General features: G+C 45.8%; 2 protein-coding genes and 2 pseudogenes across 2 annotated transcripts; 1 reads left to right on the top strand and 3 right to left on the bottom strand.

The window, feature by feature from the left end:
- Positions 1-7,597: 7,597 nt before the first annotated feature.
- On the bottom strand, positions 7,598-12,815 carry LOC143387093 (olfactory receptor 2T27-like). The gene is made up of 2 exons (XM_077109510.1): positions 12,796-12,815; positions 7,598-8,564 (listed from the first exon to the last, which is right to left on the bottom strand). Exons 1-2 carry the CDS (start codon positions 12,813-12,815, stop codon positions 7,598-7,600), a joined length of 987 nt encoding a protein of 328 aa, XP_076965625.1.
- A 13,185-nt stretch (positions 12,816-26,000) lies between these two features.
- LOC143400267 (olfactory receptor 2T2-like) lies at positions 26,001-26,923 on the bottom strand (annotated as a pseudogene).
- Positions 26,924-34,556: 7,633 nt separating this feature from the next.
- Positions 34,557-35,541, bottom strand: LOC143641720 (olfactory receptor 2T27-like; annotated as a pseudogene).
- A 15,895-nt stretch (positions 35,542-51,436) lies between these two features.
- Positions 51,437-52,390, top strand: LOC143641721 (olfactory receptor 2T3-like). The gene has a single exon (XM_077109511.1). It carries the CDS (start codon positions 51,437-51,439, stop codon positions 52,388-52,390), a length of 954 nt encoding a protein of 317 aa, XP_076965626.1.
- Positions 52,391-71,794: the final 19,404 nt, after the last annotated feature.

Raw genomic sequence — 71,794 nt, forward strand, 5'->3', positions numbered from 1 at the left:
GGTCTACTTCCAAACACTGGCACACAATAATCTGATTTTGCAGGTAGAGGTCACAGATATGGCAAACACAGGATGCTTAAAGAAGGGGTCCCAATGACAAGGAGCCTTAGTTCCTCCTGCTTTCTTTCTCTGGGGCTCCCTAATGCCGTGGAGAACTAAGGAAGCTCCCTGCCCCTGACCATGTGTCTCTACTGCCACCTGCAGTCACCATGAAGGTCTCCCAAAGATGCCCAGGTAGAGCAGGAGTGCAGGGAATTACAGACAGAGAAGTGGAAACCTTGGGAAGGTAAGGGCAGGGGAAGTGGGGAGTAAGAGCAAGGTACTTACCTGCAGAATTCTTCTCAGGCTCCCAAAAGGCAGCTTGTCTTTGTTTACCACCCTGCCCCCGCCCTTCAGGAGCTCGCCTAGCTGCTCAGGGGCTATCCCCCACAAGATGAGTGTTAAGTGGCACCCAGGGGACATGCACCCCGGAGCCTGTGCATCCTCTCCCCACTGCATGAATCCCAGTTCTCTTGCTCAAGTAGACAGAGGATGTGTCAGGCAGCCCTCCTTGCTCCCCGGGCTGCAGCCTCTCAGACCTGCCATTCCCTGGTATGGAACTCGGACAAGTTTGACAATTACAGGACTGTTGGGTTTTTCCTGGAGGTATACTTGTCCGGGTAAGAGGATGGAATGTACATATATTCTGGTGGGGCTTCAAAATTTTCTTTTGCTCTTGAGAAAACAAAAAGACCCATCATGGAAAGTGCTCAAATCACAACCAAAAAGCAAGCTCTGAACAGCATAGTAAAGTAGGGCACTTCTACTTACATATGGAGGTAAGTCCCACTCTGCTCCTCTCCCTGGAGCTGCTTCTCTATGCCCATGAGGAGGCTGACTTCTAGGGCAATGGTGAAGGAGGTCCAGCTACAGACCTAAGTCCACCGCGACTCCATGCTGTCTGACTTCTTTTTAACTGGAGTTCTTCTGAGCTGTTTTTTTCAGCAGTTATCTTGGCTCATAGGAACAACAGTTCTGATGGACACACATCTGTGACAGAGTCAAAACTATGCTCAGGCAATAGTAATGTTCTTATTCTGTACAAGGCTCGGCCTGCCCAAGCTCGAGATGATGAAGAACCAGACCCCGTCTAGTCAGTGTCACCTGCTCTGACAGCTGTGTAAAGTTTCTGGCTCTGCAGACCTCCACCCCTAGCCCTCATCCCTTTCTTAAAAAACCTCGTCCCTGTCAGTTGCTCTAGGACAGGGCTAAAGACGTGGGTCCCTGTCTTCCTGGTGTAGTCATGCTACATGATTAAAGTTCCTTCATGCATCTCACCATTACCTTTCTGCTTGGTTTCATGGGGAGGGTTTGACCTGATTCATTGGGACCCCCAGAGTGGAGCTTCTAGCTTAGGACTCTGGCAACACTGGCGAAATTATGAGAGGGTGTGTTGTGCAGATCCACGGCCTCTCTGCTCTCTCAACCAGGGTACATTCCACACCATCTTCAACACAATATTCTAGGAAAAGGTTTTCATTTGTCTTTTTGTTTTAATATTTTCTTTTTAGCTCTGGACTTTGGTTTCTATTAAAATGCTAAGCACCCCAGGCTGGTTAGCTACACATTTCATACCTATTCAGTGAAAGAACAGTGATTTTCTCAACCTTTTTGAAAATAAGCTTTGGAAATTACAGTGAAGCTGGCTTTGGACTTTGGAGGAGGCACTGTGGAGGCCTTTGGTCCACCTTGGTCCAGGTGCCTTGACTAGAGAAGCAGAAAACTGCTGACCTCCGGAATCAGAATATACTGAAAACAGGAAGTTCTTTCCAAGGCTCACCAAGAGTGCTTCAGGAGAGACAAGGAAACACAGATAACTCCCCTTAGCTATTTGCAAAAATGTCATGTTCATTCCCTTTTAATTTTGCCTAGAGTCCTGCAGGCTGTCTTGGAGAACTGCTTGCTGAAATAATAAAATTGAGCAACTCAGCACCTATGGTTACTTGTAATCATAGCTCTGGCTCCGAGTCCTGAGAACCTGCATCCCTGTTCATCTTATCTCTAGTTTTGAGTAAACCTCACATCATCGCTCTTTCTTCCTAACAAAAGGTGGAGCCAGTCACACTGGGACTTCACTTCATCGTGGGGTGGTCCCCTGACTTCTGCTCTGGGACAACCTTGTCTCTGGGTCTTTCATCCACCGTGTTCAGAGTTCAGCTGGTCTGGCCTGGCAAGGCCCAATATGAGAGCAGGAATGACAACACCTGAAGAATGGAGAACAGGGCTTGAAGGTTCAAAGTCCCAAGATAAACTATATTTTGCCTAAAGCTTTTCCTCAAAATGAATAAATCAAGTGATTTTCTCTAACCTACTCTTAGAAAGCAGGAGAAAAATCAAGAAAGAGTAGAAACTTTATGTAAAACTATGCTGACTTTTTTAATCTAAAGTCCTAAATGTCATATATCAAAGGCTACATGTTAACAGACCCACTGTTTTATAAGATTCTCTTCTTCTACCCAACAAGTGAGACTTGGGACCTTCTAAGCACTGCCCCAGCCCCAAACACTGACTGCATGGTTCAATCTGATTATTAATGTCAACTGACCTGAGTGAGACCCTTATCCTGGTCTCACTCTTCCCCCTTTAAGAGACCTTTAAAGAACACCAGCTTTTCCTGGGCTGGCTGAAGCTTTACTTCAAGACCCCTCTGTACTATGGGCTCTAACAAACTTCTTGGTCTGAAGGCTGATCCTATTCCATGCCTCTCTTGAACATGCCAGTCTTCCTTTCTGAATCTAACATTAAACTGTCTCATAAGAAATTCCTACTAAGTGACAGTGTTTCTGCTGTCATGTCTGGTCTACTTGTATGGGGTGGGGAGAAAGAACAGGTGATGAAGAGTCTATTTTCAGTCAGTGAGAAGAGCAGTTAAGAGGCTGAAGGAAAAAGGAAAAGCATGAGTTGGTGGGATTGGCAGTCAACAGCCTCTGATCCCTGAAATAGTGGACTAACTAGGTGATGGTGGAGGCTGGCTTGAGAGGACCTGGGAATAATGGGGAATATGAAAATGATATGGGCACCATGGGTGTGATGGTACACACCTGTAATCCCAGTGGGTGGGGAGGCTAAGGCAGGACAATCGTAAGTTCAAAGCCAGCCTTAGCAACTTAACAAGGCCCTGTCTCAAAATATAAAACAAAACAAAAACAAAAGGTTGGGGATGTTGCTCAGTGGTTAAGCATCCCTGGGTTCAATCCCCAGTACAAAAAAAAAAAAAAAAAAAAAAAAAAAGACCTGGGCACAGGTGAACCCAGGGATAGTTAGATGTTCCCAAATACCCCTTACCCGTAAACCAAATTCAATGATAAACATTTCAGCTGCTCCTTCCTTCCCCATACATGTCATCTTTTGGGGGAAGGGGAACAAAAACAAAAGAAAAAAACCCCACCACAACACAAAGCTACTCTTTAATGAGGGCTTCTTGAGTGCCAGGCATTGGGCCTGCAGCTTCACCAGCTCACACATTCTTTGCCACTCCAAGAGGCAGGTGTCAACTGTTCCGATGACCTTATCTACACACCCGGAGGTCAGCACTGGCTGATCTGGAGGCCACAGGCGGGTCTGTCCCCATCACACTCACTAGGCTGGGAGCATTTTGATGTCAGACTCTGTGTCAACTCCTTCACTGCAGGTACCACGCAGAACACAGTACCAGACTAAGGAAGATGGCACTGAAGGGGAAATGCAGCTAGGAATACAGTGGATACTGTAGTTGGTAGTGCATGGGGGAAGAGAGATTGAGGCCAAGATGTGGGAATTCAGGAAACTGCGGGTAGAAATGAAGGGGTAGGGCTGGAATGCAGGACGGGCAGAAGAGAGAGAAAGCAGGCCTGAGGTGGGCGTGCGAACGCAGAAGGGAAGGGGGATGCTGGGGATCTGGATACAGCACAACCCCCTACCTCACCTGCGACAAGGGGCACCAGAGCGAGGCTGCAGGCCAGGAGCAGGCTGCCCGGAGCGGGGGGGGGGGGGGGGGGGGGGTGCACATGGCTGTGGCTGGTGTGGTCCTGCCTGCGGAAGAGAAGCCCGTAAGCTGCGCGCCTTCGCTGGGCGCCCGACCTCTGGGGGGCAGACCTGAGCGGCCTCGAGGGCCCCGCACCATGTGGGCCAGGGCGCTGCCCTGCCCTGTTGCACACAAGTTCGCAGCGGTGGGCTGAGCCCCCAGGGTGAGTGCAGGCGGCAGCCTCCCAGAGGCAGCCTACCTGGCGGCCACCCACTGCACGTGGCTCCCAAGGCAGAATGCCAGGGCAGGACTCCACAGCGCATGTGCGGGCAGAACTTCACGGTCCGCGGTCCTCATTGGTCGCCTGCTTGCTCTGCCCGCCTTCCTGGAGCCTGACCCAATGAGACCGTGGGGCCCTTTGCACACCTGACTGGAGCCTGGGAATTCTTTTCACACTGCACAAAGTTGGGGGAGCTCGAGCAGCAGCAGGTCCTGCTTCTGGAGCAGTCCCTCCCCACAGAGGTGTGCTCCTGTGCGCGGCCCCTCTTCCCTACTGTGAGCACCCCCAGAGGGAGCGTGGCCTTGTGCTTCATTCCCCATGGGCAGTTCTTGCTTCCCGGACGTGCCCTCCTAGCAGCCCTGCACCTGGAGTAGCCCTGTAAGTTCATGATGCTTTCCAATACTTCCGCCCTTCTTGAGCTTTGGGAGAATGGGGGGCGTTGTGCATGTGCATGAACTGTGTGTCCCCAGGAGTCACTAGCCCAGTGCCTTGGACGTGAACACACTGTTAGTATGTGCCGAATAAATGAAGAATTCCTTCTGCCCGTGAAGTTATAAAGTCTTCCAGCTTCCCCATTGCTGTTCTGAGGGCTTGCTTTTTCAGCTGCAAAAACACTATTCTTTTTTGGAAGCAATCTAAATACGGATCAGTGAATGGAAGAATGGATAAGGAGAATGTGGACTACACATCAGTCTTAAAGTACAAGGATCTCTTACTATAGGCTGTAACATTGATGAACTTTGAGGATATTTTTCCATGAGAAATAAGGAAGTCACAGGAACAACCCTGCATGATTTCCTTATATGAGGCATTTGAAGTGAACGGTATCTACCAGGCCCTCAGGGAGAAGGGGAATGGGAATTGCAAAATGAAAAATATTTAGAGATCTTTATTGAACAAAAATGAAAATACAGTTAACACTACTGTATTGTACACTTAAATCGTTAAGACAGTGCAGTTTGTGGATTACAATCATCATCACCATCATCATCATCATCTTCTACTCTACATCACACTATTTTTTGTAGTAGATTCACCAGCCCATGAAGGTTTTGTAGTAGATTCACCAGTCCATTGGAGCTGCAGGCACTTGAGGGTGTAGTGCCCATGTGGCTGGAATGAAAGTCAGCTTTGACATGCTGTTGGCAAGGAGGGGGCTTGCAACTGAAATGGGTCAAGTCTTCCTCTCTAGGCCTGGGGAGTCCACTAAGATCTGGAGCAAGAGGAAAGTGCTAGAGAGGGAGTCTGGGTGAAGTGGTCCTCTGGTTTAGTCTCATAATGAACAATTCATGGTGGAGTCCTCATTTAGACACAGTGACAATGTTTTAGGTTTTGGAGTTAGAGGTTGTGTGTCAGCAGCAGCTGTGAGGATTAAACAGAGCATGAAGTATTGCATAGGGTTTATTGTAGCACAATACACCTTGCATAAAATTCACCATCTCAATACTCATACCCCAGTGGCATCTATAAATTTCTTCACCACCAAAATGAAACCTGGGCAGGTGGACCCCATTTCTCCCTTCCCAGACCTCCAGAAGCCACTAATGACTTTCTCTATGGATTTGCCTGTTCTGGACATTGGGTACAAATTGACCACTACAGTTTGTGGTATTTCACATTTGATTTTCACTCCATAGAATGCTTTGAAGGTTCATCCTTGAAAGTTGCTGTAGTTTGTAACAATACTGCATTATTTTTATGGCTGAATAATATTCAGTTGTGTGAATGTTCATCAGCTGGGACACCGGGGAAGGCTCTCTGAAGATGTAGTACCTCTGCTGATGAAGGAAAGACGTGCAGGGGTTCACCCAGCACAGCGAGCCAGCAGCACCTCAGGTGCAAGAATGCCCTGCTCTGCTGGTGACCTGGAAATGAGAGGGAGTAGGGGAGAGAACAAGGAACTGAGGGGAGCCCAGGAAGGCTGGGAGCTACAGACTTTCTGGACAGAGAAAAAGATGTTTTGCTTCAAGAGTTTCATGTTGTTGTTCTTCCGTGTTTTTAAGAACCACAGATCTCTTTTCAGGGAGCTTACATTATCATGAAGACAGGCAGTAAGCAATATAAGGAACTGACATGTGATCTGTTAGGAGGTGACCATGTAGGAGCAGTGGAATTGCCAAGGAGTTTGAGGTGGAGGAATGGGATTTGTTCATGTATTTGCATTTAGAGATCCTGTAGGCTAAACCTTGGGAACAAGCCGCAGGTGAGTTAGGAGGGCAGTGTGAGAAAGGACAGTGAGACCTGGTGGAATTTCCTGCATCCTCCAGGTAATGGGTCTGTGGCCATGACTGTCCCCTGGCATGACAAACTTGGGGTGCCTTTGCAACATGCGGAGGGGCATTGGGTGTGGGTGAGGAGCTCAGGAGACGTCTGGCGGGCCTGTGAATACGTATGGCCGACTTTGGTGTCAGGTGGTAAACAAGGCCATGTCCTTGAGCAGGAGTGCCAGAAGAGAGTGTGGGAAGGGCCTTGTACAGACCCAGCACCTTCACACTCATGGGGAAGGGGTGGGCCTCAGGGAGGAGGGCAAGTGTCGAGGGAGGGAGAAAGATTTTGGAACCAGTGCTGGGGCGAGGTAGTAAATGTCCTCTGAGCTCATCCCTTCATCCAGCAGTGTTTATTAACCAATCCATGTGCCAGGTGTCTTCCACAACTGAGAACAGGTTACTGATAAAGCATAGCCTCTGCTGGCCCGACCTGCTGTGCTAAGGGGAAAAAGGAACGTGGAACACACCCGGGGTTAGGAGGTGTGGGTGCAGGTGGGTGCTGCTTGGGCGCAGGGATCCGGCACTAGGGCAGCTTCTGAAGGCAGTGGAGGAAGGGGCTGGGACGATGGGAGGAAGCCCCAGGCAGGGTGCTGGGTGAAGGGGGCCTGGGGGCTAGAGCAGTGCGGGCAGTGTGGCCACAGGGGTGATGGGGAGGGCAGTGCAGAGGAGTGGGGAGATGTCCGGGGCAGTGGGCTCTGTGGGGCCTTTGGCTTCTATGGCAGGTGGGAAGGGAAGCCTCGGACCTCCAGGGACACCGAGACTCTGGGTTGTTGCTACACCCACAAAGGAAGCCTTAAAAAGAAGCCCCAGCTGGAGTTTGTTGAAGTGGCAGGGAGTGGGAAGGATTGACCACACAGTTCTCTGAAGGGGAAAGCCTAGCAGCTGGGGAATGAGGGGCTTCTCCTCTCACTTGTCTGTGTAACTCTTGTCTCCAAAGGGAATCTCAGAAATAAGATTCTGGGGTCCTAGACACCGAGGACCTTCCCACTTGGTCAACACCCCTGCCTTTGCCTCGGTGCATACAACTGGACTAAGGGCTCCGACTTGCCACCCTGTCTCTGCTGGGTCTCAGGCATTCCTGCAGACTCCACACCTTGCTATGACCTTCTTCATGGCCCCAGTCACTTCCTTGTTCCTCAGGCTGTAGATGACAGGATTAAGCATGGGTGTGAGGACCGTATAGAAGACAGACACCACGTCATCCTGGCCAGGAGAGTGGTAGGTTGCAGGTAGCATGTAGGTGTAGACCAGGGGTTCATAGAAGAGGTTGACAACTGTCAGGTGGGAGGAACAAGTGGCCAGGGCCTTCCGACGTCCCTCCACGGAGTGCATCCGGAGCACAGCCACCAGGATGAGGGCATAGGAGGTGGTGATGAAGGTGATGGGCACTAGGAGGACCACCACACCAGTCACAAAGAGTACCTGCTCATAGGTCTCTGTGTCTGCACAGGCCAACGTCAGCAGCGAGGGCACTTCGCAGAAGAAGTGGGAAATCTTCCGAGAACCACAGTAGGGGAACTGAAGGGTCAGTGAGGTTTGAATGGAGGCATTGAGGGACCCTCCCAGCCAGGAGGCTGCGACCATGAGCAGGCAGACGCGGCGACTCATGAGCACCGGGTAGTGCAGAGGGTTGCAGATGGCCACATAGCGGTCGTAGGCCATGAGGGCCAGCAGGAGGCACTCGGCAGCTCCCAGGAACATGAAGAAAAACATCTGTCCCCCACAGCCCCCGAAAGAGATGCTTGTCCAGCTGAAGAGGAACCCCACTATCATCTTGGTGACAGTGACTGACGTGAAGAAGATGTCCAGGAAGGACAGCTGGCTGAGGAGGAAGTACATGGGTGTGTGCAGCCGGGTCTCAGCCCAGATCAGCAGCACCATGGCTGTGTTGCCAGCCATGGCGAGGATGTAGATGAGCACCACCAGGCTGAACAGGAACAGGTGCAATTGGCTCTCGTCAAAAAGGCTGGTGAGGACAAAGCCTGGGATGGAGGAGAGGTTCCAGGGTCCTCTGCCTGCCTCCTGCAGCGCCTCCCTGTTAGGGGAAAGGGAGCCAGCTCACCAAGGACCCAGCAGGCGCCTTCCCTCAGGGAGGGAAAGGTGGAGGTAAAGGTAGCAGGACAGCACGGGAGCCCAAGGGGGCAGCAGAAGGTATTCACAGGTTCTTGGACACAAGGAGTCTCCATTGTGTGGGTGGACACTCGTTCACAATGGAAAATGACTACTAAAGGCCTGGCACATGGCCAGAGCAGTGTTCAGAGGGAAACTTTAGCACCACATGTGCATTCTGGAAGAGAGGAAATGCTAGAAATCAGTGATATAAGTCTCCATCTCAGAGAGTCAGGAGAGGGACAGCACGTTACAGTGCCCCATGTTTAATAAAATGTGATAGTTAATATAAAAATTTAATCCCAAGTAAACAGAAAAGCAAATGCACGTGGGGAAAGATTTTAAAGACTTTTACTTTCGACTAACCTGATGACTACATCTACAAATTTGCAAGTTGTATGGTTCAGAATTCTCATTTATGTGGGGATCCATGTGAGACATTTCCCTTGGATATGGCTGTGTGCCCAGGTCTGGTGAAAAAGTGGTCTCCACAGCTGCACAGCTGTGCTGTGCCAGGTCCTCCAGCTGTCTTGTCCCCCAGGAGTCCTGGGTTGGTATTGTGCTTGGGTGCAGGGGGTGTTTTTATGTAGGCTTTGGGCAGTATGTTCTCATCCCCAATCAATTGTGCTTTCTCCTTATTTCAATAGTTCCATGATAACTGAGGGTTGTCTTTGTAAGAATAGCCTTTATAAATTTTTAATAAAGATCATTCAGGTGGAGTCACATCACAAGGAACATCAGGCTCAGCTATGGTGGTAAGGCTGCCTGCAGGTATTTTAGGAGGCAGGTAGGAGGGGAACCAGAGGTGAGGCCATAGAGAGTTGGTGAACCCCTGCTCTGCTGGCAAAGCCCTGGGCCACCATGCCCGTAGGAACCCTGCTCCCAGCACCCCGAGTCCCAGGGCATGCTTGAGCTCTAGCTTGGGTCTACAGCAGATGACTCAATAGAGGGATGGGAGGGGAGTGAGATGAGCTGCGGGGTTCTGTAAAGGAGCTGAGGCTGTGAGAGAGGCTGGAACTGGAGGGCAGCACGGTGTCTTGGAGGCACACCAGAGATGTGACAATCCTGCATGCCAGCAGGGCCCTGGGGTCCACCAGGGAATCTCATCCCTGAGACTGGGCTTCCAGGCTGCTGTGGTGGGCCTGAGTGGGGACCCACTAACTAGACCGCTGCACTCATCTTACATGCTGAGGCTGGGATCTTCCTTGCCCACAGTTGGACAGCTAGGAGCCACTGCAGGAGCCATTGTCCCCAAGGGGCTTCCTGCTCTTCTTGTTGTAGCAGGAGTTCCCCCTTCTCTACAGCCTTGAACTACCAGACCCAGGCTGCTGGTTGGTCCTGGGTGCACAGGTCTCAGATCTGACTCAAGAAGCTCAGTGCTTGATTATTCCAGAGTCCCATAGTCCCCTCCCAAAGCTGAGCGCAGAATTGCCACTGTTAAACCCAAGTGTTCCATACCAGGCTCCTAGTGAAGATGAGACATACTGCTTCTATTTTCTATATTTTGTAGTGCATCTTAGAGTCTCAAGAGTCTAGAGCCTGCATCTTCCAGGACTGGCTGATTCCTGGACATGGGGAACAACTGGCCCATCAGCTGCCTCTGACATGTAGACCATTCAACTGGAGCTTGTGCCCCTCACCACCTGCCTGTGCCAGGCTCCTACAGTTTGGGCCACTATCCTGTCCTGGATAGCCCCAGGACAAGGTGCTGGGCAACTAGAGACCACCCCATAGCCCAGAGTGTGTCAGACTATGCAATCTGAAGCTTGTGCCATTGCTAGCCCTTCCTTGCCTGTTGCATCCCACAAAATACCCAACAAAGGCTTTGCCTATTCCACACTCTGCCTCCCGGTGGATCAACCCTGCTGCCTCCGAGTGGCATGCTCACTCCTCTTGGGAGCTGTGAATCAAAGTCATCTTTCCAGGCAGTGCCTTACCTGACCTGAATAAAAATGGTCTCAGGTACATTTTGAAAGTTCCCCTAAAGAGAATTTTCTCATGTCCTTGTTTTAGGCACAGCTTGTTTTCTGTCTTTAATGTCTCAGAAGCATTAGATTTAGCATCGGGAAGGAAAGCGGTCCCACATCCCTATTTTGTTGGTCACAGTATAGCTATGAACCTTGGCCAACAGCTCTGGACCTTGCAGGCCACATCTGAAGTTCTCTACCTTAGCATGAGGAGCATCTGAGGCTGGCTAATTCCTTGCCAATGGGTGCTGTCATTGCACAAAATTTAGCAGCATACCAGACTCTGCTCTCTAGGTGGCAGTAGCAACCCTTCCCAGGGATGTCACCTGCAGGGCACTAGCACCAGTGGTGGAGCGCCCCCCCCTCCCCCCGTGCCATGTTAGTTATTGTTAGGTGCAGGACAGGCTGAACTAAGTTGTCTGCAGGGCATGCCAAACAAAGTTAGCTGCAGGGTGATCCGGCCACTCAAACCCCCTCTGTCTGGTTTTTTATCTAACCTTTTGCTTCAAGTCCAAATGCTCAAGCCCCCTCTCAAGGCTGAACTCTTAACCCCTCTTGTACCAACAAGGCAGCTTGCAAATTCAGAGACCCTGTTAGATTTAGGCAGCACAGCAGAAGGACTATAAAAATCTTCCCCTGTCGCCCCCTCCCCCACCTCTTTTTCTCCTCTTTTGCACTGCTGCAATAAAGATCTCTTGGTTGCTTCGATATTGTGGTCACTTTCCTTTCAGTTGTTGTCCTCTCCCTTGCCTCCCCCTCCATAAGGGCAAATAAGAACAACAGCTCACATGATTAAAATCCTGGTCAGTTGGACGTCCTTTGCTGGTTTGCCCAGTTAGAGCTCTGTGTTCTAGGGTGCAGCCTCTGCATCAGGCTGCCTGGGTGCAGGCCTCAGCTGTCTCCCAGCCCCATGGCTTGGGCAGCTTACCCAAGCCCTCATCTCAAATACGGACTATTGAGAGCATTCAGTGGTTTATATTTGGACAGTACCTGGGAGAGGGTCTGCAGGAGGAACGAGCCATTTGGGTACAAGCTGCTGATGACATCAGTATTTCCATAAACCCAAGCCTCTGCTTACCTCTCTAAAATGGGATCATCAGGCCTATTTCACAGTACTATTATGAGAGAGTTGAATAAAAAAACTGGGAGCATGTGCTTTCCCATAGAAGATATGTACTAAATGTTAGCACTCTTCCTTTCCTCTTAAGCAAGATGGTTTTGCAAATAGTTTTCATGCAGAATCATGCATTTGACATTTGCACTTACCTTCAAAGGGCTCTTTGTCCCTCCCACTTGGAGATTTCCTTTCCACTTGCTTTGTCTCCTAAACCATGAGTGTTTTGTGATTGGGCGGGTGGCTCTCCTTATGTAGACTACAAATTACCTGAGACTAGGGATTATGTCTGTCTTGTATATTTCACCACAAAATATGGATATTCATCATGGTTCCCATTCAGTGCTGGTGGACTGCAGGTACGTTTGTGGTAAACATGTGAAAGAAGTGCACCCTTGTTCACAAAACACTGCTGCCTCAATGTCCTCCCTCATCACCAGCATCTGAATCTGGCATCTCCTCTGCAGGGCTGTGATGCCTGCCTGCCTCCCAGAAAGTCCTGCCACTGGGTGTTTTCCTTTATGGCCGATTCTTAGCATGGATACACACATCTGCATTGCAGTATTTGTGTGCCTGTGGGTGCCTGTGTGTACTTGTGTGTGTGGGTCTGTGTGTGTATGGGCCTGTGTATGTGGGTCTCAAAATAATTAGGGGAATTCTTTTTCTTTCACACTGTTTCAGAAAAGAATCCATTTTTCTCCTGTCCTTGCAGAAGCCTAGGTTAGAACTGGTGAACTGGGCCATTGAAAGCTGGACAAGAACCCAAGCCCCTGGCTTATTCCCCCACAGTCTTCTTGATTCCTCCTTCTTTCCTCCCCTTTTTTTCCCCTCTTTTCCTTCCTCTCTTGTTCTCTTACAGAGCAAACCCTTGACTGTTACAATTGAAGACAGCTCATTTATGGAAAGGGAGTGTTAAAATAACTTTACCTGTCAGAGACTTCACGTGCTGGAGAGTCTCACGTCACACAGGCTGTGGCTCTGCCTTTCCATGGGCCATCTCCAGTTAAAGGCTGCTGGCATGGGGCACACTTGGCCATCCCCTGTCCCGCCTCCCCTCCTGTGACACCCCTACTCACCTCACACGGCCCCAGCCCATAGTCTCCATCAGGACGCTTGCTCTCCTGCTCTCTCTTCTCCTTCTCCCTCGTCCTTCTGAGCTCCAGGTCACAGCTCAGAAACCAGGGCGGTTCTCTTGGGAGGTTCGCACACAGGACCCCGACGGCTGAGGCGTGAAGTCTGTGTCCTTCCGCGGCAGGAGGGCTCCTCACTTTCCCGAGAGCCCCTTCTTTCCTTTACTGCAACTAGTGTGAGCTCCCTCCCACTTCAGAATGGTGGGACTGAAGGGCTCTTGCCCTTGACCTGGCCGGTGGTCCCAGCCCCCAGAGGCTGGGATGGCACAAGCCTGGTTAGCACTCAGAATCCAGCTGTGCGACTGAGGTTGCTGTGCTGCATTCCCGAGATGACAGGAACTGCTTGGTCCCAAACCCTCGAGTCATGCGTGAGGCCAAGGGGTCCAGAGCAGAAGTGCCAGGCCGTGTGCAAGTTGAGGTGGTCTGTGGAGCTCAGGGCACAGGATACGCACACTTCCAGGAGTGAGGTCTGCTCTGTCTGGGATGCCCCTTGGTCTCTGGAAGGTTTGGAAGATTTCCAGGTGATTGAATATGGAAAGACTTCCTAGATGGGGGTCTAGGATCCACTGAGTTGGGGATTTCAGAGGTGGAGGAATGACACATGTCAGCTGGTGGTGCATTCGGGGCACCTTAGACCTGAGTATGGTCTCTGGACCAACAGTGTCAGTCGCTGGAGTAGAGGGGAAGCTCTCACTCTCTGCCCTGGATTCACCAAATCAGAGACTTGGTGGGTCCGAGTCTCCTTTAACAAGCCCTGCTGCAGCCCCCAGCTCTCAGCCAGGGGCAGTTTCACCCCACAGGGGACATCAGTCAGTGTCTGAAGGTGTTTCTGATTGTCCTGAGAAGGAGGGGGCACTGCTAAGGGCATCAAGTGGGAAGAGGCTAGAATAGCACTCGTGGCAAAAATCAACCGGTCTGAAAGGTACCTGGTACCAGGGTCGGGCACACCTACTCCCGACCTGGTTGCTGCAGTGAATTTGGTCTGTCCTAAGTGCTGCTGGCTCTCAGAAGGCAAGGCTACCCTGCCTGTGAGATGTCGAGGTCAGCAGGGCATACCCTGGTGGGTGGGCGAGGCCATGGGTAGCTGGGAGGATGGATGTGTCACCATTACAGAAGAAAAGTCAAGGCTGAATCTCAGTTGAAAGAAGGAAGGGGGAGATTTCGAAGGCATGACAGTTCATTTCCTTCCCAGCATCCACACAATCTCAGGACACAGACGCTGTCAGGTCTGAGTGACTGAGCAGCTTGGCCCAGGCAGCCACTTGGCTGTGGTGGCATCAGAGGTGTGAGACGTGCACAGAAGTCTGGCAGGTGCTGCCACTTTTTGATGCACGTAAGCTCAGTCTCTAGAGGGGTGACGGTGGCGGGATCACTTCTGTCCTGTCAGACAAATGCCTGGCCTAGGGGCAGAACCTGCACAAGTCTGCCAACTTGCTTTGCTGTTCTGCAGACGTGGCTGGAAACAGAACTTGGCACCAAGGACACAATGAAAATGAGAGAGCAGGGAGCTGTTTTGTCACCAGTTGACACAGGCCTGGGGAAGGAGAGACAGATGCCTCCTGATCCAGGCTGCTGCAGCCGGGGCTCCTCAGCTCTGCCGTCTCTGGGCACACAGGTGGCTCATGTCCCCACCTGCCTGCCTTGTGTTCTAGCACTGTGCCCAGTGTGCCTCTTACAGGCCAGCAGGAAGCCAGGACCCAGAGGAGCAGAGAGACCACTGACTCTTTCTGGCCACATCCTGTGCTTGTTTTAACATCATTCTAGCTGCTATCCAAAATTGGTAGTGACTAGTCTAAGTGATAGTCTGATTCAAATAGCTACCTTAAAAAACGCAATCTGTAGACCTATTTTAACCCCAGGACACAAGCTTCCTAGAAACGGATCCAATCAAACCCAAGTGTGAACATCCAAAGATGCTGCATATATGTCAAAGGAAAAGCAGGGGGAGAGAAATGAAGCTTTCTCCCAGCTCCCACCCTCCGAACCCCCGCATCCTCAGCTAAATGCTGGAGAAGACCCAGGGTTAAAGACAGGCAAGGGGTTTACAGGGGAAGAGCCTTGGGGGAAGGAGCGTGCTTGTTTTAGAACAGCTGCTTGAGGAAGCCCTGGGTTCTTTCTTCCAGATTCTTTACAGATGGGGGGTGACGGGCCTCACCTGTGCGGTCCCCGAGCCCCATAGCCAGAATGGTCAGTCTTCCAAACCCCACGGCCAGTGCTTTCCTCCTGGCGGGCTCCCTGGTGTTTCCCAGGGTTTTCTGTGAGGGGATGAAGTGACTCAGGAGGGGGATACACCTAGATTTCAGTGTGTTTTAAGAGAGGAAGTGTCCAAGTCAGAGATAAAGCTCCTGGCGTCCTGAGAGGCTGGGCTCCTCAGGAACACAGGCTGGGACTCCTCAGTGGTGACAACGTGCCCTTGGGGCCTGGGGCCCAGGGCACTGTGGAAAGGGCTGTCTGTGTTCCCAAGACACCTGGGGCAGGCTGGGGGATGTACACAGATCGACACCTCGTGTCCGGAGAAACACCTGCCAGGGGGCAGGTAGACAAGCCGAGGTCCTTCTTTCCTGCCACCCTTCCTTCCTCCCTCAGCTCGGTTCCAACATGTTCTAATGTGTTTTCCTCAGTTTGAAAGAGTTGAGAATGGGAAGCAAGCTAAGGTTTCTTTATGCCCTATTTGTGTCAGACATGTAGCATATTTCCTCATTGAACACAGCAGTATGAAGGGGTAATAGATCATTATTTTAAACACGAGAAAACAGAAGTTCAGAAGGTTAACTAGCATGCTGCTCAAGATGGTCTGCTGTATAAATGGCAGGTCTGGTCTGTGAGCCCAGTCGAGGTCCAGACAGAGCCTTGCCTCCGGGTCTAGGAGGCAGCCAACAGGCCCTCTAGCAGCCCTGGGCACACCCTTGGGGCTTGGATGGGGCTGGTGTGCCCACAACATTCCTGTTCAGACTCAGGTTTCCGCAGGGCCAGTAAATTGACATCTTGGATTGAACTTCCTTGCTGGAAACAATGACTCTGGCCTATTTCTCAACAGAAGTCTTCCTGATTGTTCGTAAGCAGTGGAATGACCGCCCGCTCGGCTTTGAGTAGTGCAAAACAGATTTTAAGGCAGGTTCCACGCCCAGTGTCTCATGACTGCAGTTTGTTTCTTGAGGCAGCTGCGCATCCCATAAGCAAGCATGTGTTGCTGCGAGGAGTGCGCCCAGTCCCTGGAGGAGGCAGCATGCTCAGAATCTGGCCTCAACACTAGGAGCCATGACCTATGGTGAACCCTATCACTTTGTTTTGCAGAGATGGAAATTAGGACTCCAACAGGATCGCCTCTTTCTGGGAGCAGGAGCCTGGGATTGCCGGTGGCTCCCACAGCTGCCAAGTGGGTTCATTTATAACCAAACGTAAGCACGCTTCAATGCCACGTGTCCCACTCATCCCTTCTTCCTTCTGCTTGCTCAACTCATTTGTGCTGTCCCCTAAGCATACTTTGGCCTCATGCTGGACTGACTTCTGGGGTTGGAAGCTGCACACTCTATCGTGGGAGATCTGGCAGTATCGCCTTGATCTTCTTCTAACATTCATATGCAGACCTGCTCACCTGCCCCAGGTCCCAGGGCCACAGAAGCCCTAAGATGTGCAGGCCAGAGGCCAGGGAGGAAGAGCCTCCCTTACCAACACAGACCTGGCAGGGAGGCTGGGTGACTCTGCTCACTGTGGCACGTTGCTTTAGGGAGAGTACACTGCACACACACTCATGTGGCTGTGAGTGTAGAGAGTGAAATGGAAAATACGAGTCTCTTTTTAAAAAGTGTGTGGCCCTTTGTTCAACCCCATTGTCAGATAAAAAAAAAATTGCTCCATATTGAAAGGGCTTCACAATTACAGGCAAGACTGGGGAGTCTGGTTTTCTTTTATTTTCCCTCAACCTCCTTCCCACTCTTGTTGCTTCTTCTCTCTCCAGTTTCCAGATATCCCTGTCTCTGTTGTGGTGACACAACCTTATATCCAAGGCACTGACACTTAGTGGGACGAAAGTAGCCTACAGGGCTTCACACAAGCCCTCTGTTTGGGAGTTTGGTGTGGGCCTGGCATTCAGTCCCACGTGGGTCCTGTGCTGACTCCTTGCAGGGCGCCTGCTGCCAATGCCAGGGGAAGCCTTGCCTGCTGCTGGGGCTGGGTTGCAGCCTGTTCTCCTCTTGATGCAGCCTCGTGCTTGTTCATCTGACAGTGCTTCCCTCCAGGAGGGCTTGCAGGGAAGGAAGCAAGGACATATCCTTGATCCATCTAGTCCCTTGGGGACTCTCTAAAAGCAAAATATCAGAAGGGTTAGGGATGCAGCACAGGGGTAGAGCCCTTGCCTAGCATGCATAAGGCCCTGGGTTCAATCCCTAGCTCCAAAAGAAAAAAAAAAAAAAAAAGAAGAAGCATCTCTAAGAAGATGAGGCTTTGGGAAATGGCTTCCTTGGTTTAATCCTGACTCTCTCCTTACTAATCACATGGCCCTGAGAAAGTTACTTAACTTACAGCCTCCTTTGGGCCTACAGATGTAATAATCCATACTTCATGTGTTTGCTGTGACAACATAAAGATCCTAGCCCAATCATGGCCACTGGCAAGGGCAGGGCAAACAATAGCTGTTGTTACTGTTGATATCCAGAACAATACTAATGACTGCACCAAAGACTTATAATGCCGATGTCAACATGCAATATTAACAGAAAGTTTTCAATGTGCGTGAAAAATACAAGGATCACTGTATTTTACACAGGAATGTTCAATTGTTGCCTGTGGAAAAGAAACTCCAGTGGGGATTAATGCAGGATGGTCAGCCTAGGTTTTTGCATGTGCCAAGAGTGTGAAATAATCAGCTTGTTAGGGAGGCTCACCAAAGAGAAAAGTGACAAAGAGGGTAAGTTCTGCATTAGCCTTAATGCAGAAACCCAGCCATGCCAAAATGGAATGAGTGCAGCTTTAAGTCATAGCACAAAAAAACCAGTGAACTGAACGACCAAGTCATGCCATGGGAGAACTCGACTGTGAAACTATGAACCCTTCAGTGGAAGGCCTGGGATCATCTCTTACCTAGGAGAAATGTGTGGGTAGCTGGGTTTTCACTTAGGCAACCATAGCATTCAGAAAGTGTGAAGAAAGTAGGGGGAAAACAGGCCCCCCTCAAGACAGGGCTGACCATGTGAGAGTGCCCACTGCCGGGACCAGGACTCCATGCTAGTGCTGATCTCATCTGCCGAGGGCCACCAGAGGTTGTGACAGTGAATGAACCCAAGCAAGACTGCAAAGAACATAAGCTCTTCTTCATGGCCCAAGGGGTGAGAGCGAGCACAGGAGCCTCCCCAGCAGTTCTGCAGTTCTCACTTGCAGAGAACTGTTTTATACATGTTGAAAAGAGACGGGAGAATTCAGGATCTGGAGATGGTGCATGATGAGAATTTTCTTCACCTTTTACTTTTAGTCTGACTACCAAGCCTTACTCTTCCTTTACAATAATAAATGTAAGAACATAAATGGATTATGTCCAGTCAGTCAATTCTTGGTAAGTTCAAGATATCAGGCTGTTTAGTTGGACTTCTCTGTGCAACAATTTACGAGAATACATGTTTGGTTCTGGTTCATCCCTAAGGAATTAGTGGGACTTAAAACTGATTATCACACTCCCCTGCTTGGGTAACAGCAGAAATAATTATTTTTGTTTATTTGTATGAAGCTATTCTCCAGACTTGAGTTAATGGCAGAAGACTCAAACCCCAGGAGGGCAAAGCTATGTCTGTGGGTGGCTCTGGCTCTCTGGGGGGAGCTGGGAGGACTTGGTCTCTCTTGCCCTGGGCATGTGATCCTGCTACCCCCCACCCCAGCACTCTTGGTGGACAGCTCTGGAAAGCTGAGAGTTCCCTGGGCATGCAGCATGAGTTCTGGGTGATCTGCACCAGCCAACAAGCCTGCTTCTCAGGGGCCTGGGGACCCAGGGGGGTGCTTCTGGCCCCTTGGGCATCCCCACAATTAGCCTGTGCATGTTGGCACTTCCAGTGGGTGATTAAGTGATATTTTCTAAACAGCACTGCTCCTCCTTGCACACAATTGTCTTGTCCTCAGAGGGTCCTGTACTCAGGCAGTCCCTTCTCTGAGGGCAGGGTGCGCCTCCTGGCTGGCCAGAGCCAACTTACCCTCTTTGTCACTTTTCTCTTTGGTGAGCCTCCCTAACAAGCTGATTATTTCACACTCTTGGCACGTGCAAAATCTTAGTGTTTTAAAAGTTGTACTTTTAGATATAAATGATGAATTTTAGTTATGTCTACTGTGGTACAAAAGGTGCTGTGACTCATGAGTACTACCACATGGAGTACTTCAAGGTGGAAAAATTAGATTGAACTAATGAGCACCCCATCACTCACATGCTTATCCCATTTTGTAGCAAGCACACTTGAAGTGTGCCCTCAGTGATTTTGAAATATAATTATTCACTCCATTCACCACCCTGTCCAGAGCATCTCAAAGACAGTGCAGCAGCCCTGGTTGCTCCTAGCTGGGGCTTTCAGCTGCAGCTGCCCAAGTCCCTTTCCTCCTGCTCTCTGCTTTGTGGGTTTGTTTCCAATCACACACGTGAGTGGGAACACGCGGCCTCTGTATTTCTGTGTGTGCTCTATTTTACTGATTGTAATGTTTTCCAATCTATCTCTGCTGTTGCTAATGGCAAAATTCCTTACTAATGGCAAAATCCCTTACTTATAAAAATCGGAATGGTGTGTCCATCTGTATGTATTCCACATTTTCTTTATCCGTTCATCTGTTGATGGACTCTTCAGTGATTCCTTATCTTGGCTATTGTGTGTTGTGCTGCATCAAACATGAGGCATAGATATCATTTTGTCATGCTGATTTAATTTCTTTTTTGATAAGTATACATCAATGGGAATCCGTGTTTGTAGCTTGTTGAGGAGATTCCATATGTAGTTGCATTATTCTGGCTGAACTAGTTTACATTCCCACCAATAGTGTTGAAGGGTCTCCCTTCTCAGCCTCCTCACCAATACCATGTCATCTTTTGCTGTTGGCCATTCTGACGTCTGAGAGCCCATCTCATGTGATCCGGTTTGCACCTCCCTGATGCTGCACAGACCTGTGTGCATGGACAGTGGTTCCAGATCATGTTTTCCTGAGGAGACGAGTGCCGAGAAACCCCACGCCATCTTTCTCCCATCCCTCGTGTAACTGTCTGAGACTCTGCCAACCTGCTTCCCACGGGGTGCCTGCTGTGTCTCACCAGCACCAGGCAAACACAAGGACTCCGATTGCTCTCAACACAGGTTTTCCATTAAAAAAAAAATTAAGGCCATCTTAGTAGGTGTGAAATGGTATCTCCCTGTGGTTTTTTGTTTCTTTCTTCTAGACCGGGTCTCTAAGTTGTCCATGCTGGTCTGGAGCTGGAAATCCTTCGGCCTCAGCCTCCCAAGTAGCTGGATCATAGGTGTGCCAGCAACATTAATCTCTTATTAGAGAAATGACTTGATTTTTCCTGTTCTTTGGAACCTTCTCCCTGTTGATAGTGTTCTTTGATGGACAAAATTCTTAATTTTAACATAGTCCAGATGATCTCTTTTTTCTTTTGTTACTTGTGATTTTGGTGTCATAGTTTAGAAATCATTGTCAAATCCAATGTACGAAGCTACCCCTTATATTTTCTTTAACGAGTTTCATAGTTTTTACTCTTCGGTCTCAGTCTTGGATTTTTTGAGCTAATTTTTGTACATCATGTAAAGTCCAATTTTGATTTTAGATTGTGGATATATTTTCCCAGCACCATTTGTTTTCAGTAATGGTTCTTTTCCCCTTGGATGATCTTGGCAGGCTGTAGAAATAGTGTGCCAAATTCAATGGACCCTAGGTGTCAAGTTTCTTTCAGGCTCTCAGCTCTATTCCTTTGGTCTATATGTAGATCCTCATGCAAGTACCGTACTGCCTCTTTATTATAAATATTAACTCATTACTGGTGCAGAATCATGGATTTCACTGTGACATTCCCATACATGCGTGTATCAAGCTTTGATTGTACCCATCCTCCTTACTACCCTTTCTTTCCCTCCACCTCCACCCCTCACTCCAATCCTCTCCATCCACTCTCCTTTCCCTACTAGTCCCTCTCTGCTTTCAGATTTCCATGTCCTCTTTCTTTTGTTTGTTATTTCCATATATCAGGAAAAAATGGGTCTAACTTAACATGAGGATCTCTAGTTCCATTCATGTTCCTAAACATGATTTGATTCTTCTTAATGGCTGAAAGAAAAAAAATAGTGATTGTGAATACCCTATGAGTGGTAACACTCCATTATGTATTTACACCACATTTTCCTCACTCATTCGTCGGTTGAGGGGCACCCAGCCTGGTGTTGCTATAAATATGGGCATACAGTGTCTCTTTTGGATGCTGATTTAATTTCTTTCAGGTACATCCTCAGGAGTGGTATAGATGGATTATATGGCACTTCTATTTTTGTTTTTTTTTTTTGAGGGAAACTTTGTACTGTTTCCATAATGACTATACTAGTGGAGATTCCCACCAGCTATGTGTAAGGGTTCTTTTTATATTTGTTATATTAATTTTTTTAATAGTCATTCTGACTGAGGTAAGCCGGTATCTCAGTGTAGTTTTGATTTACATTTCCCAGATGGCTAAAGATTGGAAGCATTTTTTCATGTACTTATTGGCTGTTTGTAGTTCTTCCTTTGAGAACTGTCTGATCTGATAATTTGCCTATTTACTGAATCGGGACTATTTGTTCTGTCCATACTGATTGGTTACCATAATTTGGTCATAACTTTTAAAATCAAGTCGTCCCACAACTTCATCAGTTTCCAAGATTCTTTAGGATGCCTTAATGTTTTATGTACTTTTGGTTCTTTTAACCCCTCTACTTCCTTTTCTGTGGGTAGTTGATGTTTATTTGGGAGTGCACTGTCTCAGTTCCTTTCTTCTCTCTTTTTCTGAATATTTTCTTGTTATTTTGTAAGTGGTTAGTTTGAGGATTACAATTGATCCCCTAAACAGATTTAGTTTAAATAGCATGGAAACATTCTGCTCCTATCTCCCTACTTCTTCTTGATGTTGCTCTTGTCACAGATTTTTATAGATTATGTTACTATTTGTGTAAACTTGGAGTTATTGTTTTATGCATTTGCCTTTAAAACCACATAAGATAACAGAGAAGTCACAAACATACTGATTTTTATATTTATTTTTACGGTTACTTTTGACAGTGTCTTTATCTGCTCACCAGGGCTTTGGGTTACTATCCAGTGTCCTTTCATTTTAGGGAAATGTGTCAATTTCTTTTTCATTCCTGAAGGAGAGTTGTGGAGGATACAGAACCCTTGGCTGTTTTTTTTTTCTTTTAGCATTTAAAATTTTTCTTCCCACTACCTTTGACCTCCATGGTGCCTGTGGAGAATTTGCTGGTAATCTTATTGTGAATGCTTCATGAGTGGTCTTAACCCACAAGCCTGTTTTTGTGATTGGGTTTTTGTTTTGTTTTGGGGATTGAACTCAGGGGTACTCTCATTCTTATAGAACTACAACCCCAGCCCTTTCCTAAATTTTATTATGAGACAGGTCCTGCTAAGTCTCCCAGACTGGCCTTGGACTTGTAGTCCTCTGGCCTCTGGAGCTGTGCACACACAGGGTGCACACCACGATGGTTCACTTCTGGCCTCAGGTCGACTCTCCTGTACTGTGCATAGTAGTGTCCTACAGGCAAACAGCTCTGTTCACTCTTTTCTTTTTTTCCCCTCTGCCTCTCATGATGGATAATTTTAATTGTTTATGTAATTTCAAGTATAAATTGGCTCATTCTTTCTTCTGCCTGCTCTGGTCTGCTGTTAAGCCCTTCTAGTTAGGTTTTCATCTGGTTACTGGGCTTTTCAGCTCCAGAATTTCAATTTGGTTTCTTTCTATAATTTCTTCTCTTTATGGATGTATGTGGTTTTCCTTTACTTCTTCAGTGGTGGTTTCTATTAACTCTGTCAGTATATTTCAGACTAGTGAATTAGAGCTGTTGTTGAAATCCAAAGTTAGGTTCATTTTTAACTGGGTAGAAGAATCAGTCAGACGTGTTTTAGGTACATTTATGGTCAATTTTTTCTTGAAGGATGGTTAGATATTCTGAAGAGAAGCTAGCACGATCATTGCGCCAAGTCTGTCTGTGGTGACGTCTTTGGCTCCTGCTGCTGTGGACAGCCGTTCCTCAGGCCCAGTTCTGCTGTGTTGCATGTGGTTGCTCCTTTAAAAAGTGCCTTGGTTTGAAGGTCACTCTGTAAGTCACTCAGTCCACAGAAGTATGCCCATGTCCCCACATTCTTCTATTAAATACTCACCTGTGCAGAACCAGGGGTCGGGGGGCACGTGCTACTGGGAATCCTGTTTTCTCTCAGTTGACAACACCATGATTTCCTGGTTCACAGAAATCAGTTAAACAAATTATTAAAAATGGGAATAAAGATCCTGAGAGAATTGAGTTATGCCAGCCATTTTGTCTGGTTCAATCTTGGCATGGAGTTAGGCTGATAGAAGGGGCTCTGCAGCAACGTGTCAGGGGAGGTCAGATGTCCTTAGGGTACACACTTTAATGTCTCTTAGCCACATCTTCCTAGACTTCCTGGAGTCTGGGTTCCTATGATGGCTTTTCACAAAATAAAAAGCATTCAGCGTGGACCAAGCCCTCCCCAGAGTGTTGGAATAACTTTCAGTTTACATCTAGCAGCTTGCAGCTGTGAGCAGCTCGGAGTGCTTGAAGAGTCGACACTCATTCAGGCCTGATAGGGATTCCTGCAGGATGGGATGCTCTGCTCTAGCGAGCCTTTAGTGAAACCACATCCTTAGCACTTGTAGTTAGCGTTACCAAGCTGCCAGGCCAGGAAACTGATAACCAGGAGCTTCGACATGGAACTTCTAACTTAGAAACTCCCTCCCCTAGTCCAAAGACCCTTCCTGATGATAGCAATATTTAGAACATCCTCATAGTGTGGTTACATTAGGCAGAAGATGATTGGCTTATGGATACTATCTTGCTTGTATGATTGAAGGACCCACCCCACTCGAACCCTATAACAATTGTATGCATTCCAAAAATAAACTGAGCTACTGGACGACAACTTGAGGATTGTCTCCTGCCAGTTCTCTCACCAGCTCCCAGAGTCTGTGTGTTGATTCCGCCCACCGCGACAAGGTAGTCAAGCAACTAATTGACCAGAACCACAACACCAGAGGAGCCTTGTTACACTTCTTCATATGGCCAGGGACTCTCAGTGTCTGGTCTGGGTCATTCGGTGAGTGAGTGTATGGCATGCTCTGAGGCGGTGAGGTTCCAGCTCAGGTAGGTCTCTAGTGGTGGACCGTGTGGGATGTGACTCAGGGGGACTGTTCAGTTGCCAGCCAAGTCTTCTCATGTCCTTTGTGACCACAAGTCAATCCTTCACTTATCCCTCCTCCTCACCCTTGCCCTGGACAACAGGCAGCACACTGCTGAAGGCCCTCTCTCTTCCCCAGTAGCCCTGCGCCTGTGGTACAAAGGAGGGGGCCTGATGTGGTTCAGTTCTGGAGAGGTCCCTCCTTTCTCTGCCCTCTCCTGCCACCATTGTGAAGACTCGACCCCACTGTGTGGTTTTACAGATTCAGTGTTGCTGTCCTGTCTTAGGGACCCCCCTGAAGTTAGAAGCCTGGCTTTAGAACTAGGTGTGACCTGGGACAGCTCACTGAACATGTTTGCGACTCAGGGAAGACAGTGTCCCTACTGTTGAGAATAAATAAATAATGCACAGGGAAGAGCCCTGCATTTGCTGCTTTTCAGCAAGGTTGGGACAGGATCCTGATTGCCTGGAGTTGGGCTTCTCCTGAGTCATCTGACTCATACTTGGGGCATGAGTGTGGCATGACTCCAGGTGTCCAAGGTATGGAGCACTTTAGCATCTGTCAGAAAGTCCCAGGCATCAATCCACCTTCCTGATGGGCATACTATTTTATGTGTTTTTATTTGCAATTTGTTTTCCATAATTTCACTGCTGAATAATAGTATTTTAGAATTGAGAGTGATACCAAAAGATGTCCACTAAGGCACACAGCTAGGTGGCAGAGCCAACAGTGCCGAGGAAAGAGCCCAGGAACCATCCTTGTGGAGACTTTGGGAGATGGACAGGAACAAGAACCAGAGCTCCATGTTCTCCTGGTGTCCAGATGGTCATGTGAAAAGCAAGGCCATCCACAGGATGCCTCTCCTTGGTCTATGTAATGTGAAGCTGTGAGTGCAATAGGTTTTTCACGTGCATTTCTTTTGAGGAACCAGCTCGGCCCACTACCCTCAGGTGTGCCTCTACCCGAGCCTCCACTAGAGGTGCGTGTTCCCAGGGAGCCTGTCCTCACCAGGAGACCCCAGTGTGCAACTGCTGTGGACACTCCATGTGCGCTGGGCCTCTCTCTCCATCCCTGCTTCCTCTTGAGCCCTTGTTTTTCAAACCCAGACAGGTTCCTGTATCTGCTTCCTGTTCCATAAGAACAAGAGGCTGTTCCTGTGACCTCCCAGCGACTGGGGTATTCAAGGGCACACTCTCCTTCCTGGTTTCCAGGATGTGTTTTGTTCTAAACTATTTCTTTATTAATGAACTGGCCACAGACAGTTTTGTAGGGAATCACACATCTACCAAACACTGTGCAGAACAACCCTCAAAACCCCAGAGCAACTTAATAATGGCCAAGTAAAATCTCAATATTCACTATGAAAGAGGAATTATGATGACACATTTTACAGGATAAACTTCAAAAGGCACTTCAAAAATATGAATCAGGGATGCAGCCAAATACATCTCCTAGAATCTTAGGAGAGAATTGGGAAACATTTTAAGTATGGAAATGATCTTCGAGGTCAAGTTCAACGTCTTAATTGGCACAGAGAAGTTAAATACAGTTCTTTTTATCACACAGCTGACAGGTGTCCAGGCTAGGTGTCCAAGCATCAGGTTCTGTTCATTTCAGCTAAGTTAGACTGTAGGTCACAGAGCAGTGGAGGGAAGAGTGCTTCACCTCGCAGGTGCCACAGGTGTGGAGCTCAGGCTCACTGCCTGCTGGGTGGTCTCGAGTCTGCAGCTGGGGAGGCTGTTCATGTCCACTTTAAAGTGCCCCTTCGCCCCACCACCTTTCTCAGTGCAGTAAGCACATCCTTGTTCCTCAGGCTGTAGATGAGGGGGTTGAGCAGGGGGGTGAAGATGGTGTTGATCATGGAGAGCCCTTGGTCCTGCTCTGCAGTGTGGGCAGACTGGGGGGTCATGTAGATGACCAGGGATGGCCCATAGTAGAGGCTGACGACAGCCAGATGAGAGGAGCAGGTGGCCAGGGCTTTCCTCCTGCCCTCTGGAGAGTTCATCCGCAGGACAGTGAGGAAGATGAGGATGTAGGAAGAGACGATGAATCCCAGGGGGAGAAGCACAAACACGATGCAGATGGTGGACACCACTGTCTCGTAGAGGGAGGTGTCTCGGCAGGAGAGCTTTAGGATGGCCGGCATCTCACAGAAAAAGTGGCAGATTTCCCTGGAGCCACAGAAGGGGAAATGCATGGTGTAGATGGTGTTGACCAGGGAATTCAGGGCCCCTCCGCCCCAGCACACCAGCGCCATCTGCAGGCAGACTCTGGAGTTCATGATGGCTGGATATCGCAGGGGGCTGCAGATGGCCAGTAGCGGTCATAAGACGTGAGGGCCAGCAGCAGGCACTCGCCACCACCAAGGGCAAAGAAGAAGAAAACCTGGGCTCCACAGGCAGCTTTCGAGATGTCTTTCTTCCCTGAAAAGAAGTTGATGGCCATCTTGGGCACCGTGGTGGAGATCAAGGCCAGGTCGATGAGAGAGAGCTGGCTGAGAAGGATGTACATGGGCCTGTGGAGGCGAGAGTCGGCCCAGATCAAGAGTGCCAGGACCAAGTTCCCCGTGAAGACGAAGATATAGACAAGAAGGACACAATTGATGAGGGTGCCGAGGTGCCACAGCCCTGGGAAAAGCCCCAGGAGAAAGAAACCCGTTCCCATGTCATTCCCTCTCTCCATGCTCAGAACTCCCAGAGGTGCACTAGACGGAGGAGAAAAAAACAAGTGATGATGAGAGGGGCTGGCTTTATTTCCCTTATAACGTGTCACATGTACTTCCCTTGAATGGCAGCCTCAGTGCAAAAATAAATAAATAAATAAAAGGAAAACTCAACAGCTGGCACCAGAGCATTTCTTAGAACTCTGCACGCAATGTGGACATGGACTTGGGAATGGTACAAACAGGAATAGACCAGAGGAGAGGCATGGAAGGAATCGACTGGGTTCTTCAGAGAAGAGTAACTGTCGAGAAAGTCCCAGGATCAGGGCCAAACGTCGTCTAAGAACAGGGGTACACAGCATGCCTGATAATATTGCGTGTGCTGCTGCCTGCAGATGCCTTTCATTATTCTGAAACTTGGTTGGTCTGAAACCTGTTGGGTGCATCCATGGAGTGGAGCAGGGCAGAGGCAATATGTGGCAAGAGCTGTTGGTGCCATGAACCACCCCATCACCCACAGCCACAGAAGCCACATCTCAGAGCTGGTGGTCCTGAGCTCTGGCCCAAACTGTGACCCACAAGAGGCAGATAGAAAGTTTGGATACGTGGTATAGGCTGCCTTCTGCACCTGGCATACATTCGTATCAGCTTTATTCCAATTTGGGAGGTCGTAGGGACCCCCCTTATAGCTGCCTTGCACATAAGAGAATGGCTTATGTGCTCCATTGGAACAGGGGTGTGGACACTGCTCTCTGTGAGAAATTATAGTGCTTCAGGCCTTGACTGGTTTCATCTCCTTAAAGTAAGAGTAATAGCGATCAATGGTCAATGCCTCAAACTCAGCACCATTCCTGATATTTGTCCTCAAATGCAGTCATAGAAAATGGCACAAATGCTCTAATCATAGGCACTGGTTTGAGTCCAGCATGCTGGATGCTCAGTGGCTAAATCTGTATGTGGATCTGTCGATGTGTTGTCTTGGCCAACACAGCTTAAGAAGAAATGGACTCTTATAAAGAAGCTCTAAGAATGTTTTCCTCCTCTTCCTCCTCTTTCCTTTTTCTTTTGGTACCAGGGATTGAACCCAGGGGTACCCTGTCCCTCAGTCACATCCCCAGCTCCTTTTTTTAATTTTGAGATAAGGTCTCCCTAAGTTGCTTAGGGCCTTGCTAAGGCTGGCTTTGAAGTTGTAATCCTCTTGCCTCAGCCTCCCAAGCTACTGGGATTACAGGTCTGCACCACCACACCCAGCTGTCAGTATGTTCTCTATAATCCTGGTTGAAATCATGGAGCTAGTCTGAGAGAATTGCAATGCCCAGCTTTTGGTGTTATGAAATAGGTGATTCAAGAGACTGGTTTCTTGTGTCCTTTGAGCTCTCTATTCAGTGCCCACAGGACATCCCCTGAGGCTGCTGGCTGTCCTGAGTGCCACCAGCCCATTGCACAATGTGCCTCCCCAAGAAAGCCTCATTCTTCCTCTGTTGCTTTGGTCTCTGGGACCTGAATGAGACGGTTCTCCCTCTGGAGAGAGAGAGCTGGCCAGACAGTTACCTCAAAGATGCCTTCCATTTTCAAAGCTCATCAGGGTACTGACGTGGGAAGGGGGTTTAGAAGTTCTTTTTAGAAGATGACTCTTAATGGACTTTATAATTTTGGAGCATTTTCAAGTTCATGGGAAAATTGAGAGCAAGGATTTTCATACTGCTTGACCCAATGCATGGCTCCCTCCCCCCATTAGCAGCCTTCCTGAACACTGTTGCAATTGACCTGTGCCGTCTCATTACCATCATCCGAGCTACAGCTGACACTAGCCTTCACTCTTCATAGGAGGGTTTTAATATAAAAAAAAAGCTAGCTTTGATCTCAAGGACTGATGAGTGGAGGTCAGTGGGTTCATAAGTACCTGGTGGGCAGCTCAAAATGACTGCCTGCAACATGGGCATGCCATCCACAGAGCCTCACCTGGGCCCTCACAGAGCCTCACCTGGATGCTCCCAACAGGCTCAGTGGTTGCTGTCACTGTCTCTGCTGGGGAGGCTTGGCTCTCTGTGCCTGTCTCTTAGTGCTGACATAGTGATGGCACATGGTGCTCCCCAGTACTGGGGGAGGGAAAGAGGAGGAAGGACAGAGGCAGGGAGGGGGAGGAAGCCCGTGGGGCCAGTCCTGGAAATCCCACTGCACTCACCTATGGAAGCAGCGCCTGGGGCGTGACCCACCTGTGGCTGGTTCAAAGTGCAGGGCCACCTGTGGAAGAGCTACCCTCTGTCTCCTCAGGCCTCATGGTTGGCTGGTCATAAAGCCTGTGCTGGTCCAGGTCCCGTTGTCCCGTCTTTGACTTGGAAGCTATATGTATGGTTCTGCATGGTTATTGTTTTGAACTCGGTGACACCATTACACCATTTTTCAACAAAACTTGAAGAACAATTACTAAAAATCATTACTTAAGAAAGAAAAAAAATTAATCATGAAGTTTAAAATAAATTTCTGGAGAGGCAGAAATGCCAACATATAGAAAATGATGGTAGTTGAAATAGTTGTGTTTCTTAAGTACTAATGAGGCAGCCTTCACTACTTGAGGTTCTTCACTCATTATTTCCACCAGCCTTGGGCTAGGGGTTTCCACAGTACCAGAGAGGTCAAGTGGGAACCCAGGACAGGCCTGGATCTGAGCCAGGCAGCCTGACTCGCAGTCCCTGTGCCATCCCTTCCTGTGGGTGTCCTCCCCTGTGCCCTGCCACACTTCTTTCCCCTCTTCCATGGACACCATGCTCCACCCCATCACACTTGGTCACCACCCCATGCTTCTGCGCCATCTTTCACCTGGTCTCAGCACCCAGTCAGGGGTCCATTTCCCAGTCCAGCTCATCTCTGGCTACCTCCATGTAGTGCCAGTGTCCCTCCTCAGAGCAGACAGCAGGGTGTCCCCTGATGGTCGATTTCAGGGCCGTGGAAATGGAGCTCTCACAAGCTATGGGTGCAGAGCCCCACACCTGGCATTCCTGCCCTGTCTGCTCGGCTGTAGCCCTGAGAGATCTGGGCCACGTTCTCCAAAGCCCCTCCCATTCTTCAGACAGTTGTTGTGGAGTCGGAGGCCATCAAGCAGCTGTGGGAGCACAGGTTAATTAATGTCTGGGGGCAGAATCCCAGTGGGCAAGAGGCTGGTCCCAGAGGCTGTTGCCTAACAGCAGACAATGGTGTCATCACACGGCTCCCTTCCTGATGCGCCTTCTCAAGTCTGTCCCCATTTCCCGCAGGGACACAGCCCCAGTGCAATGTGGCTGGTGCTGGTCAGGCTCCGCTCCCTTCTGTGAACCTCAAGTCGGCCATCTCAGTGCACTTTCCACAGAGAATGATCTGATGCCCTCAGAGAAGACCCCTTTTCTAGGGTTGTCACTGACTTGGTAGGAGCGGCTGCATAAGCCAGATCCTTGGCTGGAATGGAGTGACGCTCACTCCAGGTCAGCTCTGTCAAGGAGGAGTAATCAGACAGGCTTTGGGGATGGCAGAGAGCAAATGTCCCCAAGGGAAGTCCCTTCCCACTAGTTCCAGTTTTCCTCTTCAACATCACCCTGATGTGGCTCACAATCAGGGTGAGAAATGGAGAAGTGTGGGGACAAGTGGCCCAGGTGTGATGGGGTAGGAGGGAGGCATGCATCCGTTTTGTCTGTGGAGAGCTTCGCAAGCTGTGACCAGGGCTGGGAGATACTGACATGCAGAAAATCATTATGGAAAGAGCTGGAAACATAAGAAGGACCCAACAATCCAGTATCATATATTATAGAAACAGCTTCATAAGTCTCAACAAATTGAATGCATCTCTACAACACTGAGGTTCTCTCTCTCTTTTTAAATATTTATTTAGTTATAGGTGTACATAATATCTTTATTTTATTTTCATGTGGTGCTGAGGATTGAACCCAGTGCCTCTTGCATGCTAGGGGGGGTAGGTGCTTTACCTCTGAGCCCCAGCCCCAGCCCCTGAGGTTCTCTTTTAAATCAGCTGATAAATATAGACAAAGTTCCCATCTTCTGTCTTCATACCTGCTTCAGACACTTCTTAGTTCCTTTGAGGCCCACTTCTGTCCTGAATTATTAGTGGCTCAGGTATGCTAATAGTCACTGTTGGAAATCCAGCCTCTTGGGGAAGACAGTGTGTCTTGTCCTGTGAGGGGCAATGATGATACAATATATTTTCCCTCTTGATTGCTCTGGCTGTCCCAGTAGCTGGCTCTATTCTCCCTTCCTCCTTGGGTGGAAACTTTCTAGTAATTCTGGCAGCAGCTCCTGTGTGGGGCAGGAGGACTCTGACCGGCATGCCCAGTCTCCAGTGACAGCAATCTGATGTGAGTTGGCAGGTGCACTGGCTTATCTCTGGATTCTCCATCCTCTTGGCTCTAGCTTCCTCCTCCTGCAGCAAGTGCAAGTGGAACTGAAGGCTGAGAGCGGGAGAGTGGGGCTGGAAAGGCTTGCTGCCTGTCTAGAGGAGTGTCCCTCTGGCCATAGCAACTATTTTACAGCCTCTGGGGCCACTGCTTACTGAGAACTAAGTCCTCTCATGGGATACTTAAGACTCTTGAGGTCCTCATGGAGGCAGAGGCAGAAGAGACTGGTGTCCTGGTTGTCAGTCAAGGTAAAGCAAGCATAAGTCTCAACACAGAAGGAAGCAGTTTGGAGAAAAATGGAGGCCCTTAGGAGGTTGACTCGGATGAGTGAATCTCACAGTTGGCATTTGAGCATCAGAGGAGGGTTTACTGGGGCTCTCAGGAGGAGACCCACAACTGCGTGTGCAGACTCAGATCTCCTCCTAAGACCAGCCAGGAGGGGTCCTCCACTGCCCAAAGCATAGAACCCAGGCCTCCACTGCCAAGAGCCAGGCCTGTGTGGTGCAACCAGGCCAGCTTGCTGCCCTGACTTGGTGGCATGAATCTTGTTGGAGTTGTGAGTTCCAACATTAGGTCCCTAATCAAGATTCTCTGATTGGAAAAAATATTTTCTTTGATAAAAGCCATGGTTGAGAGGTGTTAGTTCACACCAATCACTATAAAACTTTTACAACTAACATATCACACTTTTGTTGACAATAAGCAATTGTGCCCACAGAAAATGTGAACGGGCATTCAGTTTGTGTAAAACACCCATCAGGCCATCAAAGACTAAAAAGCACTTGAACCTCTTTTGGTGCACAGGAAGTTTACAAAACAGCACTCTTGTGCCTGGCTGGTAGAAATGTGCAGTGTTGTGACTTCTTTGGAATGACATCTATTAAAATTAAAACTGTCTGCCCTCTCAGGAATTCTACTTCTGAGAACATTCCCATAGAAATAAAAATGCCAGTGCACAAGGGTATATATATACATGGGTATTTTTAAAATCATTTATTCAAAGAGTAGCAGTAACTGGGGTAATAACAGATACAGTGTGGTATATCCAAATGATGTCATGGGATATTGTAGAGTCATTATAAAGAATTAAAGCTAACTATACCAGATACTCAGAAGGATCTCTGAGCTCACAAAGAGTGAGCAAGAAAATAAAATTCAGTGGAAATGTAGCAATAAAAGTCCATTAAAAAAACAGGGACACAATATCTATTGTATATTTATGTGTTTGTATGTGAATATACAACTGCTGAAGATTTGATTATGGAAGGTCACCAGGTTGCTTCCATAGTCTGTTGGGAATTTGAAGCCTTATCTAGGGAAGAGAAGCAAGAGGGAAAGAAAGCATGTCCATGATTGCAAAACTATTAGGGCATGTGTTGTCCCACCTGTTGTGTAAAGTGTGTGTGTGTGCATGAATAAAATGCATGAAAGAATGTTGGGTGTGTTATCCTGGAACTGTGGCTGGGTGACAAGATTCCAGGTGTTCTTTTTCAGTGTATTTCTACATCGTCTACCATGATTTGAAAAGAACCTCCATTATTTTTAAGTTTGCGAAAACATATTTTATGTTTTTAAAGTGTTCATCTTATAAAAATAAAATGAAAACACGTGAAAAAAAAGCGGGGTTATCTTAGCTACTCAAGATGTAGGGTTAATTTAGTTCTGTTTTCTGGGGTCCACCCAGTGCTGGGGTCCACCCCAGACCTCACACAGCACAGGCTAAGAATGCACTTTATCACTGAGCTACTTCTCCAGGTCAAGTTGTCGTTCTTTCAAGGCAACACGTTGTCAGGGATAAAGTCTTCTATGCATCACAATTTTCAACAGAAGTATGTGAGGGTATGCAGACCAGATGGGATTTCAATTGAGCCTAAGTCCTAGGGTGATGTGGATGATAGATAAGGAAGGTGGCACGTGTTGTCACCTGTGACAGTTCCCACTCTCCAGGTGATGGTGTGTGACCATCTTTCCTGAAGTCTTCTGAGAACAGTGATTGAAAGGCTGTGGGACATCAAAGTCTGTCTCTGTGTGGGCACCTGTGGGCTCACTGTGGGAGTCACTGCAGGCCAGGGCAGCACTGTGGGGCAAGGTGTGAGTGCCTGGAGGGTCCTCCCAGGCTTGACAGGAGAGCAGTTGCTATGACAGCTGGACTTCAGTCCCTCACCAGAGCTGCCCAGCTGCCTGCTCCCAGATTTAGGATCATAGCACCTTGGAGGTGGCTGAAGCCTGCTGTTTTCCACTGTCTGGGAAGGATTGATGTGGTGTGAGGCTGTGCGGGGCAGGGCAGGGGATCTTCAATGCATTTCATGGTGAAGGGGAAAAGAATTTCCAGTGTTTCAGAAGAAAGGCCACCTGTCTGACCAAACCAGTGGTGAGGGTTTGCTAAGTTGAATTGGACTACTTTTACATTTAAGAGCAAAACACCATGTCATTTTAAAATTGTTAAAATAAAACTTTTTTTAGAACACTATGACTGTGACGATCATATGATGATGTCAACAATAATAAGTTGAAAGGCATCTTCCAAGACCAGTTGTGATTTTAGAACTTCAGATTTTATTATTGCTAATTTGTTTAGAGACCATATCATTATATCAAAGTTTACCATGAGCCTCAGAATTCTCACTGAAGATGATTACAAAATCCTAAAGTTAAGGCCTCTAATTATATAGATAAATATAAATATTAATAAAACAATGAAAATGAAAAATGGTAAAATCTGGTAGACAAGAAGAAAAAAGACTAAGTTCTATTAAAGAATTTCCTGAATTCACTCAGATTTCTATTTACATATGGCTATATCAGAAGGAAAAGGAATATAAGTGCATAAATAATTTGTAACAACAATAATGTAAGTGGACACACAAGAGCTGGGGAAAGGGAGGATTCTCTGTGGAAGTGTCATGGAACAAGAGGCCTTCAGGTTTTAGGCAGGGGAGGTTGAAGAGGAGCTTGGGGAGTGACTGGTGACAAGGAGTGGACGCAGAGGGGACAGTTTACATTAGAAGCACCAGTACTTCCTTTGTGACCCAGTGCATTAAAGTTAAAAAAAAGAGCCAGAGCACTTACTTGTCTCTGGGCCGTCACCGGCAGAATCCAGGAAGTTTCTCCCCAGCTGGTCAGTAGTGGTCAGGGAGGCTGTGTTCTGCTGAAGCCACCACTGTGGGACTGAGAGCAGCCCCACCCCCAGGAATAGATTCCTCAGGAATCCTGGAGCCCTCCCTCCCTTCCTCCCTGTCATCAAGTCATTTCCTCAGGACATGAGGTGATGGTGGCTCCTCTGAAAGTTGAGGCTAGAACACTCCTGAGAGCAGCTGCAGCCCCTCCCCAGGCACTTCCTCAGGGCACCCACCACCTCCTTGTTCCTCAGGCTGTAGATGAGGGGGTTGAGCGTGGGGGGTCACTATGGTGCCCAGCACAGCTCCTATCTGGTCTTGCTCCGGCGTGTGGGCAGAGCTGGGTGTCATGTAGATGAAGATGGCCTGGCCAAAGTAGAGACTCACCACTGTCAGGTGGGAGGAGCAGGTGGCCAGGGCTTTGTTCCTGCCCTTCCGAGAGTTCATCCTGAGGACGGTGAGGAAGATGACAGTGTAGGAGGCCAGGATGAGAAGAAATGGGACCAGCAGAAACACAATGGTTGAGACAAATTTTACCATCTCATAGACGGACGTGTCCACACAAGACATCCTCAGAATGGCGGGCATCTCACAGAAGTAATGGTCGATCTCCCTGGAGCCACAGATGGGGAAGTGCATGGGGTAGATGGTGTGCACAAGTGCTGCAAGAGCTCCTCCAGCCCAGGCCGAGACAGCCATCTGCAAACAGACCTTGGGGCTCATGAGGACTGTGTACCTCAGGGGGTTACAGACAGCCACGTAGCGGTCATAGGCCATGAGGGTCAGCAGGATGCACTCAGCAAGGCCCAGGGTGAGGAAGGCAAACATCTGGGCAGCACAGGCCAGGAAGGAAATGTTCCTCTTCCCCAAGAAATGGTTGGCTAGCATCTTGGGCACCGTGCTGGAGATGTAAGCCAGGTCAATGACAGACAGCTGGCTGAGCAGGAAGTACATGGGGGCGTGCAGCCGGGAGTCCAGCCAGATGAGGAGGATCAGGGTGGAGTTTCCAGCAAAGGCCGTAGTGTATAAGAGGAGAATGATGAGGACCAGGAGGCTGGGATGCCTGAACCTGGGGAAGAGCCCAAGCAGCACAAAATCCATCGAGGTTTCATTCTCCTCCATGTTTTCATTCAAGTGTTCAAGTTTGGATTGAAAATCTACAGGGGCAAAATAATACCACAGGGCTTGTGGTGTTTTGTTGACATAATCGTTGTCTCTTGGTCAGCACCTCTTCTTCATTTGCTGCTCACCAGGACTTTAAAACTCTGCATTCCAATAAAGAGACATTTAAATAATTCCATCAAACAACGCCATTACCTGGAAATTAGCAAAGTCATGTCCTGTAGTTACTGTGACTTGGATATATGAGGACGTTAGTCCCTTTGACTGATAACAATCTCCCAGCCCATCATTCTTCCCTGTATTTTGAAGTCTCAATGCCTTTTGGGCTCTTGGCCTTCTCTCCTGGTGGGGGTTCTGTTTCTGAGCGTCCTGTGTACCCACTTCGACCCAGAGGCCTTCCCTGTGGCCCTTTATTACACAGCTATACTCAAAAATTTCAGTTGTCAACCAAATGAACTAGGGCTGTTTATTCTGCTTTACTTGTGATGATCCATAATTTGTATTACATTCAGGTTTTTCCATTTTATTCTAAGTAAGAATAATTTTAAACTTTATCTTTGTATTAAATAAAATAATCTCCTATTTAAGCAAGTGGTCTTTTATTGCTGGGTCTGTAGTTCTTCAATTACTGTTCATTGGCCACAGAGTAACACAAAATTTCTTAAAATATTTTAAGGTGTCATATAAAGTCCCATAAATAATTTTTAAGATCCCATGTTTGCAAGGGTACTGTCTAAAGGCCAGTATATAACACCTTACTCTTTCCCCTTAGGACAAATGAAGACTTATACCCTCATCTGACAACAAATATCAGATGGTGCTCGATTATCACATGTAAAATGTAACATGGAGTCTTTGATTAGCATGCAAGGGGTCTTAGCTGTGGCAGACAGACAAATATTCAATTCCAAATCCATAAGTTGATTTCCTTTGTGTACCCTAATGACTCATGTTCAATATCTTTTGCTTTTGTCAAGCAACTAGAAATTTTACTTTCATTATTTATCATATACTCATATACTTTGGAGACTTACACTTTTTCAACATGGGAGATTAATCCTAGGGCCTCACACATGCTGGGCTAAGTCCCTATCACTGCATTATATGCTGAGGCTTTTAATTTTCTTTTGAGACAGGGTCTCACTAAGCTGCTGAGGCTGACCTTAAACTTGTGATCCTCCTGCCTCAGTCTCACTAATAGCTGGGAGTATAGGTGTGCACCACCAGGCCTGTCTTCCCATCTCATATTCTTATGGCTTCCTTTATTTGAGATAATGAAAATAATGCATTGTACAGTGTTAACAGCCAGTGGAAAGAGCCGCCCTTATAGGGTAGAGTCATGATAAGCCTTTCTCAGCACCTCACATCTGGAGAATTTTGTTTCCTCGAGGTACTAGACCCAGGTGCCTTGAGGTCCTGGACTGCTTTTTCTGGTGGTCCCTCCTTATAATGCTTCTCCGTCTTTCGGAGTTTTTGGTTGTAAATGCTTCCCTCAACATAGGGCTTTGTTTTCCCTCTGAGGAGTGAAATGATCCTTGAGAGTAACAGCCCTTGGTGCTCGATTATCACATGTAAAATGTAACATGGAGTCTTTGATTAGCTTGCAAGGGGTCTTAGCTGTGGCCGACAGACTGCCATAGCGAGTGGGAAGGAGACCAACGCTGCAGATTAGCACCAACCTGAGCCCCAAGCATGGAGAATGTGTGTGGCATGTTGCTTGATGACCAGTTGCTGATAGTTCCCTGTTCATGCACAGGCCCCCATTCAAATGTCAAATTATCATTTCATTTGGGAATTAGGAGTGAATATAATAACGTGAATTTTTTTTGTTTTAATATCCTTGTTTTATTTATTTATTTTATGTGTTGCTGAGGATCGAACCCGGTGTCTCACGCATGTGAGGCAAGTGTTCCACCACTAAGCTACAACTCCAGCCCCACATGTGATGTTTTATATGATGAAGATATTATGAGGTTTTATAGGACTATGTGGTAAAGGTGCTTTCATTAGGAATGTCTTGGTTCTTCAAAACCTGGTAAGCTGAAATATCAACATATAGCTCAGGAATTTGGATTTTTCATGTTCTATTTGATTTAAAAGGCTGCTCTCTCATCTTCAAAATCATAATAAATCAATAGTCATTGATAAAGCCCTCATGCACCTATTTTAGGACATGAAGTTAAAAGCAGTACTGAACTATGCAGCTAGTTGGAGGAGGCTGTCTTGACTGAAGGACAAGCAAGGAACTGTGAGTTCTGTCGAACGGAGAATGATTCTGTCCTCAGCCTGGAAGACTCAGGGCAGCCTGGGAGGTGGCAGTGAGCTGTGAAGCTGGCCCCGGCCAGGCACTGGCTGATGCACTACCAGGACTTAGAGCCCCTCTCCATCAGGACCCGGATCTACCCCTGTCACACTGATCCTTACCACAGGAGTTGGGTTCCTGCTTCCTCGCTCTTCCACGGATGGAGAAAATACATTTCATAGGTCATGACTCAGTGAGAAACATCCTTCCATTTCACTGGTCCAAACTTACCTGCTCTTGCTTTTCAACATTTTCTGCTACAACTGTTATGTGCAATTCTTACGCTTCTTTGTTTAATGTACTGTTTCCCTGTACAGTATTAGCAAATTTTCTGCTCACCAAGACATGGTAAGAGCTCTAGACAACCAGAGTTAACCTCCTGCATGGAAAGCAGTTGTTTATTAATAGTGAGTTAGCGTGTTCCCTCTGGTTGCTGCTGCCCAATGAGCTTCAGGTAAACAGGCTCATCTTGGGTCCCATGGCTCCTTGGCATTAACTTAGTCTTGTCTTGAGGAATCTGATATCTGACATCTCATTTCAAAGGACTAACTGCAGTTCTGTTGCACACCTGGCTGAGGTCGGAGAATAGCATGTGATGGCTCAGTAGCATATTCTGGACCTGATTTAGTCCACCCACAGCTTCTGGGTGTTGCAAAACCTGGGAACCTTTGAGCGCTGTCTCATGGGAGTCTGTCCCCAGACTTTAATTAATGTCAGCCCAGAATAAATGTTGGGCTCTTAGAAACTCCTTATGAAGAATAATGCTGTCCAGCGTTCTGTAGTTTGATTGCAAAATAACACAGTTGACTTTTTACTGCCCCTATGGAAATGGAAGCATTAAAGAAATTCCAGCTGGGCACGGTGGCACACACCTGTAATCCCAGTGGCTCAGGAGCCTGAGACAGGAGGATCACGGGTTCAAAGTCAGACTCAGCAAAGGTGAGGTGCTCAACAAGTCAGTGAGACCCTGTCTCTAAATAAAGTGCAAAATAGGGTTGGGCATGTGGCTCAGTGGTCGAGTGTACCTGAGTTCAATCCCTGGTACGGGGGCGGAAAAAAAAGAAATTCCATATTGCAAATGTGATAACTAACTGCTTGGGCAATTTTTAAAGAATGGAGAGAAAATGTAATTTTTTTAAAAAAGATTCTCCAAACAAACACAATCCTTGAAGCCGAATCCAGGGTGAGAAAGCCAACAAGTGTCACAAGGCAATCTACTGCACCCATTCCAACGTCACCTGTGCTGGAGAGTTAGTTCATCTCACACCACTTCCCTGAAGAGAGGGTGAGCGAAACTGAACTGGTAGTGCAAGTGTGACTTGCTCAGCTAGAGAATTAGCAAGAAATCTCATCTAAAGAAAAGCATTCAATAAGTCAAATCATTTTATCTTCTAGTGATAACTCTTCAGATCATTAAGTGGAACTGAGTGAGACAGGAGCTCTTGGGAGGGGAAAGGTTTCTCAGAAGACCATTTTGCTCACAAGGCAGGACATAGAGGGATCAGGAAAGCTGTGTGAGAGCAGACCAGAGACCATGGGGCACTCCTTAAGAGCATTAGGGTCACCCTCAGCCTAGGCTAACTCCCCACCCGGTGGGGACAGATGAATTTCCTCTCAGGTGCTTTATGGAGGAGGCCATCACTCCCTGTAGATAAGAGACTGTCCTGGGAGTCTCTCAGCTTCTTTTGCGATGGTTGTGGGTTGCTGTTTCCCTCTGTTGGCATTTGGGGTGAAGGGTGGATCAGAGATCTATGGTGGATGTCCTCGGCTCCATATCCAACTGGATCATTTCCCAAGGTTTCCAGATTTCCCTGAGAAACTATAAGAGACAGAATTATCAAGTGACTTCATATCCTTTAAAAAGTATTCCAGGATGAAAACATACACCTTGTCACAAGATATTTTTGCATGTCATGTTTGAAAAAGATACACTTCCCTCCACCCCTCCTAGGAAGGGGGGCTTTTTTCTGCAATATGGAAGAAACATTCTTTGCTCACTTGCCCCAGTAGATCCACCTTTTTTGATATACAAGTTGGTTCTTGTTATATGTTGTGTTTGTGTTCAATAGTAATCATTGAGCACACTGAGTTAGTGAATAATGAGTCATCGCCCCAAAGCAAACACAGGGCTAAGTGCCTGGGCACCTCTGATCACATTATCTTCATCTGTTTCCTGTGTTTCTCTTTAAGGACTCACTACCCTTGAGACTCTGATGAAGGTGTAGCATGGTGACCTCACTGAGTCAGTTAGCACTGAACTTGAACTCAGCACCTGGCTGAGAGAGGCTGAGCTAGCTCCACTGGCTTCGTAATCCTCACACAACTTTCTTGATTCCAGTCACATTAGACAAACTCAGGCCACTTTGAGCAGCAAACTTGTCCCCTAGAAAAGCACAGAAACATGAAAAGCATCTCACAAAAGTGCAGGTTGGGAAGGCAGAGCACAATTTCCTATGCAGCTGGGAACACACACATCTAGTGCAAGTTTCTCCAGTGCTATACACATTCGTGGGAAGCTGTAGAAATGACATGATCTTGAGATGATGAATTCTGGTGAGTAGGCAAATCTCAAGCAAGGAATTGTCAGATAGAGAGGATGGAGCAAGTGTAGCTGATCATTCACTGTAGCTCTCCTTTTTCATTAAGACATTTTCTTAAACACAAAAATCATGTACAAATAGTGCTGTCTTTTAAAATGATTTTCTTCATACACCCAAAATTGAATTATAATCTATTTTAAATTCGGAAGCATGTATCTTAACTTTACTTAGGTATTTTAATTTAATTTTTCTATTATTCCCATTGATGGACACATCCAAGTCAGGAAATCCACTAGGCAGTAGTTAAGGAAACATGAGAGGGCAAGTTGAGGGTAGGAAACGATAGTTCCATTCAGGAACTGAGCAGGTCATAGATTCCTTGCAGAGGGAGGGAGGGAGAGGACCTCTATTTGGGCATTTTTGAATATGAAATCACCCCTATTATTTTAGTTAGTAGAATTTTACTCATGTGAAATCATACCACTTCTAATTTTTTAAAAATATTTCTTTGTTTTTTTTTGTATGTTTGCCCATAGTTTAAGTTACATACATTTTTTCTATTAATTTTGTGTGTTCTATAAAGTAGCATGCTTATGGATGTTTCTTAATTTTATTTATTTATTTATTTAAGTTGTTGAAGAACTTTATTTTTATGTATTCATATGCGGTGCTCAGAATTGAACTCAGGGCCTCACACATTCTAGGTGAGTGCTCTAGCACTGAGCCACAACCCCGGACCTGTTTCTTAATTTTAAGAATGTACGTATTGATGAATTATGATTATATTCATTCCCCATACTTCCCCCTTCCCTCCCTCCCTTCTCCAACCCTCATCCTCTATAGTACTGGTCTCCCTTCTACTACCATTTCCCCCACTTTTTCTCTTTAATTTCCACAAATGAGAGAAAATACACAAACCCTGACTGTCGGAGTCTGGCTGTTTCCCTTATCAGCATGTTGTCCTGTTCCATCTGCTTCCTTATTGCTGAGTAGAACCCCATGTGTATACAGACCCCATTTTCTTTATCTGTTTATCTGTTAACAGGCATCTGAGCTGGTTCCATAACTTATTGTGAATTGTGTTGCTATGAACAGGAGTATGCATATATTGTTGTAGCATGCCAACTTTAATTTTTTAGAATAAATACCAAGGAGTGGTATAGCTGGGTCATATCATTGCTTTTGAGGAAACTCCATGCTTATTTGATAGTGGTTGTACTAATATACAATCATATTAACAGCGTATAAGTGATCCTTTCCCCCCACATCCTCACCAGCATTGATTATTGTTTGTATTCTTGATGACTGCCATTCTAACTGAAAGGAGATGAAATATCAATGTAGTTTTGATTTGCATTTCTCTGACTGCTAGAAATGTTGACTATTTCTTTATTTTTATTTTTTTTTTTAGAGAGAGAGAGAGGAGGGGGAGAAAGAGAGAGAGAGAGAGAGAGAGAGAGAGAGAGAGAGAGAGAGAGAGAGAGAGAGTTTTTTTTAATATTTATTTTTTAGTTTCTGGCGGATACAACATCTTTGTATGTGGTGCTGAGGATCGAACCCGGGCCGCATGCATGCCAGGCAAGAGCACTATCGCTTGAGCCACATCCCCAGCCCTTGACTATTTCTTTATATATTTGCTCGACATTTGTATTTCTTCTTTTTAGAAGTGTCTGTTTAGTTATTTTGCCCCTTTATTGATTGGGTTATTCGTATTTTGGTTGTTAAATTGTTTGAGTTCTTTATATATTTGGATATTAGTCCCCTATATGTACTACCAAATATTTCTTCCCCTCCGTAGGTTCTCTCTTCTCTCTTGTTTCCTTTGCAGTGCAAAGCTTTTCTAATTGGATGTCATCTCGTTTATGAACTCCTGGCACTGTTTCTTGAGCGCTAAGGGTCCTTTGGAGGAAGTTGTGTCCGAGTCAGAATGTTGGAGTGTTTCTGTCATGTTGTCTCCTGGCAGTTGTGGAGTTTCTGGTCTAATTTCTAGGTCTTTGATCCACTTTGAGTTGATTTTTGGGCAGGGTGAGAGACAGAGATCTAGCTTCATTCTTCCCCAATGCATTCTCCATTTTTTCCTGTGCCATTTATTAAGAAGTCTGTCTTTTCTCCCAGCCAAGCCTTTGGCATCAAGGTCTCTGCAGTTCAGCAAGCTCACTACCCCACACCACTGCTGCTCTGCTGCTTCTCTGTGCTGTTGGGCACCTGCTGTTTCCTGCAACTCATGCTCAGGCTTGGTTTTCATCTTCCTAGTGCATGTTTACTGTCCTGTTCTTTTCACTGAGAGGACATGTAACCTCATATTTATCATGTCCTTGGCTACCTTTAGATTTAAAGAACACCTTTGACTTTCCTTTGAGTTTTTTTCTTTCAAAGGTGAGCTAAGATCGGTAAGTGCTATTCATCTTTGTGAAGATTTCTGTAACTTCTTCTTTCTAATGCTTCACAGGCTTGATTTCCATTTCCCTGTGCTTGTTACAATTTTCTTAAATAAACAAACTTCAATTTCTATTTCATACATTTTCACATTAATATATTTCCTGATGCTGTTTAATGTTTATCTTTCACTGCTATTACAAATGTTTGTGCAAATATAACTCAATATTTATCTTCATTCTTTTATACTTTTCTATGGACATTACCCATTTCTTGTATAGTTTTGATTCAAATAGGCTGTGATTGTTTTGATTTTAAAAATACAATAGATGATATGTTCATTACCAATGATTGTGTAATAGACTATTCTAAAACTTAGCCACTTAAAACAACAAACATTGTTTAAAGTTTTCTGAGCCAGATCTGGGTACTGCTCAGCAGGTGTGTCAGGTCTGGGGTCTCTCACAAAACCAGTGAAGACATTGGCTGGGACAGCTATCCACTGTGGGCCCAGATGAGAATGGCCCCCTTGCAAGCTCCCTCCCATGACGATGGACAGAATCTAGGTACTAGATGGCTGGCTGCTGGCCAGGGCCACTTGGGCCTTTCCATAGGTCAGCCCCAACATGGCAGCCAGCTGCTCTCTGAGTGAGCAACTGAATGAGTGACAGAGCAGGTAACAGTGGGCAGGGCTGAAACCACAGATTGCTAAACACCAACATGCAAACGACACGACTGTCGCCATGATCCAGTTCTCAGTTCTTAGCCAGTGACTCAGCCCACACAGGGAGAAGTTTCTGATCTCCTTGTTGCAATTTGGTGGCCACAACTGAGGTGTGTGACACACAGTATCAGACAGAGAGCCAACAGGTCCCAGGGGCCATCCCCTACTGTCCATCCATGGCAGCCCACTGATATCACCAAATCTTTCTCATGGGGAATTGTGTTTTCTGATTTCAATTTCCTTTTTCATAAAAATGACATTGTGATTTCTGCTGTATACCTTGTTGTAAATATAAAGGGTACATTTCCACTCCAGGTAGAGAATCTATCATAATCTAAAATGATGTCTCTTTTTTTTTGTACAAATTCACATCTGATCTTGGAGACTCTGAAATTTTTTTCAAGTTGAGACTATAAAATACATTAAAGGAAACTTTGCCAGGAATGATAACTGTATGCTTATAAATAACAAAAGATTTGCTTTGTCCTCTGGTTAAAGTCACTTTGACCATTTGGTCATTATGTGGCTGGCAGGAAGGCCCTGGTACTCACCTTTTCCTGTTGGGGATCTTGGCCAGTCCTTCAACCCCCTGGCCACCTCTACTCATTCTCAGAACATTCCTGATGGCCAAGTCTGGGAACATTGCATTGATACTTCTGAGCCACAGGGACTCCTCTCTGCATGTCCCCATCTGCTTCTGCATCAGTGAGTTTTCAACTCATGGACTGATACATACTTCTGTCATTGTGCCCCAAATGCTGGTGAACCAATCGGCCAAAACAAGGGCATCTCAGTCCTCGGCTGTGAAACCTGGATGAGCTTTCACCTGATGTGGGAGGTGCAGAGTACTGCTTTCTAGCTGCCTGGCCCATGATGCTATGTGGCTGTCTGCCATCTTCCCTGTTCCTCTGTCCACATGAGCCATGGACTCAGATTCCTTCTGGCATCTGGCTGCTGGTTCCTGGGATCATTAGATGGCTTCATATTTCACCATGGCAGGTCCTGGGAGACTGACCACTTCTGTGAGGTCCTGCTGTAATGAAACCCTCCTGGCCCGACACCTCACCTTAGGAGGTTTTTATGGGTTTGAGCTGTGTGCTGTCTGCTCTTTCTCCTGGCTCCCTCATCCCCCTTATGTGCCCTCATTCCCCCACTCTCCACATGGCACAGCTTTCCCTTTTCTCTTGAGATCTGTGAGTACAGCATTTTAACCTCATTCATTCCTTGCCTTCTCCTGATCTTGGCCTCACAATACCTGCATAATAATAAAACTAATATCTCAAAAAAATTTTGAACCAATCTACTCTTACTTGCTTCTTGTATTCTCTATTTGAATTGTTTTATCTCCTGTAATCACCATAAGACCAATTCCATTGCAAGTGGAATGTATACGTATGTGGGGATGATTGATTCTTCTGTCTCTGTATATGGCTACTAATCTATCCATTTGTTTGATCTTTTTTAAGAATCACTGTCGGGTTTCCATCACTGTAACAAAATACCCGAGATAAAAAACTTACAAGGAGGAAAGATCATTCTGGCTCATAGCTTCTGAGGTTCCTCCCTGTGGTTGCCTGGTTCCATCACTTCGGCCTGTGGCAAGGCAGAATATCATGGTGTACACCTGGTGCAGCAAAGCTGTCACTCACGGTGGCCAGGAAGCAAGGAAAGATGGGAAGGTAGGTTGTTCACACCCTGAACAACCTACCTGCCTCCCACCAGGCCTCGCCTCCTGAAAGTGACACCTTCCAGTAGACCACCCTCGGGACCATCCTTCAACCCTGGGCTTTGGGGGACAATTCTGACCCCAACTATAGAAATCAAGTGTTTGCTTTATTGACTTTTCTGTTTTTTATTGTTTTTAAATTTTCAATTATGTGTATCTTTGAGTGGAAATAGAAAATCAAATGACAATATTCACATTTGAAGTCAGTTTTGAAAATTCCTTTACTTCTCACAATGATCAAATGGGGAAACAACTCAAAATCACGAATAATATGCCATTGCCATAAGACTGAATTTGTGTGGAGAGCAAAAATAAATAGAACCCACCCTAAAACTAAGAAGGGATTAACTGGTGAGGATAGACTTGGCACACTTTTGTAGATAAAACATTATGTATGTTTCCTGACACATATTAGGTGACTTCGGCAAATACTTTCACATGGTCTTTAGTCTGCTTACCTAGAAGGGACATATACAAGGTTGTAGTGTTATTATCCCTGTTTGGTGTGAGCGGAGGCAGAGACCTAGAGCGGCTCATAGAGGGTCTTTCAGCTAATTAGGAAATCTGTAGGAATCTGAACCTTGTTGCTATAAGTTACATGATCAGACTGAAGCTGGAGAAACCACTAATATCTAATTTATAGCAGCAACTAAATGTAAATTAAATGTAAATGTGCATGGAAAAAGTTTGATTTCTCAGTGAATTCTCTATTTTGAAGATAACTATTAAACATATGAATAAATATCTCAAATTTTTGATTTAGTGAGAAGTGTAAATCTTTTTTTTTATTGGTTATTCAAAACATTACAAAGATTGCAGAAGTGTAAATCTGAGCATAGATGATATTATAATGTTGCTAAAGATGTTTGGTGTCTGGGGGGCTGGGGATGTGGCTCAAGTGGTAGCGCGCTTGCCTGGCATGCGTGAGGCCCGGGTTCGATCCTCAGCACCACATATAAACAAAGATGTTGTGTCCGCCGAAAACTAAAAAATAAATATTAAAATTCTCTCTCTCTCTCTCTCTCTCTCTCTCTAAAAAAAAAAGATGTTTTGTGTCTGATCAGAATGAACCAGAAGAAGAAATCAAAATTACATGTCTTTATTCTTTCCAATTCTATGAATAATGTTTTTATCTTTGTGATCTTCCTCAGTTCAATCCCTGAAAAAAAAAAAAAGAATGCTGACAAGTCTCTGCTGCAGCATATTGGAAGTCCCACAGATCACGGTTCTCCATCCTGACTCAGGGTGCAGCCTGGCTGTCCTTCCCTCACCTGACACAGTACTCAGCAGTCAGGGCAGTGTGGGCACCGACATAAGAAGCCATGTGACACAGATCACCAGCTATGTGCGGAGAGAATCCTATTCTTATGCTTACTGAACATAATTTCATAAAAGAATTATAAGAGATCTGCAAGAAGACATGCAAATGGCTTCAAGCTAACGGAAAACTTTCCACAGAACCAGGTGTATTTAGGTGATATGTAATTGAAACTGTGCAAGTCAACATATCTGGCTTGTGATTTCATTTTTAGAATAATTCAAATTGCAATGGCAATGAAAACTTTCCATTAGAAATAAACTACCATTAAAAATTAACTTGTAAGTCCTATGATGTTTACCCAGAATAGGTGGAGCATCAGCATAAAGCCACTGTCACAGGTATGAAAACAGGATTGAAACATTTTTGCATGACACAGAGCTTTGAAATTTAACTGACACATTATTTCTCTGATGGCTTATGAATGGTTTCCTACAGGAGGGAATAGCTACTGATGTATTCTATCTTTTCATTTTGTTTTTGAGACTGACATGTGCACATTTACCAAATCTAATGATTTACATATAGTATTGTCTACTGTGATCATTGTCCTCTAATAAGGGCAAAGGCTAATGACAGTTAATAACTTATACCACTAAGAAATAGTGTGTTTTGGCTTTTGAATGGAAATAACTTATTTAGTATAATTTATTTAAAATATTTCATAGCTGAGTATGTGTATATATATATATACACACACACACACACACACACACACACACACACACACACACACATACATTTAAATTAATGTAGTGTTCACCTTGCTCAAATTCCACTCCAAAAATTTGAAAGAAATATCAACTCTTAAAATATGTTATAGACACATTGGAGCCCTACCTGTGTCCCTTTGGGTCCCTGCTTCACTGTTCTCAGAGAAAGTACTTCCCTTGCAGTGGGTGTGTATCTTGCTTATCAGTTTTTAATGACTGCAGCAAATATGTGTGTTCATATTTAAAACGTTAATATGTTAAGATTTTGCAGGATGGTGTTTTGTTAAATGGTGTCACACTGATCATTTTGTGACCTCTTTTCTTTCAGCCCTGTTTTTTTGAAGAGTTTCAATGAATTGACATTAATGTTGTTATTTATGCATGCATTTTTCCATAGAGAAGTATTTAGGTTTCCCACTTTCTTTCAAGGTTCATATCTTTGTACATTTCCTTGGAATGCCTAAGGTGCAGGGGAAGAACTTCTGTAAGTTAAAAGCCATTACTAATTCACTCCCAAAGGGGTGGCACTAATTTAATTTTGGAACATAAATTTGCCTTCTCCAGTTATTTATTCACTTAACAGATGCTAATTAATTTTTCCTATGTGCCAGGCATGATGTTATTGCTGGGGGACATGGGGAAGGAAACAAGCACAGTACCTCCTAGCACAAACAAACAGTGAATGGTTAGAACATGTGACCTCCTCACGCCACATGAACAGGAGGCGAGGAAGGAGTGCTGCTCTAGGTTCAGACCTGGGTCCCTCGGAGTAGGCAGGGTTGAGAGGCAGGACCCCTGCGACTGCTTGAGGTGATGCCAAGTGCACCCTGTGTTTCCGTGAGCACCTGGAGTCTGTTGGTGGCACTGGGCATCCCCTGGTTCAGTCTCTAGGATCAAGGGCGATGGAGAGCTTCATTATTAATTTCTCTTTGTACTCTTGAATCTGTTATGTGTTTTCTAGATCAACCTTATAAAACTATTTTTTTTTTTCCTTTTTGATGGTGCTAGGGATCGAACCCAGGTCCTTGTGCATGTGAGGTAAGCACTCTACCAACTGAGCTATATCCCCAGCCCCTTTATAAATTATTAGCTGAAGTGTGATATACATGAGTAAAACATTCATATTATCAGTGTACAGATCATGGATGCTTTTACACTAGTTAAAATTTATCTAGGGAGAATTTTGTGGTTTTATGTATTCAAATACATTCATCCTCCACCTATAATTATTTAAAAAATCATATTTTTTAACTTTCATACTTATACAACAGGTACCCTTTTAAAATACCTTCCATTTTAATTATAGATATACATGTCATTCATGCAGAATTTTTGTTGGAATTTGAAAAGAAGCAATGAAATCAGTAGTAGGTGATAGAGGCCTCTGGGAATGACACTGTCAAAGCTCTGGGTCCCCTCAGAGGTGTCAGCTCCTTTAGGGTACAGAAGACCCTTGCAGGAGCTGGCAGTGCAGTTGAGTGGGTAGGGTGCTGGAATTCAGACAGCTTGATTGAGTAAGGCCAGGCATGAAACAGCCTAGGGGAGTCTCAAAATGCAAAGGCACAAAGATGTAAAGGCACAGAGGTGCAAAGGCGGAGGTGTGGAGTTTGGAGGTAGCTGGAGCCTGGGGGAAGCAGAACAGGCCTCAGAGTCAAGGTGGAGATGGGCAGGGTCTCAGACCCGGAGTCAGTTGGCCTGAACAGACACAAGCCCAGTCAATGCCTATGCCTCCCTGTGCTGGGAAGTGTGCAAGGGTGCCAGAGATTGGCGTCCCATGCTTCTCCATTTCAAGTTAGGTAACAAAGAGACAGACCTTCAGGGGAGGTCTCTGGGCCTGGAGGCAGAGGGCAATGAGAAAGGAGGCTTACCCTTCCCCAAAGAAGGCTTAGACCAAGTTGGGTGTTGGAATCGAATGTGTCTTATGATTCAGAGACACAAGAGTACATGTGCTGCTTGACTGGATTCTGAGAAACCACAGGGATTTTAGGGTCTCCACTGAGATCACGTAGTCTGAAGCCAGCAGGGCAGCTGGACTGCAGCTTTAGCTGATGCCCATTTCAGTTGTAGTCTTTGCCTTCCCCTGTGGCCTCCACACAGCCCCGAGTCTGTGGGGCCAGGCATTCCCACAGAAACAGAAGGGACAGTGGGAAGCTGTGGTGATAACATGTCAGGCATGTTATCACTTGAACTTTGGGGCTATGGAGTGAACTTGGACACAACTAGGAGATAGCTAAACTGTGAATAGGTTTCTTGTGGACCTACTATGGGCTTACAAGTCTGCCAGGAGAGTGTCTACATGGCCCCTACCCTTGCTTGATTAGGGTACTGAAGAGCAATGCTTGGTTGTGTTGAAGAGGACTTGAAGCGGTCATTGGGTGGTGCACAGAGCAATTACAGACTGAGGAGAAGAGAGCTGGGACCTTCAATCCTGTCTGGGTTCATAGTCTGACTATGTGTGTTCTGCACAATCCTGCCTTTCTGAAATTCAGATTTATTTCATAGAGTGAGACAATGAATACCAAATATGAAAACATGATTTTAAGCTGGGAAAATAATTTAAAAAACAATATGCCTGTCCTACTGAAAAAGATGGAGATTTTTATAGCTTTACCCCATCAAATTGGCAAATATGTACAACTGCCATGTTTGTTGTAAGTGGAAAGTTACAATATACTTGGAAAACCAAATGGTAAAAACATCAAGAGCAGGACAGCAACAGAAACCAGAAAAGTGGACCTCTGGAGAGGCTGAGGACAGCAGGCATCCCATCCTGAGCGCAGGCCAAGCGTGGGGAAGATGGATAGATGACAAGTGGTCGCTGCAGTTCCTAGGTTCCCCTGGGGAGCTGGTCCAGGCTTCCTCAGCAGCGTGGAAGTCACACAGCAGGTGTGTGTCTAGCTCCCTCAGGCCAAGAACCTGCTGATGAAACTCCCTACTTGCCTCCCCATTGTACCCATCGCCCATCTTTAGGACGGGGATGACTTCTCTGGGCTGCTGTGGTGCAGATTCACTCACTGGGGAGCAGAGAAGCGAAGCACAAGGCTTTGCTCTGCCAGGTCTGATGGACTCTGCACCAGGAAGGAGGCCAGGGAACACTAGCCGCTGATCCTTGCTGCTGTCTCCTGCATGAGTCACACTTCAGCTTTCCTGAAGACTCGCCTTTTCTGCCTGCCCATGGTTCACTGCGCTTTGCTTTGTGTGTACCTGGGACTCAGCTGCTATATGACTTTTCCTCTGCATGCTGTTCTACCCTGGGTGCAGCAGTCCCAGGTCAACCAGCCTGACAGCCACAGAACTCCCACCCATCAGTAGTCTGCAGCCTGACATCTCCTTAACTTTGAGTGCAGGACGATTTTCTTCATGCCCAGTGTGACTCACACCAGTCGGCTGAAAACCTGCAGGTGCATCTTAGGTGGAGCTGTTCCTGAGCAAAGCTGTGGGATGTCATCCCAGGGGATGACTCTACTGGTTTTCTAAGTGGACTTCAGGGCTGGAAGGATCCAAGGATTGTCAGGGGCTGCAGCACCGAGTCTTTACACAACTGCTCTCCTGGCCCTTCAACTCCATTCCCCCTATCACTGCACATGGAATATTGCACTCCCAGGCACTGTTTTAGGGGAGAAACAGCATCCTCAGAAAGAAAAATAAGTGCTTAATTTGTTTTTAAATGAAATAGTTGATATTTAGAGCATCTCCAACTTTTATTTCTGCCATTTCTTGTACATATCATGTTCCTGCAGGATGGTTAGTGGATTAAATCCCTTGTAGGGGTGGCCAGCCACTGCTGCTCTTTTCCCTGCACGGGGTCCACATGATGGAGATATAGGAGGAGAGGATTCTGGAGGAGACTGTGGTTTTCAGAGGATGTGAGGTGTGATTTTTAGCTCCACTGACATTATCACCCTCCACAGCTGCCTCACTCTGACTTCCAGCAGTGAGACCCTGATGAGCCCGCAGGTCCCGAGATTCAGGAGCAGCTTAATCTGCTCCTGGGGCCACGCACAGCTTCACTTCCCTGAGATTTGAATTTAGGATTACACCTCGATTTTACCCAGTGTGTGGGGAAATAGCTCGATGTGCATGTCTTACCCAAGCAGACTGGGACAGTCACGCAGGTGTGATGGAGGGAGAGTGACAACCCTCACTCTTCATAGGTGAAACTACCTGCTAGATATGCATGTGGGGAAGGAAACTTCATGGAATCAAACTTAAGCACCAGTTTTCTCCTCGTGGGACTCTTTGGGAACACCACCCACACTACCCTCCTCTACACTTTGACCTTCATTATTTTCTTGATGGCCCTAGCTGGGATCGCCCTCCTCATTCTTCTCATCTACTCAGAGCCCTGCCTCTGGACCCCCATGTACTCCTTCATCAGCCAGCTCTCTCTCATGGATCTCCTGTACATCTCTGTGACTGTGCCCAAGATGCTGGTGGGCCAGGTCACGGGAGACCATACAATCTCCCCTGCAGGCTGTGGGATCCAGATGTTCTACCTGACCCTGGCAGGGGCTGAGTTTTTCCTTCTGTCGGCCATGGCCTATGACGGGTATGTCGCCATTTGCAGACCTCTGCATTACCCACTGCTGATGAACCAGAGGGTCTGCCGGCTGCTGGTGTCCAGCTGCTGGCTCCTGGGAGCACTGGACGGCTTGCTGCTCACGCCCATCACCATGAGCTTCCCCTTCTGCAAGTCCAGGAAGATCCTGAGCTTCTTCTGTGAGGCCCCTGCCCTGCTGAGGCTCTCCTGCTCGGATGTCTCCCTCTACAAGATGCTCATGTACCTGTGCTGTGTCCTCATGCTCCTCGTGCCCACCGTGGTCATCTCCAGCTCCTACAACCTCATCCTGCTCCTCATCCACAGGACCAGCTCAGCTGAGGGCCGCAGGAAGGCACTGGCCACCTGCTCTTCCCACATGACAGTGGTGCTACTCTTCTTTGGTGCAGCCATCTACACTTACATGCTCCCCGGCTCCTACCACACAGCGCAGCAGGATGTGATGGTGTCGGCTTTCTATACCATCCTCACCCCTGTGCTGAACCCCCTCATCTACAGCCTGCACAACAGAGATGTCACTGCAGCTCTAAGGAGCCTGCTGCAGTCAAGGAGGCCCCTCCTGAGGGTTCTGAGAGGGCGTACCTGGGAGTGAGCCTGCCTCTTCCCCTCCCTCCTCCTCCCCCATCTCTCTTCTCAGCTGTCCTCAGGATCCAGAGCCAACAAGGAGCCCTCCCATAGTCCCACTCCTGTCTGGAGCTTCTCCTCTATGCTGCTATTCATCCTGTTTTCTCAGTGCATTTCACTTCTTGACATCATTTAACTGTGTCTCAGTAGCTGACCTAGTGGCTTTTACTCACCTCTCTCCATCCTGGGTTCATGGGGCATGTCCTGTGACCTAGGGGCCAGCCTTAACCCTAGCAGAGACTCACTGTGCAGACTTCAGACCTTGTAGAGCCCTGGAAGGGATGCTGGTTGCTCCCTCACTCTCGCTACCCTGTAAGCCACCATTGACCTGTGACAGCCACAGGTGCCCAGCAGCCTGATATGGTGCCTCAGTAAGGACAGGGGAGCACAATTTTCACAATGTTAAAAGTGAGCTGTGATTCTCCACATCATGTACGACTGCAAGAATGGGGTCCTAATTAGAGGAAAAGTTATACTCTGTGTATGTATAATATGTCAAAATGCACTCTACTGTCATGTGTACCTAAAAAGAACAAATTAAAAAATAAGTGAGCTTGATAGTGTAAACACAGTGGTTTTAAACTATTGAGACAAAATGTCATTAATATTGAAGTCCAGGGAGATCATAGGTTCTTCTAATTTTACAGGATGTAAATAAAAGTGCTTCCACATATGATTCTATAATTCTTTGGAATTTATACTACTGTAGAAAATGTGTACTGTATTTACATTGAATATAAAAAGTGTCTCGGAGGAGGACGGAATTTGGGAAATTTACACTTCTTGGCAATTTTCCTTCCTTCCTTCCTTCCTTCCTTCCTTCCTTCCTTCCTTCCTTCCTTCCTTCCTTCCTTCCTTCTCTTTCTTTCTTTCTTTCTTTCTTTCTTTCTTTCTTTCTTTCTTTCTTTCTTTCTTTCTTTCTTTCTTTTATGCCAGGGACTGAACACAGGGGTGCTTAACCACCGAGCCACTTCCCAGCCCTTTTTATTTTAAATTTTGAGGGAGGGTTTCACTAAGTGTGTAGAGCCTTGCTAAGGTGCTGAGACTGGCCACAAACCTATGATCCGACTCTTTGGCCTCAGCCTCCCAAACCAAGCTTTTTTCTTTGAAATTGGGGAAGCCAATAAGATGCTTTTGGACTTACAACTAGGCTGTGTGTCCCCTGCCAGGTGTCAGGCTGTCAAGGACATATCTGTGTGTCTACCAGCACAAGATCATGATTACTTTCAAAACTGATACAATCTACATGTCCAGTGCTTCTGGAATGCAAGGAGGTGGGAAGACCTACATCATCTGTGGCCAACAGGCAAGAAGGTGTCAGGAGTCCTGAAGTCATCTGTTATGCCAGGTGGCACACTGGCCTCACTTTATTTACCATCAAGGAAGGGAAGCCGGGTCTCCCAGGCCAGGGGCACATCACCAGGGCTGGCAGCCACACCGTGCTTCTGACTGACCATCACTCCTGCAGGGTATCAGGGGAATTTGCCTGAATTGAGGAAAAAAGGGTCATCTGTGTAGAAAGAGGGGCTTATTTAGAGGTGGTTAGAATGTAGGTTAGAGATTGATGTGATTAAACTAAGTAATAAAAGGAGCAAAGCTGCTCAAGTGAGCGGCAGCACTTTGCATCATCCCAACATCACCGGGACCTTGGTGTCACTGCACTTGTGGTCGCATTGTTGGTGTCATGGGGGAGTTTATGTTTTTTTTTTTTTTCTTGTTCTCTTGTTTTTTAACAAGTGCTTTGTTTATCTGTTTGCCACTTTGGAGAACAATGTGCAAAGGGGTTCTGCTTAGGAAGTAGAACCTATTTATCTTTGTATTTCCAAGATTATATGATTTGGGTTAATTAATAAGCATACAAGGAGCTAGCTGCTTGATCTAACATGAATTAAAAAATAAAGGAGAGCCATAGTGATTCATTATGGAATTGTCGGCACCATGAAGATTCATTGTTGTCTTCAGCTCCTCCATAACTACTGCAGCCTTACCCCACTTCTGGGCATGTGCCAATGTGGACAGTGGATGGCACAGAGGAACTCATCTGCTGGGCATCTCCCTGAGTCGTTATTGAGAATCGGGTAACACTGAAGAGAGACTGATGGTGCTCACTGTGTATTTCCATCTGTGCCCCCCTTCACCACAGTGTGTTAGGGGTGTTCATGGGGATCAGTGAACACTGAGGGTGGTGGGCAATTCTCACTCATTCCCCAACCTGTAAGTGGGAAACATCTAAGGCTGTCTGCAGTTCAGCACCAAAATTTCTTATCAATGAGATGAAGTCTACGTGACATAAAGTTAAGCTTTGCAACAGTCATGGTTATTGGCTTAGTCTTATTTACCACACTGCCCCATTGCACAACTTCCCGCTACATCTTGTTCCCAAATACTTGTTTTACTTCAAAAGAACCATCTAATCCATTACACACATTTTGCATATTATGCCTAACTGCAGTCACTGGAAAACACTAAATTTATTCTGTATCTTTGAATTTACATATCTGTGAAATTTCAAATAGATGTAATCATTCAGTATATGATCTGTGTTCTGGCTTAAGTTACCCTAACATCATTGAAATTAAGCTACCTTGTTACATGTATCATTTGTTCATCTTTAAGGATGAATGACATACCATTATATGTATATGCCAGAAATATTTAATCAACACCTCCATTTGTAGACATGTATTTTTCATTCTGCTAATATAATGTGACTGATTTATTGATTATCGTATGTTTTCCCGTATTTGACATCTCTCGTAAACACTTTAAACTCTCTATGAATGTGCTGAGTAATTGTGTCAGTGAGCTTTGCATTGTGGTGACAAAAATACCTGATCAAAACCAAAAGCCAGCCAGGCACAGTAGTGCATGCCAATAATCCTAGAGCTCATGAGGCTGAGGGAGGAGGATTGTGAGGTCAAAGCCAGCCTCAGCAACAGCAAGGCACTCAGTGAGACTCTGTCTCTAAATGAAATACAAAATATGGCTGGGGATGTGGCTCAGTGGTTGAGTGCCCAAATTCAATCTCTGGTACAAAAAAAAACCAAACCAAACCAAAACAAACAAACAAAAAACCCAAAAAACAACTCAGATGAGGGAAAGCACATTTTTGGCTCCTAGGTTCAGAGTTTCAGTTTAATCATTGGCCAATTCCATGGCTTTGTGCCCGTGGTGTGGGCACATTGAGAAACGATACTGCAGAGGGAAGCTGCTCAGGATGTGGCTGCTAGGAAGCAAAGACTGGGAAGGGGAAAGGAAATCTGAGGAAGATGACTGTTTCCAGGGCTTAATTCCATGGCTTACCTCCTCCAGCAATAGGCCCAAAACCTAAAGCTACCACCCAATCAATTCATTCAAACTAGGAGAGACTAGTTAAGTTGAAGGTCTCACAATCCAATCATTTTACATTTGCAAATTCCGGCCTCAACTCAGGAACTTTTGGGAGACACTTCACATCCCATCCATAACATTTCAACCCCAGACCTCCAAAACTCATGTCCATTTCACAATACAAAACAAATTTAGTCCATCTCCAAGGGTCCCATAGTCTTTGCCCTGAAGTCCAAGTCCAAAATATCACCTGAAACTGAAGGTAAAACTCTTGGCTTGTAAAAGTCAAAAGCAAATTATATACATCCAATATCCACTGGTAGAATGTAAATCTCCCCATTCAAAAAGTAAATAACAAGGAGATCCAACATGGTGGCCGGCGAGGAAACAGCACTCTCAATATCTCCACATTAACGGGATCAGAAACACTCATTAAAACAGCTACATTCTACCTACTGAGGATCATCTAGCAAAATTCTGTTGAAAGAAGACCTGCCGAGAATTAGTAAGTTTATTAGACGTGACAGTTTGCCTCAGACAAGTGAAACTTGACCGGCGGGCGCAGAGTCCAATCCCGCGGCCACCGGCCGCTTCTGCAAGCGGCAGGCGGCCCAGAGCAGTGTGGCAGAAGGGTCCCTGCCCGGCCAGCAGACAGCTTCCGCCATCCCGGCTACCCTGGCGGCCCCGCTCTTGCCCTGCAAATAGCCACCCCACCCGCCTGGTTCTTAGCCACGCAGCTGCAGCCACCCGGCTTTACAAGCGGCCACCAGCGGCCCTGCTTGGCGAGAAGGGTCCCCGCCCGGCCGGCAGACAGCTCCCGCCATTCCGCTCTTGCTCTGCAAACAGCCACCCCGCCCGCCTGGTTCTTAGCCACGAGGCTGCAGCCGCCCGGCTTTACAAGTGCCGCCGGCAGCCCTACTCGGTGAGAAGGGTCCCTGCCCGGCCGACAGACAGCTTCCGCCATCCCGGCTACCCTGGCAGCCCCGCTCTTGCCCTGCAAACAGCCACCCCGCCCGCCTGGTTCTTAGCCACACGGCTGCAGACACCCGGCTTTACAAGCGGCCCCTGGCGGCCCCGCTCGGGGAGAAGGGTCCCCACCCGGCTGGCAGACAGCTCCCGCCATTCCCCTCTGGCTCTGCAAACAGCCATCCCGCCCGCCTGGTTCTTAGCCACGAGGCTGCAGCCGCCCGGCTTTACAAGCGCCGCCGGCAGCCCTACTCGGCGAGAAGGGTCCCTGCCCGGCCGACAGACAGCTTCCGTCATCCCGGCTACCCTGGCGGCCCCACTCTTGCCCTGCAAACAGCCACCCCGCCTGCCTGGTTCTTAGCCACGCGGCTGCAGCCACCCGGCTTTACAAGCGGCTAACGGCGGCCCTGCTTGGCGAGAAGGGTCCCCGCCCGGCCAGCAGACAGCTCCCGCCATTCCGCTCTTGCTCTGCAAACAGCCACCCCGCCCGCCTGGTTCTTAGCCACGCGGCTGCAGCCACCCGGCTTTACAAGCGGCCCCCGGCGGCCCCGCTCGGCGAGAAGGGTCCCCGCCCGGCCGGCAGACAGCTCCCGCCATTCCCCTCTGGCTCTGCAAACAGCCACCCCACCTGCCTGGTTCTTAGCCACGAGGCTGCAGCCGCCCGGCTTTACAAGCGCCGCCGGCGGCCCTACTCGGCGAGAAGGGTCCCTGCCCGGCCGACAGACAGCTTCTGCCATTCCCCTCTGGCTCTGCAAACAGCCACCCCGCCCGCCTGGTTCTTAGCCACGCGGCTGCAGCCACCCGGCTTTACAAGCGGCCCCTGGCGGCCCCGCTTGGCGAGAAGGGTCCCCGCCCGGCCGGCAGACAGCTCCTGCCATTCCCCTCTGGCTCTGCTAAGATAACAATGCAAAGATACAGCGATACGGATTCTGCAGGCTCCCGCCAGCTGTGCAAATGCTGTACTCAGAGCTGAATTCTGGGCTTGAGACGGGGAAGGAAGCCATCCAATTCGGTTCTCCACATCGGTCAGACCACAGAGGAAGCCAGCGGCCACCATCTTGGAGAGCTGACGTCATCATCTCTGTTTTTTTTTTTTTTTTTTTGACTGATCACAGCTCTTTCAGCTATAGATCAGCGGGGAAACCTTAAGGGCCCCTCCCAGCTCTCCTGTGAGCGAAATGGCCAGACCAAGGGCGGCACGGGAGCTGGCGGCAGCCGCGGCTGCAGCGAGGGAGCCGGCGGCAGCCGGGGCAGCGGCACGGGAGCCGGCCGGAACCGGCGGGAGCCGCAGCAGCGGCGCGGGAGCCGGTGGGAGCCGCGGCGGCGCCGGCACAGGAGCTGGCAGGAACCGCGCGGAGCGGGACTCCCAGCTACCGCTCCCACCAGTGCTGACAACTGAGGTCTCTTGCATCAGATACGGGGGCGTGGCTACCAGAAGGTAAGCAAATTTGCTGGGGGTTCTCAGCCCCAAGCTCTACAAACTTAGGGCCTGAGGGAGGCAAACAAGGAGAGTGTGCCCAGGCACTAATGAAACAGCTGCTCCACGCGTGTGCAAGGTAGGCGGAACTGTGACCACCGACAAAACAGGCCCAGTGGACTGCCAGACACATCGCTCAGGTTGGGGGAGGGGCAGAGCCGCCGGGCGCCTGCAAGTTACGCAGACCTGCGAATCACCAGCAGATCAGGCCCAGCAACCGCGGAGCGGCAGAGCCACCCCCGGGCCTGCAAGGTAGTCGCACTTGCCACACACCAGCAGGTCAGGCCCAACAAACTGCGGAGGGGCACAGCTGCCCCACGATCCTGCTAGGTAGGCAGTACCCTGACCACCAACAGAACAGGCTCAGAGGACGGCCAGACACATCGCCTGCCCCGGTAGGGGGAGGGGCAGAGCCGCCAGGCGCCTGCAAGGTAGGCAAACCTGCGTCTCACCAGCATATCAGGCCCAGCAACCCGCGGAGCAGCAGAGCCACCCCCGGGCCTGCAAGGCAGGTGCACTTGCCACTCACCGGCAGGTTAGGCCCAGCAACTCTCGGAGGGACACAGCTGCTCCACGCACGTGCAAGGTAGGCGGAACCGTGACCACTGACAAAACAGGCCCAGTGGCCCGCCAGATACATCGCCCCGGTTGGGGGAGGGGCAGAGCCGCTACCAGCGCCTTTTAGGTAGACAGACCTGCAACCGACAGACAGAACAGGCCTAGTGGCCAGCGGAGGGACAAAGCCGCTGCTCACGCCTGCAAGATAGGCGGACCTGTGACCACCGAAAGAACAGGCCCATCGAAAGTACAGGCACAGCGGCCTCCCGGCGTGGTAGACACATTGCCTCAATTGGAGGAGGGGCAGAACCACCACCAAAGCCTGTGAGGGAGACTTTGCAGCTATACAAGAGCAATATAAATATATAGGGGGAAAAATCAATAACACAACAGTTTCACCAAGCAGAAAGAAACGCGATCAATATGAAAAGACAAGGAAAGAAAGGACCACAAGCAATGCAGGTCAACTCAACTTTAGAAGAGGTAATATCTGCAGCAGATGGAATGTCAGATAAAGAATTCAGGATATACATGCTTCAGATGATCTGGAGTCTCAAGGAAGACATTAGACAGCAAAATCAGACAAAGAAAGACCACTTCGACCACTTTGACAATAAATTACATAAACAAATCCAAGAAGCAAAAGATCAATTATACAGGGAGATAGAGGTTATAAAAAACAAACAAACAGAAATCCTGGAAATGCAGGAAACAATAAACCAAGTTAAAAACTCAATTGAGAATACTACCAGCAGAGTAGAACACTTAGAAGATAGAACATCAGACAATGAAGACAAAGTATTTCAACTGGAGAAGAACATAGACAGCTCAGCAAAGCTGTTAAGAAACCATGAGCAGAACATTCAAGAAATATGGGATAACATAAAGAGACCAAACGTAAGAGTCATTGGGATACAGGAAGGTACTGAGGTCCAAACCAAAGGAATGAGCAATCTATTCAACGAAATAATACGAGAAAACTTCCCAGACTTGAAGAATGAGACAGAATCCCAAATCCTAGAAGCCTACAGGACGCTGAATGTGCAAAATCATAAGAGATCCACACCTAGACACATTATAATGAAGATGCCCAACATACAGAATAAGGAGAGAATTTTAAAAGCTACAAGAGAAAGGAAGCAGATTACATTTAGGGGTAAACCAATCAGGATAACAGCTGATCTTTCAACACAGACTCTCAAAGCTAGAAGATCCTGGAATAACATATTTCAAACACTGAAAGAAAATGGGTTCCAACCAAGAATCGTGTATCCCGCGAAATTAAGCTTCAGGATGGAAGATGAAATTAAAACCTTCCATGATAAACAAAAGTTAAAAGAATTTGCAGCTAGAAAACCATCTCTTCAAAACATCCTCGGCAAAATATTACAGGAAGAGGAAATGGAAAATATCAATGAAAACCAACAGCGGGAGGTAGTACAGTAAAGGGGGGGGAATAATCAAAGAGGAAAACAAACCATGTTTAGTAACATAAATAAACAAATATGGCTGGAAGAACAACCCATATCTCAATAATAACCCTAAATGTTAATGGCTTAAACTCACCAATTAAGAGACACAGGCTAGTAGAATGGATCACAAAACAAGACCCAACAATATGCTGCCTTCAGGAGACTCATTTGATAGGAAAAGACATACATAGACTGAAGGTGAAAGGTTGGGAAAAATCATATCACTCATATGGACTTCGGAAACAAGCAGGAGTGTCCATACTCATATCAAATAAAATAGATTTCAAGCCAAAGTTAATCAAAAGGGATGAAGAGGGACACTACATACTTCTCAAGGGAACCATACACCAACAAGACATAACAATTATAAATACATATGCCCCAAACAATGGTGCAGCTATGTTCATCAAACAAACTCTTCTCAAGTTCAAGAGTCTAATAGACCACCATACAATAATCATGGGAGACTTCAACACACCTCTCTCACCACTGGACAGATCTTCCAAACAAAAGTTGAATAAGGAAACTATAGAGCTCAATAACACAATTAATAACCTAGACTTAATTGAAATATATAGAATATACCACCCAACATCAAGCAGTTACACTTTTTTCTCAGCAGCACATGGATCCTTCTCAAAAATAGATCATATATTATGTCACAGGGCAACTCTTAGACAATACAAAGGAGTAGAGATAATACCATGTATCTTATCTGACCATAATGGAATGCAATTGAAAATTAACGATAAAAGAAGTAACGAAAAATCATGCATCACTTGGAGAATGAACAATAGGTTACTGAATGATCAATGGGTTATAGAAGACATCAAGGAGGAAATTAAAAAATTCTTAGAGATAAATGAAAACACAGACACAACATATCGGAATCTATGGGACACATTGAAAGCAGTTCTAAGAGGAAAATTTATTGCTTGGAGTTCATTCCTTAGAAAAAGAAAAAACCAACAAATAAATGATCTAATACTTCAACTCAAAATCCTAGAAAAAGAAGAGCAAAACAACAGCAAAAGAAGTAGAAGACAAGAAATAATTAAAATCAGAGCTGAAATTAATGAAATTGAAACGAAAGAAACAATTGAAAAAATTGACAAAACTAAAAGTTGGTTCTTTGAAAAAATAAATAAAATTGACAGACCCTTAGCCACGCTAACGAAGAGAAGAAGAGAGAGAACTCAAATTACCAGCATATGGGATGAAAAAGGCAATATCACAACAGACACTTCAGAAATACAGAAGATTATCAGAAACTATTTTGAATCCTTATACTCCAATAAAATAGAAGATAGTGAAGGCATCGATAAATTTCTTAAGTCATATGATTTGCCCAGATTGAGTCAGGAGGATATTGACAACCTAAACAGACCAATATCAATTGAGGAAATAGAAGATACCATCAAAAGATTACCAACTAAGAAAAGCCCAGGACCGGATGGGTATACAGCAGAGTTTTACAAAACCTTTAAAGAGGAACTAATACCAATACTTTTCAAGCTATTTCAGGAAATAGAAAAAGAGGGAGAACTTCCAAATTCATTCTATGAGGCCAACATCACCCTGATTCCTAAACCAGACAAAGACACTTCAAAGAAAGAAAACTACAGACCAATATCTCTAATGAACCTAGATGCAAAAATCCTCAATAAACTTCTGGCGAACCGGATACAAAAACATATCAAAAAAATTGTGCACCATGATCAGGTAGGATTTATCCCTGGGATGCAAGGCTGGTTCAATATACGGAAATCAATAAATGTTATTCACCACATCAATAGGCTTAAAAATAAGAACCATATGATCATCTCGATAGATGCGGAAAAAGCATTCGACAAAGTACAGCATCCCTTTATGTTCAAAACTCTAGAAAAAATAGGGATAACAGGAACATACCTCAATATTGTAAAAGCAATCTATGCCAAGCCTCAGGCTAGCATCATTCTGAATGGAGAAAAACTGAAGGCATCCCCTCTAAAATCTGGAACAAGACAGGGATGCCCTCTCTCACCACTTCTGTTCAACATAGTTCTCGAATCACTGGCCAGAGCAATTAGACAGATGAAAGAAATTAAAGGCATAAAAATAGGAAAAGAAGAACTCAGATTATCACTATTTGCAGATGACATGATTCTATACCTAGTAGATCCAAAAGGGTCTACAAAGAAACTATTAGAGCTAATAAATGAATTCAGCAAAGTGGCAGGCTATAAAATCAACACGCATAAATCAAAGGCATTCCTGTATATCAGTGACAAATCCTCTGAAATGGAAATGAGGACAACCACCCCATTCACAATATCCTCAAAAAAAAAAATAAAATACTTGGGAATCAACCTAACAAAAGAGGTGAAAGACTTATACAATGAAAACTACAGAACCCTAAAGAGAGAAATAGAAGAAGATCTTAGAAGATGGAAAAATATACCCTGTTCATGGATAGGTAGAAGTAACATCATCAAAATGGCGATATTACCAAAAGTTCTCTATAGGTTTAATGCAATGCCAATCAAAATCCCAACGGCATTTCTTGTAGAAATAGAGAAAGCAATCATGAAATTCATATGGAAAAATAAAAGACCCAGAATAGCAAAAACAATGCTAAGCAGGAAGTGTGAATCAGGCGGTATAGCTATACCAGACTTCAAACTATACTACAGAGCAATAGTAACAAAAACAGCATGGTACTGGTACCAAAACAGGCGGGTGGACCAATGGTACAGAATAGAGGACACAGAAACCAATCCATAAAACTACAACTATCTTATATTCGATAAAGGGGCTAAAAGCATGCAATGGAAGAAGGATAGCATCTTCAACAAATGGTGTTGGGAAAACTGGAAATCCATTTGCAACAAAATGAAACTGAATCCCTTTCTCTTGCCATGCACAAAAGTTAACTCAAAGTGGATCAAGGAACTTGATATCAAATCAGAGACATGGCGTCTGATAGAAGAAAAAGTTGGCTATGATCTACATACTGTGGGTTCGGGCTCCAAATTCCTCAATAGGACACCCATAGCACAACAGTTAATAACTAGAATCAATAAATGGGACTTACTCAAACTAAAAAGTTTTTTCTCAGCAAAAGAAACAATAAGAGAGGTAAATAGGGAGCCTACGTCCTGGGAACAAATCTTTACTCCTCACACTTCAGACAGAGCCCTAATATCCAGAATATACAAAGAACTAAAAAAATTAGACAATGAGATAATGAATAACCCAATCAACAAATGGGCCAAGGACCTGAACAGAAATTTCTCAGAGGAGGACATACAATCAATCAACAAGTATATGAAAAAATGCTCACCATCTCTAGCAGTCAGAGAAATGCAAATCAAAACCACCCTAAGATACCATCTCACTCCAGTAAGATTGGCAGCCATTAGGAAGTCAAACAGCAACAAGTGCTGGCGAGGATGTGGGGAAAAGGGTACTCTTGTACATTGCTGGTGGGACTGCAAATTGGTGCGGCCAATTTGGAAAGCAGTATGGAGATTTCTTGGAAAGCTCGGAATGGAACCACCATTTGATCCAGCTATTCCCCTACTCGGTCTATTCCCTAAAGACCTAAAAAGAGCACACTATAGGGACACTGCTACATCCATGTTCATAGCAGCACAATTCACAATAGCAAGACTGTGGAACCAACCTAGATGCCCTTCAATAGACGAATGGATAAAAAAAATGTGGCATTTATACACAATGGAGTATTACTCTGCATTAAGAAATGACAAAATCATAGAATTTGGAGGGAAATGGATGGTATTAGAGCAGATTATGCTAAGTGAAGCTAGCCAATCCCTTAAAAACAAATGCCAAATGTCTCCTTTGATATAAGGAGAGTAGCTAAGAACAGAGTAGGGACAAAGAGCATGAGAAGAAGATTAACATTAAACAGGGATGAGAGGTGGGAGGGAAAGGGAGAGAGAAGGGAAATTGCATGTAAATGGAAGGAGACCCTCAGGGGTATACAAAATTACATACAAGAGGAAGTGAGGGGAAAGGAGGAAAAATATAAGTGGGAGAAATGAATTACAGTAGAGGGGGTAGAGAGAGAAGAGGGGAGGGGAGGGGGGAAGGGGGATAGTAGAGGATAGGAAAGGCAGCAGAATACAACAGACACCAGAATGGCAATATGTAAATCAATGGTTGTGCAACTGATGTGATTCTGCAATCTGTATGTGGGGTAAAAATGGGAGCGCATATCCCACTTGAATCAAAGTGTGAAATATGATATATCAAGAACTATGTAATGTTTTGAATAACCTACAATAAAAATTAATTAAAAAAAAAAAGTAAATAACAAGGCTATGGAAAGAATGGATGGGCCAGAGGAAAGGCAAACCCAGCTGAGCAACCATAACTCCACATGTAATTTCATGTAGAACATCTAGGACCTTTGACTGCAAGATGCTATTTCCAGAGGGATTGACAATGCCTGCCTTTTCCCCCTTGCTGGAGGCAGATCACAGGGCTCTGTTTTCCTTTGGCTTTCTCTGCAGCCAGCAGGATTCCTTGGTGGAGTTTATGCTACTTGCATCCATTAAATTCTGGGGATTCCATTCCAACTTTGGCTTCACCTTCACAGCTTCACATATCACCCTGTCAGGGGCAGCCTGCAGGGACAGTTTGCCTGACCTCCCAGGTCTTTCTAACAATGACAGTGGAAACTTCCATGACCCCTAACATGAGCACCTTACATTCCTAAAGAGCCACAGACATGATGCCAAAATCTGCTGCCAACTCACACCGAAGCTGGGTCCCTGAAATTACTGCCCTGGTGGTTTCTGAATGTCTTTCTGGCTGAGTGTGGTAAAGCAACTTCCTGGGCCCTGTTTGCAAGCAGGGTGCCCCATAAGCCTTCTCAAGGTAATTTTCCCTTCTACATTCTTAAACATGCCATGGCTGTGGTCTTGCAAATTCCTTCAATGCCCTCAGCTCATTTTCAAATGTCTCTATGTGAAATGCTTAACGTCTCTTTAGGTGCTGCTATCTCTTACAACCACACCTTCCTAGACCCTGGTTTTTAAAAAAATCCCTTTAAAACTCTGATCCAATCTGTTTTTTGACTTTAATAATATAAATATCTGCTTTCTTAGAATGCTATGTATCTCTGGCATTGATACAAATATTCTAAAAACTTTACAAAACTTGGAAAAGTCTGAATGTCCTGGCATAATATTCTCTGTCAAGAATAGTATCTTTAAAACATGCTATAGAAGAAGTTACTACAGGTAAATATATGTATGTGAAATGTAAAGCAATTATCTTATGCAATTTTAATTATGGTGGAATACTAGAAAATGAAAACTGAAAATAAAAGTAAAAGCACTTAACAGTAGAAAACTTCTGTAAAGATAGGGCTCCACATAATGCCTAACTTTTAAAGCCTTTATATCAGGTTGTTAGTACATTTTGTTTTTAACACTATCATGGAGTAGCCTAGTTTGTATTAACAGACATCTGAAATAAGAAAATAGTCAAGCAGCCCATGTGGTGTTCTAAAAATAAAAACAATACACTTATTTATATTTTCAGCATCACTCATTACCTGCCAAAATGAATGTGGAGGTTACAGAATCTAACATACTATGATAAAAAAACAAAAACAAAAAGTGACCAATGAAGGCAGAAAATTGGACTTAAAAGACCTGATCTCAACTGACTTTAAAGTATTCATATAAGAAATAAATTCTTGATTTTGAAGGTACAAGGATAATTGTGAAATTTTATTTTTGGTTATATTTGAACTGTATGAATGGTGGGTCTGAATACAGAGAATTTTCATGGTCATGGTCTAATGTGGAGGTAAAATATACAGTAGTTGATGAGTTTGAGAGACTGCAACATGCTCTGGTTGCACAACAGTTAGGCATGCTGTGGTTTATATTTGTGAAGTTGGATGCCTGTGAAGAATGGTTAAATACATGTTTCTAATATTTTAGTGTTTTATATTTAGGTTATTTATTCTTTGTATCTAAAATTGAACAGCTACTGTGCTATATTGATTTTATTGGTAGTATTGAGCAGGCCTTGTTTCAGGATGAAACTAGTTGCAAAACTCACTATATTGGACATAAAAATGTATTTTGTCATATACAAATAAAATGAATAAAAAAGAAGAAGTTACTACACTTTTTGTTGGCTGCTAAATTCTTATCAAATTTCTAACTATGGGGTGTCCTAAGTATTTTGTCTTCTGCAGTTTCAGTTCTACAACACACTGAAAAAACATAATCACCAAAAGGCTCTAACAAGTACTCTTAAATATAGTTTCCATAAAAGGGTAGACCTAATATTTCAGAAGAGCTCATTTCCCAATAAATATCTTTCCAATTTATATTAGTATAAAAATCTATACACATTTTCTTTGTGTATTAATATTTGTTCATGATTAATACACAAAGAAAATGTTTTTTGCTAAATTCTGCAGAAATACTATACCACCCTCACATCTGCAGGGTTTTGCATTATTTGACACAAGATTTGACATATCATAAAGTCCTTATATCAATGTTTCCTGTTTTCATATCCTTTGCCACCTGTTTTCTTGACATAAAACCTCTTAAAACACACATTTAAAATACAAAGCTTTCATCAAGAAGGACACCCCCTCAGTAGAACTGGTGTTTGCTTTAGGTTTGAATCCATTCCACTCGTTGATTCTTGATTTTAATTTTTGCACTTTAGGATTCTTGTTAAGGAAATCAGGTCCCAAGCCAACAGGATAAAGATTTGGGCCTGCTTTTTGGATGGAGTCAAACTAAAAACTTCTTCTTTGTAAAAGAAACAAACAAAAAATGTAGTGGCAGCCTTCAGAATGGGAGAAAATCTTTGCCACATGCACCTCAGATAGAGCACTGATCTCTAGGATATATAAAGAACTCAAAAAACTTAACACCAATCATCATCATCATAATAATCTAATCAGTAAAGGGACTAAGGAACTGAACAGATACTTCACAGAAGAAGAAATAGAATTAATCAACAAATATATGAAAAAATTTTCAACATCTCTAGCAATTAGAGAAATGCAAATCAAAACTACTCTAAGATTTTATCTCACTCTAGTAAGAATGTAAATTATAAAGAATACAAGAAACGATAAGTTTTGGCAAGGATGTGGGTAAAATGATATACTTATACATTGCTAGTGCGACTGCAAACTGGTGTAACCACTCTGGAAAGCAGTATGGAGATACTTCAGAAAACTTGGAATAGAATCATCATTTGACCCAGCTGTTCCACTCCTTGGTTTATACCCAAAGGACTTAAAATCAGCATACTACAGTGACACAGCCACATCAATATTTATAGCAGCTCAATTCACAATAGCTAAACTATGGAACCAACATAAATGCCCTTAAACAGATGAATGGATAAAGAAAATATAACATATATACACAATGGAATATCACTCAGCCTTAAAGAAGAATGAAATTTTGGTATATGCAGGTAAATAGATGGAGCTGCAGAATATCATTCTAATCAAAATAACTCAAATATTTTCTCTGATATGCAGATCCTGATCCATAAAGGTGGTAGGGCTAGGGAAGAATGGAGGAACTTTGAATTGCACAGAAAGGAGTAAAAGGAGGAGAGGGGATGTGGGATGTGAAGGGTGATGGAATGATATGAACATTATTATTCTAGATACATGTATGATTGCATGACTGGTGTGACTCTGCATCTTGTATAGCCAGAGCAATGAGCAGTTGTGCTCCATTTGTGTAAAATGTGTCAAGATGCATTGAGTTGTCATGTATAACTAATTAGAACAAATAAAAAATACAATATATACAAAAAATGTTGTTTATTATTTAATTACTTTCCAGCTTTTTACATTAAATTTAAAATTAAGTTATCTAGCCACCTGCATCATGTAAAACTTCAATACCATCCATTAGGATTCAGTGAGCTATAGCTGGGGAGTAAATGCATGTGAAGGTGGAGTTTGCAGAATTCATCTGGGGTCCTCTGAGTGTCCTTTGATCTAGCAGGGAACATTGGAGCAGTGAGAACCAGAAGCCATGGGACAGTCAAAGGGTCTGTGGATAATTTTTGGTTCAGAGGGAACAGGTTATAAAACCATCTGGGGGTGGGTGCTTCTATGAGAGAAACAAGAACACATGAGAATTGGAATGAGATTGGTACAAAATAAATGTTGCAGCATCTGGAACATGATCATGAATATCATTAAGATGATAGGAACTATTAACTCTTTACCAGGAGGTAGGAGCTCAGAAGTTGTTCCCATGACAAGGCTGGTGATGCAATGGCCTTCTAGACAAAGAAAGTGACCTTCAGTTAAAAACAGAATAGAGCAGCAAATATTAAGATATTGCTAGCCAGGTGTGGTGATGCACACCTGTAATCCCAAGGGCTTGGGAGGCAGGAGGACACTGAGTTCAAAGCCAGTCTTAGCAACAGTAAGGAGCTCTTCAACTCACTGAGACCTTGTCTCTAAATAAAATAAAAAAATAGGGTTGGAGATATGGCTGAGTGGACTAGTGCCCTTGAGTTCAATCCTTGGTATCAAAAAAAAAAAAAAAGATTTTTTTCACATATAAATTCTCTGCCTCAAGGGACAATATCTCCTTCACAGACAAGGATATGGAAGATTTTACTAAGAATATGAATTTGGGGGACCTACAGTTAAATGTTTTAAAACATTAATGTCATTGTGACTATGTGAAGGCACAGCTTCTGAGTTTGTACTCTTGGGTGCAAGGGACAAGTCTCGACAGCATGGCTTGATGAGCCAGTTCCTAGGAGCAGGCTGACAGCAGGTGACCTCACCATGGGCCCCGACTTACTGGATCAAATGAGTTTCCTGAGCCAATGGTCAAGTTACTCTAGTTTTTTGGTTCTGCTTTCTGAGTAAGAACTTACAGGACCTCACGATTTGTTAGTGCAGCTAGTGATGTGAAGCTGGAGTATAGAATATGCCCAGGGATAGAAGCATCCCAATTAGATGTGCACCACTGTTCGCTGAATCATGTGTGCATATCGATATTTACATGAAGGTCAATTCAAAAATTTTCTTCTAATTTTTGTGATTCTATGGATGATGATACAGTTGTTCAACATTTTAAAAAAATGGAGACACACACTGTTTGGTCCAGTGTAATAGCATGAAAGACCACAGACTTCTGTAGAAGATTCCCCCAAGACAAGATGCTCTTCCACTCTAGGAGTCAGGCATCATGTCCAGAGTTTGGTCTGTCAGGTGAGCCTGTGTCCAGCTCTGTCTACTCATCAGGGTGTAAGTCTTATAGTCTTGGGACATCAGAACTCTAAATCATGGCATGTAGCACTTTTTCTTAATGTAGCATGCCTTATTTACATTGGAATTGAATACGATCTAGGGTATAAGATGGGGTGCAAAACTTCCTTTCAGAAATTAAACTTTTGGTGATGTTTAACCTGGGAGTGACTTTTCTCCTCCCAGAGTCACTTCTTTTATGATGAGAATGGAAAATGCAAGGCCAGTATCAGTCCTGGATGTTTTAAGGGTTGATGTGAATGTAAGAAGGAATCCCTGGGAACTACCCCTGCCTGGCCTAGGAGCAGGAAGCAACATTTGCTCAGTGGCTGGGAACACATACCAGTCCATGTGGAAATGCAAGTAATTTATTTTTGGAAAAATACCTCTTTGGAATTGTCTAATAGCACAGTGTGGGCCTCACTTCTCAGGGCTGGTGTTTTACTAGAAGGAGAGACTTCAAGTAGAAAGATCAACAAACTGAACTACAGATAAGCAGGAAACTCCAACTAAGGAGTTTACTGTGAGGTTCCCAGATGGAAGATTTGAATTTTGTACACTGACATCCAGAGTCCTTCCCTAAACCCCATTATTGTGAAAATCTGGAGAAGTGGCTAAACTCTACAAAAGGCCCACGTGTTATTTCAGCCGTCACACTCCATTCTGGCTTTTACTTACTGGGCCTTACAGAATTGTGGTCACTTCCACCCGGGGCATTTTCACCTAAAACGCTGTTTCATGTTTGAATGGAGTTATTGAGGGAAATACATAATTCCCCCCAAGGTCCTGGTAACAAATGGATCTTGATGGAACTCAAACAGAAATATGGACAAGCACAACATTGGCTTGACAGTTTTAGACAGATCCTGAGTCAAATCAAACCACATGTGTCTTTTTCATGGAGAAAGTAGGAACATTAAGAACAAGATGGTAAGAGTGACAGTAAAGAAGAGCTCCAATTGGTAAAAACACCGTAATGCATCCAAAGTTTTAAACAGGAGGACAGAAATTAAGACCCATGTATAGAATATTATAGTATAATAATTTTGTGATTTACACTATTATTTCTATTCAACCTTCATAAAATGACATTAGGTTGAACTGTAGAAAAAGAGAAAGCAGTGACATATTTAAGACTTACTTCAGATATGAGACTACCTGCTGAGCTATGAAAACAACACCCACATTTTGGCAATAATACATTTTATTCCAGGCACAAATATAAATAATAAAGACCATTCTGAATAAAAGGTGTTTTTTCTCTGTGTCCCTCTGCATGAGAGAGGGTACAAATGTATAAATTCAAATGGACACTCTAGGGAGAGCAGCCAGGAGGTCTCTTTAGGTTTGTATTGAAGAAACTTGATACAGAAACCACTGACCATGCCTGCAGTGCATGGTGGAGAAGACTCTGAGCATGCTCTGGAGCAGACAGGCTGCTGTTGGCTGCCAGGATCAGTATGGCTCCAGCCTCTGCTGTAGAAAACCCTGTTTTCACACTGTGCTTAGGTAGCCAAGAAACTCAATGCATCCCTCCAAGGAAAAAGCCCACTGGACAACTGGATTTGCTCCAGCCCTGAACACAGGCCTCCCACCTCCACAGAAGCCATCATGACTAGGAGGGGCAGGCCCCCACCTCACTTGCCCCACTCTGGAGAGTGCTTGATGAATGTTGTGTTCATGAGGAGTCTGCGGCTGGCTCTGCCCTGAATGATGCTGCTGGCCTCTCTGAGGTCCTGAGGGATGGGAGGAAAAACAATTCCAAGAGTCCATGGACAGTCCAAGGCCAAGAAGGACAGGATTCCATGGCAGGTGATAGTGCTCCTCTCCCTCCATGGCCTGCATGGAGGTCAGCACTGTGACCCCTGGACCCCTCTGGGGCTCCAAGAAGCGGATTCCTCTTCCTCATTATTCTTAACTTTCTTTCCTGATTTCTTAATCATTCCTTCATAAATATAAAAACAGAGGAGTCCTTTTTATCTGGGATCCCTCGCCTGTGGAACACTGCTGATGGATTGAAGAGAAGGTGTCCATCCACAACATTCTTTCTCCATTAAATTTGTTTCTAGGCATCTGACTTGGTATTCTTTCATAATACTTTTTATATTCTGTACTTTCTTCCTAGACATAGGGAAGGTTATACTAGAAATGACAGTTAACCTGTGAAAACTAGACTGATCACCAGTACACCTGAGATTGGTCTTATTTTAGAAGCTACATTGTTCTGATGACCAACGCCAAGTCCTGCTCAGTACGTCTCAGGTGAAATGTACATGGTGGAGTGGA

The sequence above is a fragment of the Callospermophilus lateralis genome, chromosome 5, assembly GCF_048772815.1.
Source record: "Callospermophilus lateralis isolate mCalLat2 chromosome 5, mCalLat2.hap1, whole genome shotgun sequence".
In the NCBI taxonomy this organism is placed as follows: domain Eukaryota; kingdom Metazoa; phylum Chordata; class Mammalia; order Rodentia; family Sciuridae; genus Callospermophilus; species Callospermophilus lateralis.

What these genes read in the sequence shown, in the direction of transcription:
- LOC143387093 (XM_077109510.1), bottom strand. Translation starts at nt 12,815, where the DNA reads ATGGGCTGGGGCCGTGTGAG. An exon ending in ATGGGCTGGGGCCGTGTGAG is followed by an intron (nt 8,565 to 12,795) that starts GTGAGTAGGGGT and finishes TTCCCCTAACAG; the next exon opens with GGAGGCGCTGCAGGAGGCAG.
- LOC143641721 (XM_077109511.1), top strand. Translation starts at nt 51,437, where the DNA reads ATGGAATCAAACTTAAGCACCAGTTTTCTCCTCGTGGGACTCTTTGGG.